Below are 72,089 nucleotides of genomic sequence, written 5' to 3'. Positions count from 1 at the left end.
CTAACAAAGAGCTGGCATACAATAAAATGGCTCAATAAAGCCTTCCAGCTTCAAATTATGCAAGTATTCAGGTCAACTGAATATTCGAGTTGGCCAAAGTTACCGTACATCTTCACAAATAACCGATTTTCAAGGAACTAGGGATAAGTGCAGGATTTTCAATATCAAAAGTATACTCATTACAATATAATGGCTTGTGGTTTTTGATTCAGAAGGCACCTGGGCGATCCTTCCGTAATATGGTAGCAATCTGGACACCAGAGACCATGGTGCAGTCAGGCTGTCCACAGAGAGGGTACGTGAGCTGGATCTGAATCTGCTTTCACTCTAACACATTCTCTAGAATAATTTTTTGTAACGAATTCTGATTTCCAGTATATTCCCTTGTCTTTTCTACCTCCTTTGATAAAAGTAGAGGTGAAAGTAGTTTTGAAATTTCAGCTGCTAGCTTGTCTAGAATATAGCTGCATTATCAGTATTAACACAAGAGTATTGACCAAAGGAGATGATTTCAAAGGAGATGATATTTATTTACATGGGCAAAAAATGGGCTTCTTGTGACCAAGAGAATTTCTTTTAAATTTTAGGGTAAACAGCACCATCGGTCTCCATGCCTGATTTTCCCACCTGGACTTGCCCTGGTTTTGCTGTGCCTGTTTGTAGCACTCTACTTACAATTCTGGAGTCATTGATGATCTTGAACATGTTATTTAACTTGCTCAAGTCTTAATTCTGTCTGTAGTGAAATGCGGAAATCACATTTAACACTCTGATCTTTTTTACCCTTAATACTCTGATTATATTAGCAACTTTATCTGATATACATGGTATATTTTATTATTTTATTTTTTATAAATATTTTATTTATTTGAGATAGAGAGAGTAAGCGAGAGAGACAGCAGGAGTGGGGGAGCAGAGGGAGAGGGCGAAGCAGGCTCCGCACTGAGTAGGGAGCCCGATGCAGGGCTCAATTCCTGGACCCTGGGATAATGACCTGAGCCAAAGGCAGATGCCTAACTGACTCAGCCACCCAGGTGCCCTCTGCATGGAACATTTTAGACACTGCTGGAGATACAGCCAGAACGGAGCCCAGTGAGGCTTCTACCCTCAAGGATCCCACCACGCCATGAGCTTTTTCAAAGCAAACACCGTGTCAGTGTCACTCATCTCTGTACCTCCACCCAGCTCCTCCCCATGCCTAGCTCACTGCCCACAAATGCTCAATAATAACTGTTTATCAAAATTATATAAAAGAAGGGAGCTAGTCACAGGTAGTTAATATGAAACAGAATGTGGCAATCACCTTAGAAGCAACCCAGTATAATGAGATAGGACATGGGAAAAGAACAAATTAGTACCAGCTAGTATGGTCAGGAGGGCTCCAGGAGGGCTCTGGGAAGGCTCCATGGAAGAAATGGCTTCTGACCTCCAAGAACGGAGAGGACATTCATTGATAGACTAGTACGGGCCCTGCAGGAGAAAATCTGAGAGACAAGAAAGTTCCTCATTGTCGGTTTTATCTGATGAGTGGTGTGTGTAAGAGATGGTAGCAGCAGATCCGGCTAGAAAGAAGAGTGGGATTGAATTATTAGGAGCCTTAAATTTTTGAGCTTTTAGATTTTAGAGTGTTCTGTAGGAAATGAGCTACTGAGAGTTTTTAAATAAAAAAAGTGGCTTCAGTGGTCATGTCACATTTATAACGCAATCAATGTTGAGCCTGGCACAAAAGGCACTTTCATGTATTCTTTTAAGTTATGACTCAAAGCCATGCTGTAAATTTAGAGAGCTTTATAGTATGTTAATTATATCTCAATAAAAATAGGTAATAAAAACACCTTCAGTTTTGAGAGGAGGTTGTACAAGCTCCAGAAAACCCACACAACCAACCAAAACCAAAAAACCAGTTTTTTCCCTAAAGCTTCTTTTTAACTTTGATGGGATACCCTCTTTTTACTCTCAAGAGAGAGAGACTCACACACACACCCACACACACAGAAGGAAGGAGAGGAGAAGAGAAGGGAAGGAGAGAAGGAAGGGAAAAAACCCTCATATTTTCACACCCTCTTTTCTGGCCATATGGGAAGAAACTGTGGTGGGCAATCGGTCCTACTGCTGTCCAAACTAATCCCAGGTCAGATGGACCATTACTGAGCTTCAGGCTTGTGTAACAAGCATCAGTTTCTTGCCATCTCCTTAAATTAGGTCTATGAAGATTTTTTTTTTTTTTAGGTGGATTCAATCTGGGAGTCCCTTAAATTTCGTGTGTTCCCTGTCTCCAAGCCGGGTATGGTTGATAGATATACCTATATGCATAAATATATAAATTATATATACATGAAATTTCTTCCCCTGAAGTTGGAAGTTCCAGGATTGACAACACAGCTGTTATATCCCTTCCTGAGACAGTTCATTTAGGAAGATTGGTCCTCCTGGGACACACCTCTTCGAGTTAGTTGAGTGTGTTAAAGAGATTTATTTCCAGACAAATTGGCTTATAAATATGAACCAGGCCGTGAAAGGCAGTCCATAGGGCAAGTCTTAAGGGAACTATTCTTTGTACTTTAGGGACTAGTTTTATGAAAAACCTAATACATAGCTCCTTTTCCTACTACTAGCCTTGGGGATTTTAGTTCACACCGAATGTGACCATTCCTCTTACATTTACTTAATACAGCAGTCCCCAAGGGTTTGTAAACCTATAATTGGACAGTTGAGATCAGGAGGTTAAGAAAACTGACACAGAGAGAGGCTTTATAAGTCTATAAGCAACTTTTTATTGGCTGAGGATTTCTTAAACACCGTTTTAATCGTCTCTTGAGAGGCTTGCCTCATCCCATCAGCTGCAAGAGATATCCAGAGAGATGAAGCTGGTGAGCCTGTCCCACGCCAAGCAGGCATGGGCTTCATCCTTCCACTCTGCACAGAAGACTTCTTAGAAGTGGACAGAGAAGATAAGGTTGTAGTCAGATTAACATGAGATGGAAAAAATGCAAAAAGCCACTTAAGGAATTGAATTTAAATCCTAATGCAAGACTTTTGTTTCCAGTGCATCATTTAAGTGTCTTGAAACACTAAAAGTTTCCCTTTATTTCTGAAAACTGTACTTACTGTTGCTTTCTGATGGCTAGTTACACTCAACCCCCTTAGAAACTCCCCTAAAGGGCAGCCCCAGGGGCTTAGCGGTTTAGTGCCACCGTCAGCCCAGGGCGTGATCCTGGAGACCTGGGATTGAGTCCCACATCGGGCTCCCTGCATGGAGCCTGCTTCTCCCTCTGCCTGTGTCTCTGCCTCTCTCTCTCTGTGTCTCTATGAATAAATAAATAAAATCTTAAAAAAAAAAAAAAAAGAAAAAACTCCCCTAAAGGGTGGGGGGATGGGGAGACTGGGCAACAGGCACTAAGGAAGGCATTTGATGGGATGAGCACTGGGTGTTATACAATATGTTGGCAAATTGAATTTAAATTAAAAATTTAAAAAGAAAGAAAGAAACTCTCCTAAAGGCTAAGTTCTTCAGGGGGAGGGAGGAACGCAATCTATTCTCCAGGGTTTATGGGAAATGGAGCAATAGATGGTGCCAGAAGCAGGGAACAGGACCACCAGTCCCTGGGGGGAGGGGAGTGGGGGGTTAGAAGGTGCAGAGTTGGCCTGAGACCAGCAAGATTGTTTCTAGGTATCTATAGCAAAGGATGCCACAGCTCACCACAGTCTCCTACTCTTTCCCTGGGGAACACCTCTCCCTTCCTTGAAGTGCTGTATATAAAGCACTTTACAGATTGAATGAACCTCAGACTCACCCAGAAGCTGCTGTCAGGGCAAGAAGCCAGGGTTGAAGCAACCTGAGATACCTATTAAATCGTTAAAACCTCCCTCAGTTGTTCAAGGTTTTTACAGCAAAGACATCCTGCTCCTGGATTGTATACAGAATCAGAACATGTGGGCATGATACTCAAGGACCATCAAGGGATGCCAGAAGGAAGAGGCACTCATGTGAGGTCCAGACGAATCCCTCCACCCAGACATCTTCCCCAGGGTGCCAGCAAGAGCACACTCTTTGCTGACTCCTTTGCAGCACCTTCTTTTCAGTAACACTCCTACTTGTCTGCTGTTCTTGAAGGCCCTAGAATCCCCCCTTGGAGCAAAGACACTAGAGGGATTTGGGGGAGTTTCTGGAGGAGCATAGAGAGATAGAGCAGCACAACCATTAGGGTTGATGACAGTGAGGGCCAACTTGCAGGGAGGATAGCACCCAAAGATGCCATTGTTCTCTTTCTGCGTCAGCTGGGGGAATGGAGAGGGCAGGTGCAGCTGGGAGGTTCAGAGGCAGAGATTCGCAGAAGCAGAAGCAGATACATCTTCTCAGCTCCATTTGGTTGTTGGTAAAAGCTCAGGATAGTTTCCACTGTGGATCCTCATACAGGGGCTTTGGAATCAGCCACACAGAGCCAGGATGGCAGCTCCTGCACTCACTTTCCTGAATCTCCATTTCTTTATCTTTCCTTACCCCACCTCATAAAGTCTTACTAGATGGTTACTCAAGCACTGTCAGAAGCTCTTGATACATATTCACTCGTGTAATCTTCACAGCTACCCTATGATTTTAGACTAGACTCCATGAGCTGCATTCTACAAATGAAGACACTGAAGCACAGAAAGGCTTACTTATCCCAAGTCACACAGCAGATGACTGAGCAGTGATTTGAACCCAGGTAGTCTGGTATCAGCATCCATGCTCTGGACACATTGCTTTGCTTCTGCAGGATTAGAAAGAAGTACTCCATGAGTAATAATTATTGCTGCTTCAAGTCATCAACATAGCCAATAAGTCATTACCCCTTGATCATTGGTTTTCTTAAAGCTAGAAATCCAGGGAACCATGTTAGCATCTAGCCCAGTAGACTTCAAATTCGTGATCATATATCTCAAGTTTTGAAACATTCTTGAGCATGGGAATATATCTCCCATAGATGGACATATATTTAGTTATACATAACTTAGATAAATATCCTGTTGTATATATGCCCATTATAAAACATATGGAAATCAAAAATATCAAGGAAGGGATGATAAAAACCAGAAGTTCAAATAATTATCCCTGCTCTTCAGGGCATTCTCTTGTTTACTCCACTTTGAAGACCACTTAGGAACTCACATGGTTCCATTTGACCAACAAAAACTGAAGAGCCAGCTAAGTCCATCAGATGACCCTGCCTCACCACATTGACTCCTTACCCTATCAGGTTAGGCCCTAAACCCAATCATTCCCTTGTGGGACACCAGGACTGGTCATTGGCAAACCTATAAGCCCAGCGAAGCAGCATCTTCGGCTTCTCTTGTTATGATGCCCTTCTCTCCTCAGCAGCCCCTGCTCCTGGGCCCTCTCAGATGCCCTGTGCTGACCCACGCCTCCCTCCACCTCTCCCTTCCTAAGCAGAAGTAGCTCATTTCCATCAGCCTACCTGGACTTCAGTATTTCACAGGGTTATTTGCATTTTGAGCCTAATCTCTGATTAAATTTTCAAAGGCTCATTTTCCTCAACAGCCAAATAGGGATGTTAATCCCCCTGTAAGATTTAAATAGGGAATCACTTTTGACCTAGCACACTACCTAGAGAGCTCTGGACACTCAGTATGGCTCCGTCCAGGGCCATGGAGTCAGAAGCTAGAAAGAAGACTGCTTTCCCTTATAGGAGAGTAAAAGAAAGACATAATACCTCAAAACTATACCATGTCCTCCTAAAGCCCATCTAAGCCAAATGGTGCTAGGCTACCTATGAACTTCTGTGTCCCCACATCCAGAAGAGACTCTAAGTAATATAGAGATGTGGATGTGTCTTTGGCTTTCTCATTTGAAGATGGGGCTTTGACAGGGACTCCCTGTGGCTTAGTCTTTCAAACCCCATTAAACACACAGGTATTAGCTTCCCTCCTCCTGAAAAGCCCCTTCCCACTCCTGGCTCTCCCTGACCACTCATGAGAAAGGCACCGTTCTGAGGCCAGAGAAGGGAGGTAGGGGGGGAGAGGCTGCCCCAGAGGGCTTTAGGGCAGCTGTTTATATTATAATTAAGGTTTTACAGCAGAAACTGAAATGTAGCTTGACTATTCCAACAAGGCGCTGGAGGTAATTACCACTGCTAGAGGCGTTCTCCACTGCCAATTATTTCGCTCCCTAATTGAATAACTTAGGCCGCACTGTAGAGGGGCAGGGGAAAGGAGTTTGCTTCAAACCTGGATGTTCCTTCAGAGGCTTCAGAACAGCAGAACACACTCAGTCCCAACCTTTTCCTAACGCCTCTCTCCGGAGTATGGTGTAGACGATGAGAACTCGAGTCCTGGAGTACCACCACTTACTCGCTTGGGCAGACCACTCAAACCCCCTGAGTCTGTCCCTTCGGCTATAACGTGGGTCTAACTGAAGTGTGGACCTCAATGCTTTTGTGAGCATTAAACCAAAGATAATAACCCTGGCACGCAGGGAAATTGGAATAATGGCTTAAGGAGATGGCGCCAATAGCGAGTGTGGCTGAGGAGGAGCAGGCGCTTTTGTCTTCCCTGAACAGACGGGGAAACTGAGGCAGAAAGCACACTTCGGTCTCCTGTGAAATAGTGTAATAAGTAATCAGATAAAAAATGTACCTCCTGGGCCGAATAGGAGTGATTTCTTTTGAGTTGTGGAGGATGTGACTTCTCCCAAGAAAGTTGGACAGATCTCCAAGATATCCAGCTCTTGGGGGCGGGGGGTGTTCTCTGCTCTTCCCTTTCACACAAAGCACCCAGCACTGTGCTCACTACCTGGTTTCATCATCAGTGCCTGGGCAAGCCCACGACAAATATCCCATGCACTTGCAGGGAGTTTTCTGCATCTAACATTTTCTTTTACTTGCAGCACATCATCTCCACCACCTAGAAAAGTACCACTCCTGGTTTACAAATGAGGAAATAGAAGCTAAAAGAGATTAAATAAAGAGCATAAGCTCAATCAAGGAATAAAGGATTAGGATTAACCATGCACTCCCTCCCAAGGTCCAACTCCTTGGCCTCTGGCATCAGAGAGTTTGTTTAAATCATCTCAAAAGGGCAGCCCCAGTGGCTCAGCAGTTTAGCGCTGCCTTCAGCCCGGGGTGTGATCCTGGAAACCCGGGATCGAGTCCCACGTTGGGCTCCCTGCATGGAGCCTGTTTCTCCCTCTGCCTGTGTCTCTGCCTCTCTCTCTCTCTCTTTCTGTGTGTCTCTCATGGATTAATAAATAAAATCCTTAAAAAATAAATAAATAAAAAATAAATAAAAAAATAAAACATCTCAAAAGCCAGTGATAGTGATTCTCAGAATTTGGTGTTTGTACAAGTCTCCTGGGGAATGTGTTTTTAAAATGCAGATTCCAGGACCACATCCAGGGCTTCCCATTCCCTGAGTCTCAGGGAGGGTCCTGGGATCTGAAGGTTAGAACGTGCTCAGGGTTTTCTGATTTCAGTGGTTCCAAGTCTACACTGTGAAAGGTTCTGGACTAAGAAAACATAGGATGGGCAGTGGAGATGTCTGAGATCCCGCCTGCATGACCTCAGTTGATTGACTTAAACTTTCTTGAATATTAGTTTCCTTAACTGCAAATGAAGATAACAATAATTGACTTTCAAAGGATTTTTGTGAGAATTCAATAAGATAATGCATGCAAGGCTCTGAGCACAGTGCCTGGCACATTGAAAATGCTCTGGTAGGTTAGTAGTTATTAGCATTACCGCTGTTGTCTTAATACAGAAATATAGCCAAGCTCTGTGTGACTCAAGGGATAAATTCCTACCTTATCACTTGGAGTCATTAAATCTACAGAAAATTGAGGTATAAAAGAGACATAAGTAGGATTTGATAAACAAATCATTTTTTAATAAGAGTGATTCATTTTAACTGCCTTGGGGGTAGGGTGTTGGTAGATAAACAACTGTTCTCCAATTAGCAGACACTGATTAATGGTAGGAAAGGCAGGCAGTTGGTGGGTATGCCAAGGGGGGCTTCTTGATAACTGCCTTTAAGTTGATGTGATCTGTACGACAAAAGCATCGGCAGACAGCACTCATGTAGACGAGGATGTGAGAACACACGCCCACTGATGCCCAGTTCCACCCTCCCTGCACTTTGGCAAGTGTATCCGAATCCGAATCTCCAACAGGTCTCCTAGCTGAGTGGAGAGGGACTTTGGCTTCTTCCTGGAAAAAAGTCTGCCTTGAGACTGCTTTAGGACTGTTTCCCTGGTCTCTCAGGGTAAAGGGAGAGCAAAATATCAGAATTAAAACAAATGGCACTAAATAGATAGTCTACAGATGATCTGTGGTGGACTCTCTCATTCTCTCTCTCTCTCTCTCTCTCTCTCTCTCTCTCTTTCTCTCTCTCTCTTCCCTTTAGAATTTGGCAGAGGGTCTTGGTGGAATACGGAGTGACTGTGTCATCAAGGACACCACAGCTTATTTGCCTCCGGTTGGAGGCCTGGACTTCATCAGAGTCTCCTTGAAGTTTGTCACTTTGCTCAGGCCACTTCCCTCCCACACTTGGTTGTGGCCAATTAGACACATGAAACCAAATTTCTGGCTTAAAGAAGCCCACAGACACCCTTGGGTGCATATCCTGGCATACCCCAGGGAATGTGCACAGAGAGAGGAACTTTAGTACGTCCACACCCAGTTGCAGGAGAGCGGTATCCCTCAAGCCCAGGTGAGAGACTCATACCCTGGCCCTTCCTTGGGAGACTTGAATCCCTTTGGAGTGAAAGCAAACTACTCCAGAGAGTCATGCAGTCAGCTACCTGCACCATAGAAATTGGTCGACCCCCTGGGGCGGCTGGATGGCTCAGTGGTTGAGCATTTGCCTTGGGCTCAGGTCGTGATCCCAGGGTCCTAGGATTGAGTCCCACATCGGGCTCCCCAGAGGGAGCCTGCTTCTCCCTATGCTTGTGTCTCCGCCTCTCTGTCTCATGAATAAATTTAAAAAAAATTTTTTTTTAAAGAAAAGAAAACTCCATCTCCCAAACCCTCTTCCCTGGAGCAAGTATTTCTGTCTCTAGTGCCCAGGGAGATGGGTCCAGCAGATTACTCCCTAGCCTTCCTCTCTGAGCACCCCCTACCCCCCTACTGGGGTCCCCCATGGGCAGAAGGCTCACCACAATGGGGAGAAAGGCTGCAGAAACAGGGAACAGAGGTTAGCCCTGCTCTAACCTCTTCTCCAGAATCCTCCCCTTTTAATTTCCCCTTCCTTGTCAGCTGTTTGTCCTTCATGACCTGCATTTGTCTCTGTCCCCTGTCCCCTGTGACTTTGTCCCTCTCTGAATCCCATGCAGCCAGGCTCAGCGCTGGGCATGCCACGGACTTCGTCCCTGAGAAGTCACTGACGGATGCAAGAAGGAAGCAGTGCAGGGGCACGGGAGGGCCCCTGAGGGTGAGGGGAGCAGGCTCATCATCTCCAGTCCTCCTTCCCCGAAGGAAAGAGACAGTGCGGAGAGAACAATGACTCTTCCTCTTTTACCCACAGCCTGGCTCCACAGTGATGCTCCTCGCGTACACTCACTGTTGGCGGTCAGTGTGGGAAACCACATATTTGCCTGGGATCTGCTGCCTGTTACATAAAAAAAATTCAAGACCCCCTCTAGGTTTCAGTCTTTATTTTCCTGCCTTCTTCCCTGTGTCCATCTCTATCATCTCCTTCCCTCACATACCCAAACAACTTAGCCAAACACTGTGGTCTCCATACCCTGCAAAGGCACTTTGTCCTTCCCTCTCCTTCCCTGGCTCAGCTGGTCCTTCCAGGGCAGTGGGTTAAGGAGTCCACTGTTCCTGGGACCCACTCAGATCTCATTGTCTCTATCATTCATCCTCCAAGAGGTGAAATTACCCAGAACAGGAAGTACATACCTGCTGCTGCTGGGGACATGGGGCTTCTGGCTTTCGGCTTCCAACCAGATGGGTGGGAGAGATGGAGTTTAGTCACTTCACTCAGCAAGGATCTGGGAAGGGGTTGCTGTGGATGGAGAATCTCATTAGTTTTGACATTATCATTTGGAAAAAAATAAGACATACCACTCACTGTCCCTTGAGGAGGAGCCTCTTCATGATAGGTATGTTGTGCTCCTGAGGAATTATCACCCCCCAAAACTGAAGCATCAAGATTGCATTCAGGCACCCAGGAACTGCTGCTTGCAGGAAGTTGGTCTGACAGTTCCTTGAGGTCAGGAACTTTCACTGGGGGACAGGGACCAGTGTCCCATCATCCCCTCTGTGCCCTCCCCAGGCCCCTCGGTAGCATCAGACACAATATATACTCTGACTAACCTTGAAGCATGTTCTTTATTTGGTTTCCAGGGACCATGAACTCCTGGTCTTCTATAGAACGCTCCTTTGCTGGGTCTTCCTTCTCTTTCAAATTCCTAATAGATGGAGTAACTTGGGGGCTCAGTCTTTGGGACCTTTTCTCTACTATTCCACCTCTCATTGTCATCTCTTTCACTCAAGATTTAAATATCATATTGAATCATAGAAACATCCGCTATTCAATATTTTCATCTATGAAATAGCTATTTCCATGGTTGCATCTAATGCTATGTCTGTGCTAACTCCCAAATCCATGTCTCTACCCCCTGACCTCCTTGAGATCCGTACTCACTTATCCAGCTGCCTCCATCTCTGTGTCCAATCAGCATCTCCAGATGAACCCGAGCAGCTCAGAGCAGGGAACTAGGCTTCCATGCCACATGCGCTCCACTCTCGGCTTCCCTGTCTCTATTCAGGAAATTTTAACTCTTCCAGTTGTGTGGATCAAAACCCTTGCAGTCCTTGCTCCCCCTCTCTCCCCTGAGCTACAGAAGGCAGTCTGTTGGTGCTAGCTCCCTTCTCACATCCTCACCCCATTCCTCCTGGGGCTGTCGCCCAGATTAGTGTAACAGCATCCTTACTGGTTCCTGCTTTGCCTCTTGGACTCTATAATTTATTCTCTGTACAGAAGTCACTGGGATCTTTCCAAACCATTAGTTGTATCATGCCACCGTCCGCTCCACAAGTCTTCCAATGTCTTCCTGTAACACCCACAACAAAATCTCAGCTCACCCTAATTCTAACCTCTGCCTGGCTCTACTTTCATCTCCTGTGCTTTCTTTATTCAGCCATACACCAGGGCCCTCATATGTCCAATTTCCTCTGCTCTAACACTCACTCCACTTATTCCCATCTCTATTCCCATATCACCCCTTCTGGAAAGGCTTTCCCAGACTATCCCATTCTCAGGCAATACTTATCCTCTCATCTTGCTTTATTTCATGTGCTTACCACACAACACTACATTATATAATCACATGCGTGTTTACTGTCTATATTTCAACTAGAATCTAAATTCTCTGAGGGCAAGGATTTTTGTTGGTTTGGTCAGTGCCCTGTCCTAGTGTCTGGTGCATAGTAGACACTCAATAAAAATTTGTTAAATGAATGAATGAATTGATGAGTAAACATGCAAAGGCCCTTAGCTCTGTATCCTATGAGACTCCAATAGACACTTGGTGACAAGCTGGGCCAACAGTTTAGTAATGATATGGGACTAAGATTGTGCTTCTGTGTGAGTTTGTTGTTCTTGGAACATTTTCCTGAAATATGATAACTTCTACCTCCTTTACCTATCAGGATGGAGAATTCCAGAGCAGGGATCAATTTCTCTACTTCCACTCTTTCTATCCAAAGCATTAAGACTTTGCTCTTCATGCAGGGACTATGGCATCTATGGTTCTGGCTATCATACACACACACACAAACACACACACACACACACACACACACACGCCAATAATGATAAAAACAATCATAGACTTTCATTAAGATCTTATGAAGCACCAAGCACTATTCTAAACTCTGCTACATATATTATCTCATGTCTAGATGACTTAATAGCTCTGTAAAGCAGGCATGAATTTCCTCTTTTTAAATTTTTATTTTTACTTTTTTTTAATTGGAGTTCAGTTTGCCAACATATAGCATATCACCCAGTGCTCATCCCATCAAGTGCCCCCATCATCACACTCAGATGAGGAAACTGAGGTACAAAAGAAACTAAGTAGCTTCAGAGTTCACAAACCTGGTAAGAGAAAAGTCCAGATACCTCTGAAATTTTAGTTTTGGGAAAGGACTTTTAGAAGATACTTACCCATCGAATGTCTCACCCCCTCACCCTTATTCCTGTCAAGATTTAGCTCCAATTGCTCAAATCTCTGAAGACTATCATAAGCACAAAGGCAACAAGCATTACAGACATCTGATATCTCAGTGAGAAAGATCCTGGATCCCCATGCCTACTATAGGAATGCAATCGCACCAAAGCTGTCATCAAGTCACACCATGAGGCTCTGTTCCCTCATTGATCCTGTGAGGGCCCTCTGCCTCCCTCATGATGCACCCTCTCTCCTAGCCCAGTTGTAGGGCTGTGTCTGCCTCACACCCTCAAGTGAACAACCAAATCCATGCAGCAACTGATTTACACCCCACCTCCGCCGACCTTGACCTCACTTGTTAGTTCAGCACCATCTGGTAAACAGAATCCTGATGCCCCAGGTTCTCAACCCCCTTCACCTGACAGGTAGCACCTAAAGCCATGTGCCTTATGAAAAAAAATCACAGCATCTACTCTGCCAAGAAATGAGGACCCCTCCCCAGGCCTGTGTGTTGATGCCTGTCTCCTGCTATGCTGGCAATGGTACAAACAGGCTGCCTGGAGGCCTGCTGCTTTTCTCAAGGGAAGAACTGACAGGAGACACTGGGACCCTGTTCCCAGCAGGCCCCTGCCCCCTCCAGGCAGTGCCAGACCAGTGAAGAAGTAGGGGAAGGGGAGGGATGTCTCTCCAAGTAAGAGAACAAGTAAAAAGATAAATGGAACCAATTTCAAAAGGAGTTACAGGGCATCTGGGGAAGTAAGACTCCTGGGTTATAGTTAAGGCTCTGAAGCATCAATAATATGCTTGACATCCATGCTCCCCTTCTTTTGGACTCATCAAATGCTTTCAGGGATAACCCCCAGGTCCCCTTCTCACAGCTAGACAGGCCTCACCTTTCACAGCACCAGAAACAAAGACTGCCGATACTCAAATATTATGTGCAAAGGCTGCTAGTCTAAATGTTAATACAGAAAGATTCGAAGGCGTACTTGTATGCAGGTCTCCCAGAAAAATGGTATGGCTAGGATGAAGATAAGAGCCGGGAGAGAGAAAATGTTAGCTTAAGAAATCTCTGGCCTCTCCCGGGTGAGAGATGGAAACTGAGTTGGGAATGAGACGTCCTTGTCATTGTTCCATGAAGTAGTCAATGCCAGCCCTACGTACCACCCAGCCCATCATCACTGGGCAGTCCAAGGTAACTCGTCTGGGTCCTGGGACTCCGCCCCACTGCATGGGCCATCCTTCATCCAATGATCTAGGACACTGTGAAGCCTTTGCTAAGCACCAGTGAGCTGTGTGACTTTCAGATAGCTCTACTTTTGTTGGTATCAGTCTCCTCAACTGCAAAATGAGGCAACAAGGAAATAATTCTTAAGTCGCACGTTTCAACTCCCATATGCTGGAGATTAATAAGGGCCGATAGTGGAATATCATCAGGAAGAGCCTTTGCTCTTCATGGAATGGTTGCTGGCAATTTCCACAAAAATAACCAGCAGCATCCTCCCTCCCCCAGCCTGGCTTTTAAATTTTAATCAAAGCTCACAAACTGAGCACAGTCCACATATGTGATAGCGGAGGGGCTGATCACATATTCACTTCATTGTTACCCAGATACATTCACCATCCCTCATGAGGTAAGTGACCATCTTATTGGACAACTTTAAAATCACTTCCTAACTAGTGACTAATTGCCAAGACTATGATGGGCACTTTAGAGAATGTAGAGAACTTCTATTATCTCCATCTTTAGGAGAAAAAATAATGAATCTATAAGACACAACTAGAAATTAATACAAGAAATTTAGGATCATACTTTTTATTTTTTAAAGATTTATTTATTTGAGAGAGAGAGAGAGAATGGGGGGAAAGGAGCAGAGGGAATGGGAGAGAGAGAATCCCAAGCAGATTCCCCCAGTGAGTGTGGTGCCCAACATGGGACTCAATCTCATGATCTGAGCCAAAATCAAGACTCAGATGCTTAACCAACTGAACCACCCAGGTGCCCCAGAAGCATACTTTAATTTTTAAAGTTTAAGATCTCATGACTGCTCATTTTAATACTGGGCAACCATAGAAGTCTAATTCTACCTCTGAAGGACAAATAGAAATGAACAATATTAATATCAAATTATATCAGTAAAGACAAGTAATCACTGGCTTCATGCAAATGTGCATAAAATATTTACTTTAGCTCAAGTATCAAATTCTCTCAAGGGAACATCTGACCTTTCTCAGCGCTAAGGTTGGCCATTTTGGTATCAACATTACATAGACTTTAGATTTTAGCACCACAGTCTTATAGACAGAACCAGCTACATAATTTGTAGAATCCAGTGCAAAATGAAAATGGAAGGTTCCTTGTTCAAAAATGACTAAGACTTTCAAGATAACAACAACAGAGTATTAAATATGCCTTTTGCTACTGCACAGATCACATACCTACACATAGCCTGCTCATAGATGATCCAGAATTAACATTGGATTAACAGAACCAGAATCAATCGTGAACATTAAACCAGTGCTTTCCAAGAACTTTCCATCCATTAACTCCTTTAATCCTCAGAACAGCTTTAGGGGGAAAGTGCAATTATTCTCCCTATAAGAGGGCAAATAGAGGTACAGGCAAGTGAAGGGTCCTGCTCATGGATACACAGACATGAGGCAGGGCCAGGGCCAGCACTGAGGCAGACCAGATCCGGGTTCTATACTGCTTCTAGTATCCATTTTCCAGAACTGAGTCTGGAAATTACACGAATAGATTTCCACTCTGCAGTCTTAACTTTCTTCTCTGCTAAGATTAACTCTGGGCTTGCATGACTCTGAAGTAGTCACAGCTCCAGGGACCTGCCATGACTAGGGTCTTTTGCATGTGTGTCACTGGGTGTATGTGGACAAAGTGACTGTAAGTGCAGGGAGCTGGGATTTGTTTCCCCAGACACCCTACATGTTACTGACACCCACTAGTGGAAGCCTCCTGATACCTGACGACCAAGGCTTTGTGTAAAAACAATGCCTCCTGACCACAACTCGTTCACCTTAAGGGCAGAGCATGCTATGGTGACACTCCTAGGAGAGTTGAGGTAGGTCTGCTGGTGCACCTGGAAGGACAAGGCAGAGGTAGGATGGGTATGGGATGGTAGATACCAAGACCAAGTTTAGCTTTCTTTGGCTACTACTCTTAACCATTATTTTTCTTCTCACTGAAGAATAACTCATGGCCCACACCATGACTTGCCATCCACAACATTATAGGCTTTCTCAGGCAAACTCTGCTCCTGTAAATGGCTTTCAAGGCTGCTCTTTCTCTCTCAACCTGCTGGTTTCTCTCAAATCCTTTTACCTTCTAAGGTCCTAATTTCAAGAAAAGTTATTTTTCTCAGAAAGAACAAGAGTCACCAACAGTTGCCGCTGAAACAGACATGAGGGAACAGTCAGCCCAGTGCACCCACTCTGTAGATGGGGAAACCAGTGACACAAACTGGGGTCTACTCTCACAGGCATAGGTGAGGCCACACGAGCAGACCCCAGATATTTACAGCCCACAGAGGCCCCAGGATGTCCCTTCTCCCTACAGAGCTACATCACACCAAGTCAGCGGACACTGCAGGGCATGTCTAGACTCTCTTCATTGGATTTCCCATTAAAGAGATGCTGAGACAGTTTTTTTCTCTGGAAATAAATACCTATATCGTATAGCAAAAATATATAGCAAAGGGGCCGGAAAAATCCACTGTGCACATATAAAAAAAAGTTATAAATAAACAGGATGGTCAGAAAGCAGATTAAACTTCCAAGGTGAAAATAGGAAGTAGAAGATAAAAGAGCTGACCTACTCAGAACTATTGCTCCTGCTCAATGATGTCCTCCTGCCCTAGCTACGCAGCACTCAAACTCAGAGAAGTATGGACTCTGAGAACCAAGAAAGATCTTCGAGGTCAGAGACGGTCTGGGCCAACTTCTCACCTTGGGGACGATGCAAACTGAGGCTCAGAGAAATGAGGACACTTGTCCGAGGTCACACAACTCAAGTCTGTTAATCAACCCGAGGCTATTCTTTTAGCCATTGAAGAAACCGCAATGGATGGGTTATTTGGTCTCAGGCAAAGAAAACTTATTATCTAATAGTTGGATATCTTTTCTGGGTGGTACGAAAATCTCAAACACATCACCTAGTAGGGAAATGTAATCACAGTTTTTAATTAACATAAAGTCTCTGTGACATTTTTTTTTTGTTGTTGTTATATTACTTCCATACAGTGTAAATCAATTAACTGAAACGGGCTAGTGGGTACAGAGAGTGGCGGTCAGTCACTGGACAGATAATTGCTCTGTTGCTGAGATTAACACCTTATCATGCTATTAGGACTGCTTATGAATCTTGTAGTCCTGACAAAGCCTACAATTTAGAGACTATCCATTCCAGCTGTCTCCATTTCTGTGGCCTCCTACACGCAAACAATTGTTGCACTAAGTGCTGCATTTAATTAAAGGCCCTTCCCATGTCATGGCTATAGTCACAGAAAAGACAAGAGACCTCGTTTGTTTAAAGCACACACACACACACACACACACACACACACACACTCTTCTTGCTGGTGATTAGTTAGCTTTAAAGCAATCAGGATTGAAGTCTGGGAGGCCACCAATGAAGGGTAAGATATTGATGACTCTTGAGTTGGAAATTGCAAAGTGCACGCTACCTCTCCTTTTATGACTTAATGTAGAGTCACAAACAAGAACCAGGACCCTGGGCCTTTTCTCACTTTCAAGGGTCATTTCCTCCCAACTTGGAGTTCTCTGCCACTCCCGAGAAGTCTGACGAAGCATCTCACTTGCATTGTCTTTAACTCTTAGATTCTGATGCAGGAGGCCCCAAGTCCATGACAGATGATACAGGTCCAAGTACAGAAAACCTGGACCGAAGGCCTTCAGATTGATTGTATTATCCAAGTAAAAAGAGAAACCCATCTACAATGTGGCTTTGCTTCTATTTTAACAAAGGGAAGCTTTTCCTGGGGCAATCCTTCCTGGAATAGGAGACAACCAAAAAAAAAAAAAAAAAATCAAACAGGCAACAAATAATTTTACCATTACCAGGTAATATGTGTTAATTGCTCAGTTTATATACTCAGAATGACATACCATTAGAGACTGTGTATGCATTGTAACTAGAGCATTAATAAATTTAAAATGTGCCTATTAGGATGACAGCTTTGGAGGTGCAAAGGAATAACAGTTATCACTTGGCAGAAGCCGCTCTCACCCCATCTGCTGAGACTTTGCATACATTTTCAGCTTCCTGAGCAATGATTAGGCCTGTCAGAACCTCTTTAACCTTCTAACTGCTGGTCCCCACTGGCCGTAATTAGAGACTAATGAATTCAGAAGATGCAGGCCGTGAGGAAAACTGCCTTGACAGTTTGTGTACAAATTAAGCCCCAATTACTTCATGCATCTTTTGCATCGCTGATACAAGTCTCTGTTATTATTTTTGAATATGGTCATTTTAGCAGAAACGAAGAACTTGGCTAATGTATTTTGTCATTTTTATGGCTCGTCATAAAGAAAAAACATACTGGGCGGGTCATGAATATGTGAAATAAACTACGGCGGATTATAAAAAGAAATTAATTTTCCTCTTGGGAATACCCGACCACCTTTTTAGCACCCCTGCTGGGTATACTTATTAATTTGGTTATTGTTATTCAGATAAGATCCGCCATCGAAGGAGCCCGACTAACTAGCTGGTTGTTGGGTTTAGGGTTAGACCCAGAGTTAAGGAGCATTTCGAAGTGAGATACTCTGCATCTTTAGTCCTAGCAATGGAGGTTGCTTGGAGCACACCTGCTGAAAATGCTTTGTTCTCTGCCCTCAGCGGCCCCTCTACCTGCTATGGCTGTGACCAAAGTTTGCAACTCCAAGAGGTAGGAGTTTAAAATCACAATGCTAAGGTTTGATGCCATATTCCTTTAAAAACTCCCAAATATGATGGTATTTCACCTTGTTTCAATCTCCACTGGTCAGTTCAACCACATATTCAATCTCAGTCTTTTGAGGGGATCCGTTCTCCTACTCTATGAGATCACACAAGAGACCTGGCCTGTGTGTTTCCAGAAAGCCAAGGGGAGTAGATGTGCCTTTCTACATGATGATCATCACCTTTAGGACTTTTTCTTTAGCTACAAGATGCTGCTGCAGAGAACTGGTCCTGCCACCTGTTTCTAGATTCTGCTGCTCTGGGAAAGAGCAGCCCAGAGACCCATCTACCAATGGACCTTCCCTACGGAGAACCACTCTCCTGCAGCTCTGCTGCACTGAAGTTCCTGCATGCTGAGGGACTCTTGTCTTTGCTCTTTCTCCCTGCCCCACATCAACCTCAGAGGGATAGAATAGTTTCCCTTCTGTCTGGCCACTTTTGCCTCTCCAGCTCAAAGCCCCTCTTTCCATTCCCTCCTGTGGTAAGCAGAATAATGCCCCCCACCTCCCAAGTCTACCTCCCAATTCCCAAAACCTGCAAATATGTTATCTTACACAGTAAAAAGGAATTTGCAGATGTGATATATTAAGGATCTTGAGATGGACAGACTATCTAGGTGGACCCTATCCAATACAAAAGTCCTTATAAGAGGGAAGCAAGAGATGAGAACCAGTAGCAGGTGTGAAGACAGAAGCAAAAGGTTGGAGTGATACAAGAAGAGGTCACAAGCCGAGGGATGCAAGTGGTCTCCAGAAGCCAAAAAAAAAAAAAAAAAAAAAGCCAGACAACATATTCTGCCCTTAAGTCTTCAGGAGAAATCAACACCTTGATTTTAGACCTCTAACCTCCAAACCATAGGAGAATAAGTGTGTACCATTTTAAGCCACTACATTGGTGATAATTTGTTACAGCAGCAATAGGAAATGAATACACCTTCTCCTAAGGAAACATAAAGATTTGGGTTTGTGTTCCAGTAACTATTATTCCCATAATCATGGATAAAGTATTATACTCCCTGCTTTCTCAGATTGAAATAATACACTGTCCTCCTGAAGTTATTATGAGAATTAAGGGAATTAAAGAATCTAATTTGATATGTGGAACATGGCAGATACTCAATAAAAAGTTGACAAATGCAACCCAAAACTGAGTCTTAGGGTGAATATGAACCAAGAGTGTCAGCCCCTACTTGGTTGTTCCATATTTTTCATCCCCAGATCCTCATAACCGGATCTACTGATGGTCTCCACATGCATGTTCCAGCCTTTCTGTTCCTGAATGGCAGGAAGCAATAGTCTGTGTCCAGTGAATTTGAACTTGACCTACTCTTAAGCTCTGAGTTCCGTGACCCAGACCCAGATCTCTGGTCTCACAGAAGCTATCTTTATCAGCCAAAAATTATGTGGATCCCAAATCTGATGAGGAAAATCATGGTGCTTGAGTAGTTCCAAAGTTCTAGCTGAACCTGCTAGTATGTTGGCTTCATTTTGGGATTAAGTATCCACCTAAACTGCACCTCAACCTTACAAATAAGAAGCTTTAATTCTATTTGCTTACCCTGCTAAGGACTCCTGTCTAGGACCTGAAGCCATGCCCTTAACCCAATCTGCTAACATAAGGGCATAGACCCCACCTAGTCCTTACATAACTATTCCTTTTTGGGCTCGTATCCTTCCCCTCTACCCCTGAATTTAACTACATACATCAGTCACCCCTGGAAAGATTCCTGGATGAAAACCAAAATCTAGCTTAATTTACAGGATTTGACTCATACCTTAATACCTTGTTATTATACGCCAAGCAACTGATCAGATACTTTGAGCCCAACATTGTTCAGAATGAGGACTGAGGTGCTTATACTCGGTGTTCCTGGACCACTAACCTGTCCTCTTCATACCTGTCTGGGTAGCAGATTTCCTCCAGATAAGGAAGTTCCCACCCTGGATGTTCATGTTCCTCATGTTCTAGATTGCCATCAGCACATTCTAATGGCGACTCTGACGTCTAATTACATGCATACCTCGAGATATTGTGGATTTGGTTCTAGACACCTGCAATAAAGTAAATGTCACAAAAAAGCCAGTCAAATGAATTTTTTAATTAAAAAAGTACATATAAAAGTTTATACTACATTATGGTCTATTAAGTGTGTAAGAGTATTATGTCTAAAAAATACAATCCATAAACCTTAATTTAAAAATACTTAATTGCTAAAAAATGCTAACTTTTGATATAACTCAGCTTTCAGTGAGTCATAGTCTTTTTGCTGGTGGATGTCATGCCTCAATGCTGATGGCTGCTGACTGTTCAGGGTGGTGGCTGGCTGAAGGCTGGGGTGGCTGTAGCAATTTCTTTTGTTTTTTAAAGATTTTATTTATTTATTCATGAGAGACACAGAGCGAGAGGCAGAGACATAGGCAGAGAGAGAACCAGTCTCCCTCCAGGGGCCCTGCTGCGGGACTCCATCCCAGGACCGCAGGATCATGCCTTGAGCTGAAGGCAGACACTCATCCACTGAGCCACCCGGGTATCCCTGCGGCAATTTCTTAAAATAAGACAACAGTGAAGTTTGCAGCATCCATTGACTCTCCTTTCATGAGCAATTTGTAGCAGGTAATGCTATTCAATAGGATTTTATCTATAGGAGAATTTCTTTCAGAATTGGAATCCAACCTCTCAAACTCTACTGCTGCTCAATTAGCAAAGTTGGAGTCATATTCTAAACCCCAGGTTGTCAATTCGACAGTCTTCAAAACACCTTCACCAGGAGTAGATTCTACCTCAAGAATCCATGTTCTTTGCTCATCTATAAGAAGCAACTCCTCATCCATTCAAATTTTTTCACAAAATTGTAGCAATTTACTCACATCTTCAGGTTCCACTTCTAATTCTTATTCTCTTGCTATTTCTACCATTTTGGCTATTACTTCTTCCACTGAAGTCTCAAACCTCTGCAAGTCATCCATGAAGGTTGGAATCAACTTCTTCCAAACTCCTGTTCATGGTGATATTGGATTTCTTCCCATGAATCATGAAAGTTCTCAATGACATCTACAATGGTAAGTCCTTTTTGGAAGATTTTCAATTTACTTTGCCCATATCCATCAAAGGAATCACACTATCTATGGCAGCTACAGCTTTCAAAATAAGTTTCTTAAATAATAAGAGTTGAGAGTCAAAATTGCTCCTTGATCCATGGACTACAGAATGAATATTGTGTTAGGAGGCATGAAAACAACATTAATCTTGTTGTACATCTTCATCAGAGCTCTTGGGTGAGCAGCTGTATTGTCAATGAGCAGTAACATTTTGAAAGGAAATCTTTTTTTTTTTGAGTTGGTAGTGCTCAAAAGTGGGCTTAAAATATTCAGTAAACCATGTTGCAAACAAATGTGTTGCCATACAGACTTGTTTCTCTGATAGAGCATAGGCAGAGTAGATTTAACATCATTCTTGAGGGCCCTAGGATTCTCAGAATGGTAAATGAACGTTGGTTTTAAAAGAAAGTTGTCAGTTGCATTAGCCCCTAATAAGAGACTCAACCTATACTTCGAAGCTTTGAATACAGGCACTGACTTCTCCTCTCTAGATGTGAAAGGCCTAGGTAGCATCTTCTTCCAAATGGAGCCTGTTTCATCTACATCGGAAATCTGTTGTTTAGCATAGCCCCCTTAGGAATTCTCTTAGCTAGGATCTTCTCAATTGCTTGTTGCAGCTTCTAAATCAGCATTTGCTACTTCACCTTCGCTGTTATGTTATGGAGACAGCTTCTCTCCTTAAAACTCATGAACTAATCTCTGCTAGTTTCAGACTTTTCTTCTGCAGCTTCCTCACCTCTCAGCCTGCAGAGAACTGAAGAGAGTTAAGGCCTTGCCCTGAATTAGGCTTTGGCTTAAGGGAAGGTTGTGGCTGGTTTAATCTTCATTCCAGAGCATTAGAACTTTCTCCATATGAGCAATAAGGCTGTTTTCCTTTCTTCTCATTCATGTGTTCACTGGAGCAGCACTTTTAATTTCCTCCAAGAACTTGTCCTTTGCATTCACACAACCTGACTGTTTGGCACAAGAGGCCTAGCTCTCAGCCCATCTCAGCTTTCAACATTCCTTCCTCACAAGCTTCATCTTTTCTAGTTTTTGACTTAAAGTGAGAGATGTGTAGCTCTTCCCTTCACTTGAGCACTTAGAGGCCATTGCAGGGCCTATTGAAGTTAGGCCTCTTACTCACTGGCCTAACTTCAATACTGTTGTGTCTCAGAGACTAGAGAGTTCTGAGGAGATGGAGTGGGGAACAGCCAGTTAGTGGAACAGTCAGGACACATATAATATTTATTGATTAATAGTTATAATAGTAACATCTAAGACCACTGATCACAGATCACCATAAGAAAGATACTAATAATAAAAAGTTTGAAATATTGCAAGAAGTACCAAAATGTAATGCGGTGACATAAAGTATCGAAGGCTGTTGGAAAACTGGTGCCGATAGCCTTGCTCAACACAAATTTGCCACAAACCTTCAATTTGTAAAAAAAAAAAAAAAGAAGAAGTATCTGGGAAGCACAAAAAGGGGAGAATAATAATAATAATAATAATAATAATAATAATAATAATGAGGTATGCCTGTATTAAAAGAAAGGCCAAAGAGAAAACTTTGGCCTGGCTTAAACATTGACTTGGAAATTCATTTCATTAGAGACATTTATTAAAAAGCAGTATTTAGAAGAAGAAGATTCATTTCTTTAACATTATTCTATTTTGTATAGGAATCCTGGCATGAATTGCAACTGAATAGCTTCCCCTGGCTCAACAGGATTCATGCTTGGCGGGATACTTTACATTATTCTTAGGGTATGCAACAACAGATTAGGCTAACCATGTGAAATTACTAATATTCAACTGTTTTGACCTACAAAAGCAGCAGTTTCATATGGTCCAACTTAACAGAATGCTGTTTGCTGAGAAACAGAATAAGACACTATTAGTTGAATTACTTGAAAACTTGACCATGAAACTAACCCTGTGGACTTTCCCCATTTCCTTAGACATATAGAAGGTCAAATTCAAAATTTGATAGAGAAAGTGCACTGAAATTAACAGAAGTTACATATTTAGTGTAATATTGCCGAAAGAGAGATCCTCTTTATCTGGCTTTGTTGCTCGTAAACATAAAACCCCTGTTGCAGAGTTGACTGCCTTTAGTTGTTGAAAACTAGTAAGAATAATAATCCTCCTTCTCTGTCTTGGTGCCATGTGAGTATGGCTCGGGTGTGTGGGGTGATAAATACAGCCACACACAGCTAGACGCAGAGCTGTCCCATTAGCAAATCTGAAGTCTAGTCTCTCTGACTTTGCACAAGAATTTCTGTAATCACCACTTAGAAGCTTTGCCAAAGACAATTCGCGAAAACCATATGCAGTTCAATTTTAACCTTTTTCAAGAGGATTTGGATAGCTTACCAGTAAAAGTGATGTCTGTGTATACACACTGTAGGTAAGCAATGTCCAAAACAGATCTGGAAAACACCTTTCTTAGTAGCTGAAATTCCTATCATTCAGCTCACCTTAATTAACACTTGGGGAGCTTCATAAAATTTCAGGTTTGCCATATGGGAGAGATAGTACATAACTTTATTTATTTATTACTTATTTTTTTATTTTTACTGTATTTATCTTTTTAATTTTAATTCCAGTTAGTTAACATATGGTGTTATATTAGTTTCAGGTATATAATATAAGGATTCAACACTTCCTTACATCACCCTGGATAGCACATAAATTTGTAACTAGACATGTATTTATACCTTAATGTGAATTGTTCAGTATGTCGACTATTTTGATAATCTGGTATAATAGCACACAATACAGTAAGAGTTAAGTAGGCAGTGAGTGTAAAGCTATCACAGGACAAGTTTAACTGGTGTATCACCACAGAGGGCCTATGACCATAGGGTGAGGATAGAGGGCCAAATAAGTGATTCCAAAATGGCAGATGCTCAACAAAGATTTTTGCACATCATTATTTTCATTAAGTTCTACTCTTTCTTATAGAGCACAGCACCTGCCTTATAAAAGCAATATATTTCAGAGGGATAATCTTCTGAGCCATCTTGACACAGTGTGGCTAGTACATCGTGAGCTCTCTCGTGAAGGCTCCATGATAATTACTAATCAAAAAATTCCTGGGGCATGCTGGAACCACCACACAGAGGGAACACTTGAAAACCCCTCCCCAGATAACAATCAAGGGGCCCAGGGTTATTCTTATTTGCATTAAGGTGACTTTTCTAGTGATGCTTTTGGAGTTAGGTTTACCACAGAATAGACTCAGTCTGGTAAAAATTATGCCCAGAGAGCTGCCTGCAGTGACAAGGTAGAGGCCACCACAAACTCAGGCCTTCTCATAGAATTCCCTTTCTTGTGAAGTCCTGGCTGGGCCACTGCTTGACAGAACGGTAATGGAAATATTAGAACTGGGGAGGGGGGGAATAGAGCAGGGAAGAGCTCTCCAGTCTTTTTCACCCAAGCTTCAGGGACGGCTGAGAAGAGGGAGGACCAGATGACACATCCGAGGCTGTGTGTTAGATTCACAGAACCCCACAGTGGGAAGCTGTGACCCAGAAAAAAGAACCCTGATTATACACATACATATACACAATAAGATGACTTCAGAAAAGTGAGAGGCAATTTTCAGTGTCACCTTCCAAGTGTAGACTTTCTAAAGATAAGGACCGAATATTTTCTGTGCTCTGTATTTGGTATAGTACCTACTTTATAGGACTATCCACTAATTCAACAAACATTTATTTAGTGCCTTTGTGGAGCTGGAGAGATAGCCATCACTGATAGAGTCTCCACTCAAGAGAAGTTTTCATTCTTGTGTGAGGTGGTGGGTGGGGGAGTGGGAAACAGATAAAAAAGAAAGGAAATAAGAAAATCACAGATACTAAAGAGTCTTTTAAAAAAAGAAGATGATACATAGAGAGTAGATGTGTGGAGAGTACCATTTACTATGGGGGTTCAGAAAAGGCCTCTCAAAATCAAAAGTTAAAAATGTACATGGTGCCTACATGACCAGAGGATCTAGCCACATGAACGTCAGGAGCAGGAGCATCCTGGAATCACAGGAATAGGCAATAGCCAAGGTGCCAAAGGAAGCACGAGCTTGGGATGTGAGGGCCTAAAGCAAAGCTAGTGTGGCTGAATCATCACAAATGACGAGGAAAAAAGTCCAGGGGATGAGGTCGGAGAAGTGGGCAGGAGCCACATCATGGGAAGCCTTGAGGGTCTTGAATGGCGTTTGGATGTTTGCAAAGGCAATAAAAGCCAGCAGATGTCTTAGAGAGGAAAGTGAAAGTGACAGGATCTTGATTTATATTTTCAAAGACCAACCCAATGGCTATGTGGCGAACAGCAGTCGGGTAAGAGGAGACACTGAGAGACTCGTTAGTGGGTTATTGCAGCAGGCCTCCTGAGAGACAGCTCTGCTAGGGTGCAGACATTCCTCAGGCAGTGTGAGGAAAGGCTTTCTGCACAATGGAACAGCATGAGCAGAAGCAGGAATGCATGCAAGACATCCACAAGTTCAATGAGCTGGAGAGGTCAGTACATTTGAAGAAAATGGTATCAGGACAGAAAAATACATATGTATATTCATAAGGGAAAAAAATATCCCAGATACATGGGAGTCAACAAGTAAAAAATGAAGAGCGTTTGTAAAAATTAAGTAAATAAATAAATAAATAAATAAATAAATAAATAAATAAAATTACATAACATAACATAAACGGAGCCAAGGGATACAGGAAAAGACTAGAGTAAGTGCGGACAAGGCCCCACACAGTTGGGTTAGCAGATTCGACTAAGTAAAGATGTCAATTCTCTCCCAGGTTCTGTTATAAATGTAATGCAATCCCAATCAAATTCCCAATGGTGTTTCTGGATGGGTAACTTGGCAAAAATGTTCTCAATTTCGTGTGGAAGAATATTTGTGTGAGAATCCTGGGAAAGCACACACCCACAGCTAACTGTGTTACTAGCCCTGGCAGGTGTTCGCAGGGACATGAGGACCCCAGACACTCCATCACCCCCGTCCCTTCCAGCTGAGGTTGTCAGCTAAAGGACAGCTGTCCTCTTACACTTAACTCTGCCACAGTATTCTCCAAACTATTTTGACTGTGACCCATGTAAAGAAATATGATTTATATGAGGACACACATTTATTATCAGAACAAAAATTCCATAAATAATGCATATCCTTACATGTGACTCACATTTATATTTTTTATTCAACATTGTTTTCTTCTGTGCAACTCTATCGGATTAAGAAATAATAAGCAGTCAGAACCTTCTTAATTGATTTCATGGTTCCCTAATGTGTCAGGACCCACAGTTTTATTTTTTTTTAATTATTTTTTTTTAGGACCCACAGTTTTAAAAACACTGTCCTTTGGGGCGTTGGCTCTGCTGCCTGGTCCCATAAGGTGATCTCATTCCCAAGCTTGTCTCTTTGGCCAAGCAGCCACTTTAGCTGAAGATCTCACTTGCTTTGCTTAAATAAGAGATTCAGAAAGTGCTTCCTTTCAATTTCCTTCTAGCCCAAGAATTGCAAGAACAAAGTAAATCTCCCTTGACTGCGAAGCAAGGAAAGGGAAGTGAAATTTATGATCTGTTTGTTCATTTGATATAATAATGATTACGATTAAATAAAGCTCTCAGCCGTTCCTTGCAGGGGACCCCAGTTTCCATCTCTGCGGGTTAGCTTTTCTCGTCCATTTGGTAGGCCTTTCAGCTCTTCTATTCCATCAGGCCAGTTTTTAAAAAATAAAAGGATTTAAGAACATATTCAACATCATCGCATGGAAGACAGTAACCTTCTAATGCGAAGATGTTTGTTTTTAAATGCGCAGAGCTAAAGTACCTTCTAAAAAAAAAATCCAAGCTGCAGCTCTGTTCTATCTCTATAAAAATTTAAAATCACATTGATTACCCATCTGGCATATCTCTTAGTGGACTAATACCCCCTTCAGAAGCAAAACAGTAAATATACAAAGGGAAACATGATTAATAATTTCTTTTTGTTCTGTTTTTCAGGGCAAGTCCCTGCTCACTCATGCTCTCCACTGAAAATGTTTCATAGCTCTACCCCAAAACAGATATGATAAACTGTCCCCTGATTATCTGCTTAGCAGGATGGGAGAGACCTGGGAGCAAAATTCACTTTTTAGCAGAAAGTTATTGATAGAGTAAGCACCCCATACTGGTCTTTTTCTTTATTGCTGTGTGTGTGAGTGTGTGTGAGTGTGCATTCTGAAACCTGTTTTACTGACATTTACCTCCATTCTGTCATTCACTAATAAGTTCAGTTGTGCCTCCACAAAGCAATTTTCTGGATAATCAGGTGAATGTATCAGGGCACCTGGTTGGCTCAGTGGTTGAGCGTCTGCCTTTGGCTCAGGTCGTGATCCCCAGGTCCTGGGATCGAGTCCCACATCAGGCTCCTCGAAAGGAGCCTACTTCTCCCTCTGCCTCTGCCTCTGTGTGTGTACGTGTGTATGTGTGTGTGTGTCATGAATAAATAAATAAGATCTTTTTTAAAAATCAAGTGAATGTATCTGGTTGAGCAACCCAACAACTGCTTACACTTGAAACAAAATACTATATTTAAAAAAATACTATATTTTTAAAGAAGTTAGTTATTAGGCTCATTGTTCCAGAATATCTGATATCCTACTTGATAAATTATTACATTCCATCCAAATTGCATGGAGTGCCCCACATATTCCCAATAATTTATCTTCAATGCTTCTCTATCACTTTCTTTACTCCTCTTAGTACCCTTTCTCCATCAACAACCTACAGGGAACTAAACTTGCTTGCTCCCATCCAAAGGGAAGTCACTAGTTCCCCAGTATAAGTTCTTTTTTTGTGCAATCTCTACAACAAAACTTTCAAGTCTCACCTTTTCCTTATGAAGTCCATAAAGAGAACAGCCAGGCTGCGGCTCACACCACTGGTTCAATAGCCACACCTGTATTCTTCCTTGACAATAGGACCCCAATATTCTAGTGGCAATGGGGCTAATTAAATATTTCTTTTCCCAGAATCTTTTGCATCTTAGAGAGGCCATGTGACATAGTTCAGGCCAAAACTACCTCAACAGAAGTCTACTGGAAGTTTTCAGGAAAGCCTTTAGTTTCTTGATTTTAAGGAACAGATACGGCTGGCACTGCCCTCCCATCTTCTTCCTGCCCTGAGCAAATGGGTGATGGCTGGAGCCAAAGTAACCTCCTTTTCTTTAGATCATGAGCCAAAAACAGCAACAACAACCAAACCAAACCAAACCAAGCAAGCAAAAACAAACAAACAAACAAACAAACAAACAAAAGGCAAGAAAATCACAAAGACATTTGCTCTGAGATCTCTGAGCCACTGAACCCAAACTGACAGCTCAATCCCTTCAGACCTTTATTTTTGTGAGAAAAATGAAACCTGATTTGGCTAAGCCATTGGTTAGTTGGGTAGGCCATTGCTTGTGTCCTGAACAAGGTGCATGAAGGATTTCATATGAAGTTCCACAGTCCACGACACCAAGGTAGTGCCTCAGGAGCTACCGTGGAGCTACCGTGGAGGATAAGGCAGGGGCTAAGTCAGCCAGAGGAACTTCCCACTTCTTTCTGGCACCTGATTTCCCCAGACTAGCTCATCTTTCGTCTTGTATTTTAAGTTTATTATTAAGAATTCATTTAAGGGATGCCTGGGTGGCTCAGTCAGTTAAGCGTCTGCCTTCAGCTCAGGTCATGATCCAGGGGCCTGGGATCCAGCTCCACATCAGGCTCCCTGCTCAGTGGGGAACCTGCTTCTCCCTTTCCCTCTGCCCCTCCCCCTGCTCATGCTCACTTGCTCACTCACTCCCTCTCTCAAATAAATAAATAAAATATTTTAAAAATTAAAGAAAAAAGAATTCATTTAAGAAAAATAAATTGTTCTGTTTAAGATGCTGTTTAAAACTACGGGGCTAGGTGTTTTTTTCCATTGGAAGATTTGTTGGCTTTATTACGGAAAAGAGGCCCAAAGAAATGAATCATTACTAAGGGAATTTTAGCAATATGGTATCTGTAAAAGGAAGGGCATTTGGATAAGGAAAAACTGGCCTGGATCCCCTCTGACTACATCACTTTCTCTCTTTTCCCCGTGTAGCCTGTTAGCCAGTTCTGAGTACCAACCTGACATCATTGATTTTTTTTTTTTTTCCCAATTAGGTTGGTTGGTTGGTTAGTTGGCTGGTTGATTGGCTGGTTGGTTGGTGGTTCTATCACGAGATACAAAGAGGGCCCATACGATCCTATGTCTTCACTGGATTCCAGGGACCAAAACCCATGTACAAGGTAAATTTAGAGACCTAAGGAATGTTTTAAAATTAATAACAAGTAAGAGAAGAACCTGCATGGAGGTAAGGTGGCATGGATTTGCTTTTGTGTGTCTCTTCTCCAGCGGCCCTATCCCTGAAGACTGAATGGGTGGGGAATCTTGAGACCAATGTTCTGATAAGTTTTCTTCTTTACTGGAAGGGCTCAGTGTGTACCTTATATAACACTGGTGTCCCGAAATCTTTTGCAAAGCCTGAATGTTGGTGTTCAAACTCACACCTTAAATTCATTATGGGTTCTCACAAGTTCACAGAAACAATTGTTTGAGAGTGAAACAGTGCCTGTCTGCCTCCCCTTCCCCCTTATATGCAACCTCTCCCCCATGTAGCACCCATCCATCCTGCAAGGTCAATAATATTTTGCTCACCATGCTTCTGCTCTCCTTCTTTATTTAGCATCTTAGACTGTGGGATTGGAACTGGAGAGGCTTTGGTTTCATCCCAGCTCAGCCACTTACTGCCTGTGTGACCTTGGGCTAGTCTCTTAATTTCTCTGTGCTTCAGTTTCATCATGTCTAAAGAAGGAATAAGAGAAGTACCTACCTATTATCCTCTGGCCAGTCAGCTAGCCTAAAGAGAACTTGGAGCCTGGGGAGAGGTCCCTGCGACCACACTTCCAGCCATCCCTCTACAAAGCTATGACCACCCATGCTGGCCCCTTGACCCATGCTGGCCTAACTACCCAAGGCTGGACAACATTGGGCTTGTTATAAGCCATACATAATTCAAAACACACAAAGTGCCGAGAACAGTTCCTGCAACATAGTAAGTGCTAAATGAGTATTAGTTATTGTTGGTGTTGTTATTTATCTGTCACCCAGTTTCTTCTCCCCATTGGTAAATGAGGGTAACAATGTCCTACCCAATTAGCTCTTAGCCAGCAGACAATCAATTGACAGGATAATTGACTTCGCCAGCTCCTGAAATTTCCTCCCGCGGAAATGATCCTCTCCCGGGTTCCGCCTGTTCAGAGCTTCTCAGCCCCTTAAAGATCCTGCATAATTCAAGCTTCCCTTTTGAAGCCTTCTCCAGCTTGGGCGGCCCACCCTGTCTTCTCCTATTACAGGCAACCACAGCTACTAAGCTACTAACATTAGTCCCTTACAATTTAGTACTAAATCATAGGTTGTATTTCATTGTTCTTTATCACTTCAATTCCCTCTTAAAACTCTGGGTTGCCTACGTGGGAGGGTTCAGTCCTCCACACTTGTAATATGTTTTAGTGTCTTGCCCAGTGCTGGGCACAGGGGAAGTGCATCATAATTATTTTTTGATTGCTCTATTTATTTTTATTCTAAATTCATATTTTTATATGTATGCATGGGATTTCTTTCAGTGCAGGTTACATCTGTAGTACAACAAAGTACCAGAAAAAGCTACCACATGATCTCATCTAAACTAGAATTGGACATAAAGCCAATATCAGGGGAAACTTGGAAAGGGCTTCCTCCCTCTGTAATGCTGGAAAGAGACAGGGTTTATACTCCCTGAAAGAGGAAAAAAAAAAATGAGGCAGCATCTTCTTGATCTTATTTCATCGATCGAAATTCCGCCTTCCCCTAGGCCTTACCTTGGCCAAATTCAAGAAACAGATGTTTGCATAAAAAAAAAATCTCCCTGGAGTCAGCATGGCTGTTTATCCAATTTTCACCCTGCCATGCAGACTTAGGTTATGTCCAACAGAGTCCAAACAACAAGTTGGAATGTTCGAACTTCAGCCTGGGGAAGGGTTCAAGGAGAGGTGAGATGGCCCCACATCAGGGATGCCGGAGAGAAGAACTCATCGTGAAGAGAAGCAGGACAAGAGAACTTCATTTCCCACTTCCCCAGCTCGGGATCCCTAATCCTCTGAGCCCTACCATTTTCTAAGGGAAGACATTCTTTGGGCTGCCCCTCTCTGCTTCTGCCATCTCTTTATTTCTGCCCTCCCACTACACACACACACACAAAGTAATTTTTAAATTTTTCTGAACCTTCTGGGATTGCAAAACTGTACCATATTGATGAACTGAGCATGTATCTTTTTTTTTTCGATTCCCCTGTTGAGTTGACATATTTTGATTGTCACATGAGCTGTGAGTAATTACATCAGTACAGATGATGGCTCTGTCTTAGTGATCTACAAATCTGTTAAGTTTGTCTATCTCAACCCCTTTCCCCAACATTACCTTACTAAGTTATATGTAAAACATGAAGACCAGGAGAGATGCTTCTTAATGCAATTTGCAACATCTCAGAGGTGAGAATTGAAAGCTCAGCTCTGATTGCAACATCTGCTCTGAACAAGGGCATCGAGGGACCTGCCATCAGATTTTTTTGTCTTAAGGATGATCACCATGTATGTTCACAAATAAAAATGTGAAGCGTTCTGACAGCCAAGCAAACCATGAAGAATTAAACTTCCCCAACAGGAAAACGCACTGCAACATCCTTTCTGCTATTCATTTGAGAAAACTCCTTCATTCAAGAGCCTTACCACTTCCTGCCCCTGACTGTCTGCCCAGCCCCTGTCAGGTTACCCCCACAGACATGTTTCTGTGAGAGGGCGAGATTCCATCTGGAAAGGGAATGGCCCAATTTTGAAGGAATCAGTTTCTTAATGGTAAAATCAGACTTTTCCAGTAAAGATGTTTCAAGCAGTGTGTTCAGTAGCAGTAAAAGGAAGTTTATAAAATAACCAGCACCTCCCTGGGCAAAATTTTTTGGTGACTCACCAATACCCTTCCAATAAGTCCCTTGGAATGTTGGTCCCTGTGTTCTCTGACCTCAGTCTACCTTTCTTACTACAATCCCTGCCACACTTAAGTGAACTCCAGACAATCTGGAACAACTCGTCTTCCCTGACCATTTCCATCCTGTGTTCTTCTCCTGCTGCTTGTCTTATGTCAATCTTCACTCTGCTGATCATCTCCATCCTGTCACTAGCCAAAGTCCCTCCTCCTTTTAGTGTCTAATACAAGGACTTCTTCTTTGGGTGCTTCTCCTGATCACCCAGCTGTATGCAACCACTCCATTCCTTACAGTCCTGTTGACCCTGGCTTGTAACAATTATCTCACTCTGCTTCATGGTATAGCATTTGTCCTCTTGTCCAGTACCCCCTATAATACTGCAGTCTCCAGGAGTGTACCCAATAAAGAAATGTCTTGAGTACAAAATAAGTGTCTTGTTGTCATGGACTGAATTGTGTCCCCACCCCCATAAATTCATGTGTTAAAGCCCTGACTCCCAATGGGACTGTATTTGGAGACAGGGCTTTTAGGAGGTAATTAAGGTTAAATGAGATCATAAGGATGGAGTCTTTCTCTCCACATTCACGCACTGAAAGGCCACGTGAGGACACAGCAAAATAGGTGGCTGTCTGTAAGCCAGGAAGAAACCCCTCAAAAGAAATCTTGACTGTGGACTTCCCAGTCTCCAGAAAATAATTAAGTGTTGTTTAAGGCACAGTCTATGGTATTTTTTACGGCAGGGGTGGAGCTGAGTAAGGCACTTGTACATTATCAACCATCAATAAATACCGATTTTATACATTGACTTCATGAAGGGGGTGGGTATCAGGAAGATGACAGAGGTGATATCCGAGGGGTTTGGCCCCCTCTCCTACCATATTTGTGCCCCTTTCATAACTAACTAGCAATGTGAGACATTTGGGGCAAGTGGGTACAAACTAAAGGGCCTCTTAGATGCTTTTTATTTAATTTTGTCTTTTAAAGCATTTGCATGGTACAAAACTTAAGAAGGTATACATTACAAAGTCACAGTGAGAACTGCTGCTTGATATTTCCAAAAGCCAAGCCTTGCTGGGGTGATTCATTCCATTCCCATAATAGCCACTCAGCACTTCCACAGTCTTCAGATATCAAAAAATGCATTTAATTGACAAATTCCAGGGACTTATTCTAACCAGATTGACCAGTAAAAGTAATGTATGTATTTATCAAATAGGTTATCTGGTATTATGTAGGCAATAACCACAAAGTGATTGGCTCTTCAGTCCTTTTGTTGTCCCCAGCAAACCCGGCCCCAAACCCAGTTCTCTTCTGGGAGGTCAAGAGCATGTTTTGTCCAATAAACTTACTCCAATTTTACTTAAATGGTATATTGGATTAGTCAGTGTTCTCCAGAGAAACAGAACCAACAGGATAGAGATGATGATAGATGATAGATAGATAGATAGATAGATAGATAGATAGATAGATAGATATTAGATAGACAGATAGATGATAGATAAAGAGATTAAAAGATTATTTTAAGGAATTAGCTCACAGGATCGTGGGGTCTGGCAAGTCTACAGAGCAGGCTGTCAGGTGGGAAATTCAGGATAGAGTTGGCATTGTAGTTTTGAGTCCAAAATCCAGCTGGAAACTCGGGCAGGGTTTCCCCCCTGCAGCCCTGAGACAGAATTTCTTTTTTCTTTGGGAAAACTTTTTTTTTCTACTTCAGGCTTTCAACTGATTGGATGAGGCCCACTCACATTATTGAGGGTAATCTGCTTTACTCAAAGTCTGCTGATTTAAATGTTAATCACATCTAAAAACCATCTTCACAGCAACATTTAGACTGGCCCAGTCTGTTTAGTTTGACTAAACAACTGGACACCGTAACCTAGCCAATTTGACACATAAAATTAACTATGACAAATGGAGACAAAACTCTGACTGAAGATCTTTAGCTAAGAGAGGTTTTTAGCACAGAGTAATATTGTTTCCCAACAGTCCTTAGAAATCCCTTCATCCTGGCTGAGTTCCTTAAAACATCTAAGGCAAAAAAACCTACGCATCCCAAATTGAAACCGTGGAAGGTTCTGGAAGTTCCTTCAGTGCAAAGTAGTAGAACCTAACCCCAAAGCACTTTTACTTCTGTGGCAAAAATCTCAGGGACATTCCCAGTGAATCCTTGGGAGGTTTTCAAAGAAAAACTCCTGATCAATCCCTTTTGAAGTCTAATAATTTAAACAAATAAGTCTTAAATACTATAACAAGAAGTTCATTCGGGAACACAGTTGATGACAGGATAAAACTTCATGAGTGGATGTACTGCTCAAGAAGAGAAAGATCTCTCTTCTCTCTCCCTCTTTTTTTCTTTTCTTCTTTCTCTTATTTTTAAATATTATTTTTATGGCTTCTTTGCAGGAGAAAAAGACTCTTTAAAACTATAACTCAATGCCAGGCAGAAAACAGACTAGTCTCTTAAACTAATGGCTGTTGTTGAGGGCTCCTCTAGCAATATTCAGCTGAAAAAAAAAATAGAACTTTGCAATAAACGACCTTCACAGAAGAAGACTATTCATGTTAATTAGTAGCTCTTTTCAAATATGATTCATATATGCATTAGGCCATGCCATGCTGAACAATGCATGCATTGTAGTAAACATCAAGATAAGTTTCAAGTGTGGTTATCAAAATTTTAGAAAACTCTAGCTAGGGATTTTTTTTCATACGATTGTGACTTACTGCTCCAAGTGCACGGCACAATGGTATATTTCCTAATGGCTTTTAGCTTTTGCCACTGCCAACTTTTATATTTAAAATCCATACAATTATGGACAATTTATGAACATTATGAGGCTTTTCTTTTTTGCACGGATTCTTACTGATTCGAGCCAGCTTTTATCCTTAGCAAATCAAATGCATTTGCTTACAACACTAGATTCATTCTCACATATTCCACTTTATTCTTATTATTAGTATTCCTTATTATGCATATTTAATTTAAGAATGCATTTTCTCCATTAAAAAATTAGAATATGCTGAAAGAAGTATTAGAAGGTGATTATTTGCTTTAGTTCGCTTTTATTAACTGTGTAAGCCCTGATATGGCCCTTTCAAAGGTAAAAACAAGAGACAAAAATCGCTAAAAAGCAAAATGAAACTTAAATAAAAATCTACTTAAATATCACAGACCTTATGTATGTAATGACGGCATATAAGGTATCAAATTCAAATAAAAGAACGGCTAAAAATCTTTCATTGTTGCATGAATGGAAGCTATAAATCTGCTAGTTTTTAAGTAAATACACTACTAAGTACGGTTCTTTAGAGATTAGTTCAGCGAGGTGTACCTTGAAAAAAACAAAAAGTATCAAGTCAGTTGTGCACCTTACTCACTGCCACACACCACACCCCATTCCACCACCCCACTCTCCCCAGTAACACAGGAAAATTAATGGGCCAAGCCTCGGCCTTACATTATACTCCTGTCCTTAGGTTATACTCCTTTAACAAAATAGCTGGGAGTTTAGGGTCTCAAAGTAAGTAAATAGCCAGTTCAGTGGCTTTCTTAATTTGGGGAGCCTTGACTGAAAGCCATCAGCCAAGTGATGTGGTTGCTTTTTGCCACGTGTTGCCTAATAGGTATGAATCTGTCCACTTCTACTCCAAAACGACTGGTTTAACTGGTTGTTTTAAAATTGCAGGGGCAAACCAAAGAACTGAGGTCCCACCTCTATGTGACCAATGGGAGCAGGCTACCCTCCTCCCTACCTCATCACCACACACTCTGGTGCAACTCTGGTTACAGAGTAGGGGTCCTCTATCAACCACGCCGACGACAGCGGGGAAGAACAAAGCATGTCTTTCAGTTTCTTGTCTTTACTGTGTTTAAGGATTACCACTTCCTATTGGCTTGAGACCTTGAAATCTGTAAACATCAGTTGGCTTTGTCTTACTATGAAATCGAAATAAATTAATACTACCTAACATATTTCTGCACCTATTAAGCACCTATTACACGAAGGACATCATGCCAGCTACTTTTGCTATCCTAATGATAATACACCAATAAGAATAGCAGCCCACATCATAGGGATAAAAATCCTTATTTACCCGGTGACTTGCTCTGTGAATATGCACATATTACTTAATCTCACTATGCCTCAGTTTTCGCCTCTGAAAAATAGGGACAATAATAAGACCTACCTCAGGGAGCTATTGTTAAGGATTAAATGTAATACATACAAAAACCCTCAGAACAGCTTTTCAGGCCCAATTGGTATCCTGGATCCTATGCCTCTAGAAGCCCTAGGTATATTTCTCTCCACGTAATAATCCTTAGTATTTTGGAATTTTCAATACCATTTTTAGCTTTAAAAATGGAGCCAGTTCTGCATGACTCCATGCTCTCCCAGCTACACACTATGCCTCAACGTAATAGCCTCACTGCCCCTTTATGGGCTTTAATGACTTGAATGAAAATGGAATTATTTTAGTCAAGACCAATAAATGCCTTGAAAATAAAAATATAAACAGACCTCAATTAATTAATTGGCTAATTATTCTCTCCTGAAACCAATATTTTTTAGTTGTTCCACAACCATGATCAAACACAAAACATCAAAAAATAGTTAAGAGAGCGCTTTCTTGCTATCTTGGCAATTAAGGTTAATCAAGTGCGCAATTAATCACAGAGAGATCAGATACTAATATTTGGAAAGTACCATATATACATTTTCTACCTGGTTTTAAAAAAAATAGAAGTAAGGGTAAGGTGGGAGGGGAATTTTGCTATAGTCTCAATAATGATGCAATGATGATTCAGCAACCTAAGTTCAAATTCCGAAGCCCCAAATCAAAACATCAGAAGTCTATACCATTTATAATCTGTTAATTGCCTTCTTTATAGGAGCCCAAGGATCCAAATATTTGTTTTCATTGGGTGTTATTTTTAACAATATATTTTGGGATTGATAGATCACCTCCAAACACCGTGTTGATGTATCATTCAACAGTAGTGATAGGAGTCTGTGAACCTGTACCTCTTTGCCCTTGGTGAGGGCTAGGTCAGATTGATCATGGCATTATTATGTCATGCATTCTAACAGTCTGCCTCTGGAAGAAAGTCATGTCTGCTGCAGTACAATTATCTAAGACTGATGATACAGACCGAAGTCATTAAAATAAAATTTATTTGGCATGGCTCTTCTCAGTCACTGTTCCAACTTCACAATCCACTTAGTAGGCACAAAGAATTCTCCTTAGCGGGACTACATTTTGACCATGCCAGTAAAAAGCAAAGGCTCTTTTTAACGGACATATTATAGGCAAAATAACATAATCCTTCAGTAAGAGAAGACCGGGGTTGTTGCTTGCTGGAGGTGGACCTCCATCATGAGTATCACGATTTCATCAGTGATGCTTGAGAAAGCCAGACAAAGATCTATCGATAATCAGGTCAGAAGCAGCTCCATTTTCTAATTTCTCCACAGTGAAAGTCTAGACATTTGTCAAAAGTTTGTGAGATTTTGGTGAGCAATAGAAGTGGGGATGATAAACAGTGGTCAGCAGCATGCTGTCCTTCAAGTAGATCCTAGAAGACACGGCTTGAACACCCCCTAAGAACATGGAGAGGGCTCCTCTTGGTCTGGAATTTCCTGCTCATCCCTTGACCCCCTCCTGTTCCAACTGAACCCTTTATTTATCTCTCAGTGACTTCTATAGTACACCCCCCTTCTCCCCAACTACCTGCACATTCAGGACTCTCATGTTACTTCAAGTTGTAGAACATCTGAGGTCATAGGACATGGCTACTTCTGACTCTCATGCGTCTACCTTAGATCCCCCCCTGACTCCAGCTCCCATACCTCCACCTGGATTTTGGATTCTATGCTTCTAGAATTTCTTCAAAATCCTCTAGCATTTTGGAATCTTCAATTTCTTCTTCCTCAGTTCCACCCCTCTCTCTCCCTGTCTCTCTCATATACACACACAGAAGCAATTATAGTTGTGTCTCTAAGTCTATTATAATAATATAAATTAAATGGGAGAAAAGACAATAAGCAAAGGAGTAATCAAGATTTGATAGATTTCATCCAGCAAGGAACACATGAAAAAAAATTTTAATTAACTTTCTTTTTACATAATTATATATTAACTGTATCCATTTAAAGTGTACAATTCAGTGAGTTTTGACAAATGTCCTTATCTTCAAGATATAGAACACTTTCATGGGGATCCCTGGGTGGCTCAGCGGTATAGCGCCCACCTTTGGCCCCGGGCATGATCCTGGAGTCCTGGGATCGAGTCCCACGTCGGGCTCCCTGTGTGGAGCCTTCTTCTTCTTCTGCCTGTGTCTCTGCCTCTCTCACTCTCTGTGTCTCTCATGAATAAATAATTTTTTTAAAAAATAAAAAAATAAAAGTAGAACACTTTCATAATCCCCCCCTTGTGTCCCTTAACCCTCCATCCCTCCCTCTACTCCTGGCCATAGGCAGCTGCTGATGTTTCTTGACAATTTGGACCAATTTGCATCCCTCAGTATATTATATAAATATACTGATATTATAATATATAAATATATTATATAAATATAATCACACAGTTTGTGGTCTTTTGTATCTGATTTCTTTCACTTAGTTAAATTACTTTGAGATTCATTCATATTGGTATCATTCATCTATATATATATATATATATATCAGCAATTCACTTTATTATTGCTGAGTAATAGTCGATTGTATAAGTGTACTTATTGCTTATTTATTCACCTGTTGATGAACACATATCATTTACAGTTTGAGGCTATTTCAAATACATGGTCATGAACATTGTGCACAATATTTTGTGTGTGCATATGTTTTTATTTCTTTGGGGTAAATACCTAGGAAGAGAACAGCTGGTGGTATGATAGGAATATGTTTAACTTTTAAAGAAAATAACAGCTTTCCAAAGTAGTGGCACCATTTTACATCCCCACAGCTATATGTGAGAGCTCTGTTTGTTCCACATCCTTGTCAACATTCAGTATTATTAGCCATTTAAATTTCAACTATGTAGTGAAGTCTCATTGTGGTTTTAATTTGTACTTCCTTGATAACTAAATGATTTTGACCATCTTTTCATGTGCTTATTAGCCATTTGCAGATCTTCTTTTGTAAAGCACATGTTCAAATCTTTTGTCTATTTTCAAAGTCAAGTTTTCTTCTTGAGTTGTAAGGATTCTTCATATAATCTCGATTCAATTTCTTTGTTAAATACATGTATTGAAAATATGTTTCATCTGGCTTGCTTTTTCATTTCTTAATAATATCTTTTGAAAGCAAAATTTTAAATTTTGATAAAGTCTAATTGCCACCTTTTTTTTTTCTTTAATGGTTTGAGCTTTTTATATCCTAAGGAATCTTTGCCTGCTGCAAGGTCCCAAAGGTTTGATTTTATGTTTTATTCTAGCATTTTTATATCGTCTTTCACATTTAGGTCTATGGTCCAAATCATTTTAAAATAATATCTTACAGTTATGAGAGCAAAAACTATTCTAGAAAAATAAAACCACTGAGTGATTTGCCATTATTTTTTTTAATGTTTGTGCTTCTAATTTTTGTTGAGTTTAGTTAAGTTTTGTCTTGGAGAAGATGTGAAAAGAGTTATACATATTGTGTAAACCCTTTGTTTTCTTTTTAATTAAAAGTTTATTTTGCACTAGTTTTATAAGCATTTTTTATATTCCAGCCTATATTGAGAACATTTTCCCATAACCTTCCATATTTTCAAAACCATAATTTGAAGTAGGTGCAGAGAATCCCATCTTATTAATACACAAAAATGTATTTAGACAGTTCCTTTCTTTGGTATTTATCTTGATTCCGAATGTTTATTATAAATGTGGCTTAGAATGTACTTCCATATAAGTCTTAGATCTCTGGTTATTTCCTTAGCATAAATTTTTATATGTGGATTTATTGGTTTAAAGGATAAGAACAGAGGATCCCTGGGTGGCGCAGCGGTTTGGCGCCTGCCTTTGGCCCAGGGCGTGATCCTGGAGACCCAGGATCAAATCCCACATCGGGCTCCCGGTGCATGGAGCCTGCTTCTCCCTCTGCCTATGTCTCTGCCTCTCTCTCTTTCTCTCTCTGTGACTATCATAAATAAATAAAAATCAAAAAAATAAAGGATAAGAACATTTTTTAAACTTTTGATACATATTGCCAGAAAGAATGTAGCAATTTACAGACCTCCCAGTAGTTTGCAAAAGTACAGATGCACCGTCTCTGATTTGTGACACTATCTTTGGTTTTAATCTTAGCAAATCTTCTCAGACAAATCATTGTTGTTTTCATTTGTATTTCCTAGGTTATAGTAAGCCTGAATATTTTTTCATATGTTTTTGGATCATTTGTGTTTCTTTTTTGTGAATCACTTGTTCAAACCTTAGTCTATTTTTCTAATGAGACATGTTTTATTGATTTATGAAAACTCTTTATATATAAGCCTACACCAATATATTATGTTAATCTATTTCAACCAAAGGTATTCCACATATTTTTTGTTTCTTGTTATTTAATTTTGTTTATGATATTTCTAATCTGTAGATTTTTAAAATTTGGAAAGTTAAACCTATCAAATTTTTGCATTAAAATTATTTTCCAGGGGCACATGGATGGCTCAGTGGTTGAGCACCTGCCTTCGGCTCAGGTCACGATCCTAGCATCCTGGGATCAAGTCCTACATAGAGGTCCCTACAGGGAGCCTGCTTCTCCCTCTGCCTATGTCTCTGCCTCTCTCTGGGGGTCTCTCATAAATAAATAAATAAATAAATAAATAAATAAATAAATAAATAATTTAAATGATATATTTTCCACACCTCATTAACATACATATTTATAGACAAACTAATATTTTATTTTTCATATTTTATGCATTGTTTTTACATTGTAATGTTCTCATAGATCTATGATGTATTTTAGCATACAGTGCAAAGAAAGACCGTGTCTTAGCCCCTGTTCCTTGGAAAGCAGAACCTGAGGAAAAGCTTACATGGTAAGAGTATTGGGGGAGAGGGATCCCAAGGTATCAAGAGTGAGAAGAAAGGGAAAATGAGGAAGGGCAGCAGGAAAGAAAATCAAAGGTGGTGCATTATTGTCACGCTTGGCCATGGCTTCACGGGAAAACACAGCCATTGCTCAGTCATGCAGGGTGTCAGCAGACAGGCTGACAGAGCCAGTGCCTGAGTCCAATGGAGCAGAGAGAGGATGAGGAGGGAGGAAGTGATCTGTCAATTCTCTGTATCCTTTCTTTTAAGGAAAAAGTTTGTGCTTCTGAGGTGTTTTACCCCAGTACTGCTAGGGAAGGGTGGACTCCATGGAATCAGCTGTGTACAGCTCGGGTGCTGGAGCTGCTGTACATCCTATGTGACAGACAGGAGCAATGGAGGCTGTGCTCTGGAGGCTGGTGGAGCCTGGCAAATCCAGACAGGCACTTACACTGGTCTAGTAGAGCATGTGATTTTAATAGCTAACCATTTTCTGTAGCTCCACATAATGGATAATCAATCCTTTTTTTTTCTACCAATTTAAATTTCAACATTACCATAGTCTAAGTTCTTCATTATACGAGGGTTTACTTTTGGTTCTATATTGGTTCTATACATCTAGATGATGTACCAATGTACATTTATAATAATTTATAGCTCTCTGACGGTACAAATTTCTTTTTTTTTCAGTTTTTTTCTTGGCTTTTATGAGAATAAGCTCACATGTGTAGGTAAAATCATAATAATTTTAACTAGTTTCATAAAACAGTTGGGGATTTGTATATAAATCACATTAAATTAATACACGTGTTTGGGGACTAACAATATTTTTATACTGCCATTTTCCACCATTGATGAATACAGCAGCAGTGTCAGTCAACTTATTTCGGTTTTCTTTTTAATGTCCTTCAGTAAAATTTTCCAATTGTTTTTCATGTAGCTTCTGCAGAACTTTTAGTAAATTTATTCCTAGATATTTTAAATTAAGTACTCCAGTGAGCAGGAATTCTTTTATTATGCTTTTTAATTGCTAAAATTCTGGCATGTAGTAAACATTTTATATATTAATTTTATAACTAACCATGTTTCTAAACTCCTAACTAGTTCAAATAATTTTTCAGTTTAGTCTCATGGGTTTTCTAGGTAGACAATCATATTGTCTGTCAATAATAATTTTTCTTTCTTCTCCAACAATTATATTTCTTATTTCTCTTTTTTGCCCTTCTTCATTGGCTATAACTTCAGAAGAGTGTAAAGTGAATAACTGTGATGTCATCTTTTATCTTGCTCTTACCTTTAGTAAGAATGCTCTTTAAAAAAAAATATTCCTGCTACTTTACTTTTAAATATCATATTGACTGTTTGTCTCAGAGAGAATTTTAAATCATATCAAGATAGAACATTTCTATTGCTCGATTGTGAACAGCTTTTTAAATTGATGATTAATGTTTAATTTATATCTTTTTGTTTTGATTAGACTGACCAGAACATTGTCTGTTTTACTGGGACAGGAGGCTGAAGCTTTTGATCCAATGCTCTTTTTAATTGGACACTGGCCTTCCACTTAGGACTCAGCTGCTTCTCCAGGGAAGGACCCTCTGCTCTGTCCTTCTGCTGCATAGGATACAAAAACCCTCAGCTTTGGGTCAGATTGGCCATCTACCATCTGACACTGCTCTTAGGGCTGAGTTGCTAAGCACTCAAAACTGTTTAAATTTGTGTCACCCCAAAGTTATAGCCTGCAAACCTATCTTGCTACCAGCATCTATCTACTCTTAGGCTTGGAGTAGTTTTTATTTATTTGTTTTTTTGTCTGTTAGTTAGGGGGGAGTGTGCCATAACAATGATTTTTATGCTAGTTGTGTCTCTCATCCTTGATCTTTGGACACTAGTGATCCCAATCCCAACATAGCCCAATTGTTACTTTGCTTGGCTTTTCTTTTTCATTTTGACATAAAACCTTTGTGGCTTTTTATACTTTATTAAGATAGAATACACAGTTTCTGTTTCATCAGTTATTTAGAAGCTTTCATGTGCTCTGGAAATTTCTATCCTTTTTCTGATAGAACTGTGTTTTCCATCAGGGAAGTGAGGAAGTACATGGGATTCCATTGGACCCCTCCAATCCACATGTATGTTTATACCTGATCAGGTCCTCTCCCAATTTCTAAAGTTTCTCTTTTGCCTTTTTTCCAATTTTCTTATTTCTTTCTAATCATCAGCCCTCCTTCTCTCAGCAAGTGAACTTAACTCTTACTTTACTGAGAAAATACAGGTTAGTAGGTAGGAACCCCCATCCTTTAATCTATAGCTAATTCTGGAGTCTTCCTTATTGTCTCCCCAGTTTATTCCCTTTCCTCCAGCTTCATGGGATTCTCCATTTACCCTTCAGTATGGGATCAACCCCTTTACCCATTTTCATCCAATTCCATCATCTCTCTTCAGATAAAGTATTTACCTCTGCTCCATTTGCCACCTCTCTCCTTTGTTGATTCGTAAACTCTAAACTCCTTCAGGTCTTCATTTTGGTTTTAAATCTCTCTGATTTCCTATTATTCTATCTCTCTCCTTCCCAGTCAGAAATATCAAAATACACCAGTTCCTTCTCTGGTTCCTTCTGCCTGTTTCTTAAATCCTCCCTCCACCCAGGGTTTTATTTTTAGTAGTGTTTTTATTTCATAATACATTGAATGAGATCCCCCCTAGGTAATCGTTTTCACTCCCTGAACTTCTAGTGGTCTATACACTGCTGACACCAATGTTGTCATTTCTGTTTCAAACCCCACTCCTAAATTACATACTGCCTGTTGAGGCATCTCAACCTGGTATTCCACAAGCACCTCCAAACAGGATGTACAAAGCCCCACTGATCAAACTCCTCCCCAGATCTGCTCTTTTATTGTCTTAAGTGTCATAACTGTCCACCCAAGTTACCCAAGCCATACCAGGGGTCACCTGAGCCCCGTCTACTGTCTGCATATCCAGTCAGTGCCACACGCTGTCTTTTCTCTTTAAGTTCCCCTGTGTCATTCTCTTCTCTTCTGTGCTCCCTGCTGCAGATGACCCTAATCATTTCTCTTTGGAGCTCCTTGTACAGTATCTCTGCTCTGAATGTTTTTTGTTTTGTTTTGCTTCATGAACCAAGCTTTTTCTGATCGCTAGATTTTCCACATTCTTCCCACTATTCCCTCACCCTAAAACACTCATCTATTCTGATATTAACCTTGTCAAACACTCCTGAACACAATCATCAACTGAGCTCTTCCTTCACAAAAAACAAAATGTAGTTCTATTTAAATCACTTATGCTGAATAGACTGTCCTTTTTCCAGTGCATAGTCTTTCCTCCTTTGTCGAATATTAGTTGACCATAGAGTTGAGAGTCCACTTCTGGATTCTCTACTCTGTTCCATTGAAGCAAGATAGGTGTGCATGTGTCTGTTTTTGTGCTGATACCACACTGTCTTCATGATCACAGCTTTGTAGTACAACCTGAAATCTGGCATTGTGATGTCCCCAGCTATGGTTTTCTTTTTTAATATTCCCCTGGCTATTTGGCTTCTTTTCTGATTCCACACAAATCTTAAGATGATTTGTTCCAACTCTCTAAAGAAAGTCCATGGTATTTTGATAGGGATTGCAGTAAATGTGTAACTTGCCCTGGGTAATATTGACATTTTCACAATATTAATTCTTCCAATCCATAAGCATGGAATATTTTTCCATCTCTTTGTGTCTTCCTCAATTTCTTTCAGAAGTGTTCTGTAGTTTTTAGGGTATAGATCTTTTACCTCTTTGGTTAGGTTTATTCCCAGGTATCTTATGCTTTGGGTGCAATTGTAAATGGGATTGACTCTCTAATTTCTCTGTCTTCTGTCTCATTGTCAGTGTATAGAAATGCCACTGATTTCTGGGCATTGATTTTGTATCCTGCCACATTGCTGAATTGCTGTATGAGTTCTAGCAATCTTGGGGTGGAGTCTTTTGGGTTTTCTACATACTGCATCATGTCATCTGTGAAGAGGGAGAGTTTGATTTCTTTGCCAGTTTGAATGCTTTTTATTCTTTTTGTTGTCTGATTGCTGAGGCTAGGACTTCTAGTACTATGTTGAATAACAGTGGTAAGAGTGGACATCCCTGTCATGTTTCTGATCTTAGGGGAAAGGCTCTCAGTTTTTCCCCATTGAGAATGATATTTGCTGTGGACTTTTCACAGATGGCTTTTAAGATGCTGAGGAATGTTTCCTCTATCCCTACACTCTGAAGGATTTTGATCAGGAATGGATGCTGTCTTTTGTCAAATGCTTTCTCTGCATCTATTGAGAAGATCATATGGTTCTTGTTTTTTCTCTTGTTGATGAATAAATGGTGCTGGGAAAATTGGACAGCCACATGCAGAGGAATGAAATGAGACCATTCTCTTACACCATACACAAAGATAAACTCAAAATGGATGAAAGATCTAAACGTGAGACAAGAATCCATCAGAATCCTAGAGGAGAACACAGGCAACACCCTTTTTGAACTTGGCCACAGTAACTTCTTGCAGATATTATTATGCTTTTTAATTGCTAAAATTCTGGCATGTAGTAAACATTTTATATAGATCAAGAATGAGAGACACAACTAGCATAAAAATCATTGTTATGGCACACTCCCCCCTAACTAACAGACAAAAAAACAAATAAATAAAAACTACTCCAAGCCTAAGAGTAGATAGATCCTGGTAGCAAGATAGGTTTGCAGGCTATAACTTTGGGGTGACACAAATTTAAACAGTTTTGAGTGCAATCTATGAAAGCAAGGGAAACAAAAGCAAAAATGAATTATTGGAACTTAATCAAGATAAAAATCTTCTGCACAGCAAAAGAAACAGTCAACAAAACTAAAAAACAACCTACAGAATGGGAGAAGATATTTGCAAATGACATATCAGAGAAAGGGCTAGAATCCAAGATCTATAAAGAACTTATTAAACTCAACAGCAAAGAAACAAACAACCCAATCATGAAATGGGCAAAAGGCACGAACAGAAATCTCACCAAAGAAGACATACACATGGCCAACAAGCACATGAGAAAATGCTCCACATCACTTGCCATCAGGGAAATACAAATCAAAACCACAATGAGATACCACCTCACACCAGTGAGAATGGTGAATATTAACAAGACAGGAAGGAAACATCAAATGTTGGAGAGGATGTGGAGAAAGGGGAACCTTCTTGTACTGTTGGTAGGAATGTGAACTGGTGCAGCCACTCTGGAAAACTGTGTGGAGTTTCCTCAAAGAGTTAAAAATAGAGCTACCCTACGATCCAGCAATTGCACTACTGGGGGTTTACCCCAAAGATACAGATGTAGTGAAAAGCCAAGGCACCTGTACCCCAATCTTTAAAGCAGCAACATCCACAATAGCCAAACTGTGGAAGGAGCCTCAGTGTCCCTCAAAAGGTGACTGGATAAAGAAGATGTGGTGTATATATACAATGGAATATTACTCAGTCATTACACACAATGAATACCCACCATTTGCTTCGATGTGGATGGAACTAGAGGGTTATTATGCTGAGTGAAGTAAGTCAATCAGAGAAGGACAATCATTACATGGTTTCACTCATATGGGGAATATAAAAAATAGTGAAAGGGATTATAAGGGAAAGAAGAGAAAATGAGTGGGAAAAATTAGAGGGAGTACAAAACATGAGACTCCTAACTCTGGGAAATGAACAAGGGGTAATAGAACGGGAGGTGGCGGGGGGATGGAGTGACTGGGTGACAGGCATTGAGGGGGCACTTGACAGGATGAGCACTAGGTGTTATACTCTATGTTGGCAAATCAAAGTTAGATAAATAAATAAATAAATAAATCACTTGTGCTTAAAAAACCTCTCACAGGCTTCCACTGCCCTTGAGATAAAGTCCAAACTCCTTAGCATGGCATACAGATATTCTTCTCTAGACTTTTCTCTCACCAAACTTCTGTGCAGCCCTTTTGTTCTCATCACAGCAAACTTCTCTGCCATTCACAATACTGTTCCATGCCACTATGATTCAGATCTCTGCTCAGCTTTTTTATCTACCTACAATGTATCTAATACCTCCTCCCCTATCCCTGTCAAGCAAACCAACATTATTTTATCTTTTTTAAATGATCTCAAAAATCACCTACCCTTTGAATCTTTTTCATGCCACCACCCTGTCACTTAAAACTGATCATCTTTCTTTTTTTGCACTCCTATGTGGACTTCTTACAATGCCTTAAATGAACGTATTTGTTTTCAAATCTATTGGTCTCCCTGTAATAACAAACTTATTATACTCTTTCCTTTATTTCTTTATCCAAAAACCAATATGGCCATCCAGAACCCATTTTTAAGCATTGTGCAACCATTGGCAACATAAAGATTAATAACACAGACTCTTTGCTCCAAGCACATGTAGAGAAATATATCCATACAGCACGTACACATACAGCATAGCAAGTATCCTGATAGTGACATTCACCATTTATTTATCTCATGGGCACAAAGAAAAAGTGTTTAATTCAGTTAGATTAAACAACACACTCTTGAACAACCAATGAGTCAAAGAAAAAAATCAAAAGGGAAATCAAAATATATCTCGAGACAAACAAAAATGGAAATCCAACGTATTATAAGTTAGGGGATGCAGATAAAACAATTCTAAGAGAATGTATAGCTATAAATGCATACACTAAGAAAATATAGTTCTCAAGAAACAATATAACATTATGAGGAACTAGAAAAAGAAAAAAGAAAACTAGGCCCAAAGTAAGCAGAAGAAAGAAAATTTTAAGGATTAGAGAAGGAACAAATGAAATAGAGAATAGGAAAACAAAAGAAAAGATTTTTTTAACCTAATAGTTCTCTGAAAAGATAAAGTTGACAAATATTTAGTTAGACTAACCAAGAAAAAGAGAGCGAGTTCAAATAAAATTGCAACTGATACCACAGAAATACGAAGGATCATAATAGACTACTATGAACAATTTATGCCACAAATTGGATCACCTAGAAGAAATAGATTTATCACTAGAAATATACAACTGGTGTAACTAAATCATAAAGAAATAGAAAATCTTTACACTCAGTAATAAGTGAGGAGATTGAACCAGTAATTTAAAATCTCCAAGAAAAGCTAAGACCAGATTACTTTACTAGTGAATTCTACCTAACATTTAAAGAAGATTAACACCAGTCCTTCTCAAACTCTCCAAAAAACTAAAGACCAGGAACTCTCTCAAATTCATTCCATTGGTGCTACTTACAGTATCTTGATACCAAAACCAGATAAGGACAATAAAAGGAAGAAAAACTATAGGCCAATATCCCTGGTGAATATAGATGCAAAATACAAGTAAACAGAATTCAACAGCATACTGAAAGGATCACACACATTCCAGCAAGGATGGTTCAACATATGCAAATCAATAAATGTGATATATCACATTAATAGAATAAAAAATAAAATTAAGATAATCATCTCAATAGATGGGGGGATCATTTAAAAAAAAAATTCAACATCCTTTCATGATAAAAACTCTTAACAAATTAGGTATGGAAGGAATATACCTCAACATAATGAAGGCCATATATAACAAGCTCACAGCTACTCAATGGTGAAAGGTTGAAAGTTTATCCTCTAAGATCAGAAACAGGACAAGGGTGCCCACTCCTATTCAACACAGTACTGGAAGTCCTAGCCAGAGGACTTATCTACCTTTGGTATTAAGGTGATGGCCAGAACAATCGGGCAGAAAAAGAAATAAAAAGCATCCAACAGAAAAGAAGAAGTAAAATTGTCTCTCTTTGCACATGACATGATCTTATATATAAAAAACTCTAAAAATTTTTTCTGAGTTAAAGCAGAAATTTATTAAAATCTATTTATATAGTGTTTTACAAACAACAAAAAATGTACACAGTCCTCATCATTCGGCCATCAACCCTATTCTCAGAAGTGCTTTGAGATACAATGGCCAACAGACACATGAAAAAAATGCTCAACATCACTTGGCATCAGGGAAATACAAATCAAAACCACAATGAGATACCACCTCACACCAGTCAGAATGGCTAAAATTAAGAAGTCAGGAAACAACAAATGTTGGCAAGGATGCTGAGAAAGGGGAACCCTCTTACACTGCTGGTGGGAATGCAAGCTGGTGTGGCCACTCTGGAAAACAGTATGGAGGTTCCTCAAGAAATTAAAATACAGAAATATAGGTAAATACCCCAAAGATACAAATGTGATCTGAAGGGACACCTGCACCCCTATGTTTATAGCAGCAATATCCATGATAGTTGAACTATGGAAAGAGTCCAGATGACAGATGAATGGATAAAAAAAGATGTGGAATATATATACAACAGAATATTACTCAGCTATCAGAAAAAAAATCTTATCATTTTCAAGGATATGGATGGGACTAAAGGGTATTACGCTAAGTAAAATAAGTGGATCAGAGAAAGACAATCATATGATTTCGCTCATATGTGGAATTTAAGAAACAAAACAGAGGATCATAGGGGAAGGGAGGGAAAAATAAAATAAGATGAATAAGAGACACTTAACTCTTGGAAAATAAACTGAGGGTTTCTGGAGAGGAGAGGAGTAGGGGAAGGGGTAACTAAGTGATGGGCATGAAGGAGGGCATGTGATATAATGAGTACTGAGTGTTAGATACAACTGATGAATCACTGAACTCTAAAACTAATAAAACACTCTATGTTAATTATCTGAATTTAAATAAAATTAAATTTAAAAAAGAAACCATCAACAAAAAGAAGTGCTTTGAGAGAAGACAGATTTCTCTGCCTTTCTCCTAAAAAAAAAAAAATTCTGTTTATACTCCTGAAAATGATGCATTTATTACATCACCTCTTATAAGAACAATCCCACTGAGATCCCAAAACCTGTACAGAGAGTGAAGAGATCTTAGCAAAGAACCTCCTCCAGAATGCAATGCTTTATCACAGAGGTGTAATGTAGGAAACACATAAAAAGGTGGCTGTCAGGGATGCCTGGGTGGCTCAGTGGTTGGGTGTCTGTCTGCTTTTGGCTTGGGGCATGATCCTGGAGTTCTGGGATCAAGTCCCACATCAGGCTCCCTGCCAGGAGCCTGCTTCTCCCTCTGCCTAGGTCTCTGCCTCTCTCTGTGTCTCTCATGAATAAATACATAAAATCTTAAAAAAAAAAAACTGGCTGTCAGAGGAGTGTATGTGATCTGACAGGTGGGCCATGTAGAGCCTGATGGGCAGACCCACACTGTGGGGCATGGCCAGCTAGGACTGCATGGCCTCCAAGGCCTCTTCTTACTCCTTATCTTCTGAGGTGGCTATTCCTCCTGGAGGTTTGATCTCCAGAAGTATATTGGTCACATTACTAGCTGTTTTGCCAAAGGCTCTTGCTGTAATTTCAAACAAAATTTTATCAATTGCATGTCTGCTGCTTCTACCATTTCTTCCAGATCATCCATGCTTTCAAAAGTGTCCTCTTCTGTCTCTTCCATGATACCAGCCTTCATAATCTCTTTGGACAATTCCTGTCTGGTGCCCTGGATTGACGAGATCTTCACAAGACTCTGAATGGCCTTTGTCACTTCTGTGCTCTTTTGCAGGGAAAGATTCAGCCACTTTCAAACCACCAGCTGGTTCTTCATCTGCACAAGCACAGAGTTCATGTGAGCTTTGGATGCATAAAGCCTGCTCACAGCCTTCCTTGACCTATCCTCTCATTAGCCAGAACCACACAGACATCCTTCTGGCCCTTCTTGGCAGCATCTTTCACAGATTATTTCATTCTTTCTTTTTCTCGTTTTCTCTTTGGATATCTCTTATTTGCCTATCTGCAGCTCTCATTTCCCTTTCTAATCAACAAGATCAACATACAAAAATCAGTTGCATTTCTATACACTAACAAGGAACTATTTTAAAATGAAATAAAGACACCATCTCCCCACCTCAGCATGTAGAATAGCATTAAAAAGAATAGTATCTTAGGAATAAATTTAACCAAGGAGGTAAAATATCTGCATTCTTTCAAACTATAAAACATAGATGAAAGAAACTAAAGAAAACACAAGTAAATGAAAAGATATTCTGTATTCATGGATTAGAAGATCTAAAACACTGTTAAAATGTCCATACAAGTCGAAGTGATCTACAGATTCAGTGCAATCCCCATTAAGATTTGGATGGCATTATTTATGGAAATAGAAAAAAAAAGTCCTAAAATTGATATGGAAACATGAAAGACCCTAAATAACCAAAGCAATCTTGAGAAAGAGAACTAAGCTGAACTTATTACACTTCCTGATTTCAAATTTTATCACAAAGCTAGGGTAATAAAAATAAATAGGCATAAAAACAGATACATAGACCACTGGAACAGAATTTAGGACTCAGAAATAAACCCACGCATATATAATCAACTAGTATTTGACAAAGGAGCTAATAATACTCAATGGAGAAAAGAAAGTCTCTTCAATAAATGGAGTTGGGAAAACTAGATAGTCACATGCAGAAGAATGAACTAGACCCTTATCTTACACTACTCACAAAAAAGTAACTAGAGATGGATTAAAACTTAAATGTAAGACCTGAAACTAAAGGTTCTAGAAGAAAACATAGAGGGGTAAGCTCCCTGACAATGGCAGTAGCAATGATTTTTTTTTTTTTTTGGAATTTGGCACCAAAAGCACAAGTAACAAAAGCAAAAATAAACAAGTGGTACTACATCAGACTAAAAAACTTTGGCACAGTCAAAGAAGTAATAAAAAAATGAAAAGGCAATCTATGGAATGGAAGAAAATATTGGTAAACCGTGTATCTGGTAAGACGTTAATGTCCAAAATACATAAGAACGTCAAACTCAATACAAAATCCAACAAACAAACAAACAAAACCCAAATTAGCCAATTAAAAATGGTTAAAGGACCTGGATAGATACTTTCCCAAGGAATATTTACAAATGGCCAACGGGTACGTGGAAAGATCTTCCACGTTTATCATACTAATCATCAGGGAAATGCAAATCAAAACCACAAGGCAACATCACCTCACATAGATCAGAATGGCTATTATCAAAAAGACAACAAATAACAAGTGCTAGCCAGGATATAAAGAAAAGGGAATACATTTCTTGGTGGAATACATTTCCTGGTGGAAATATAAATGGTAATGACCATTATGGAAAACAGTACGGAGATTTCTTTAAAAAAAAAAAAAAGAAAAAACGACTTAAAAATAAACTACCATATGATTCATCAATTCTATTTTGGATATATATCAGAAGAAAATGAAATCACTATCTTGAAGAGATATCTGTGCCCCAGGTTCATTTTAGCGTTATTTATAACAGCCAAGATGTGAAAACAACAATGTGTCTATCAACAGATGAATGAAAAGAAAATGTGAGATATCTATATATAATCCACTCATATACCAGAATATTATTCAGCCATAAAAAGAAGGAAGTCCTGCCATTTGCAACAACATAGATGAACCTTGAGGGCATTATGCTAAATGAAATAAGCCAGAGAAAGACAAACACTGTATGATCTTATTTATATGCAGAATCCAAAAAAAACCTTAACTCATAGAAACAGTAGATTGGTGATTGCACAGGGGGCGGGGGTGGTGGGAAGGATGGGTAAAGGTTGTCCAAGGACACAAACCTTCAGCTTTGAGATGAATAATATCTGGGCTCTAATGTACATTAAATCCTACATGGTGACAATAGTTAACAATATTATACTATATACTTGAAATTTACTAAGAGAGTAGATCTTAAACATTCTCAAGGGGCACCTGGGTGGCTCAGTTGGTTAAATGTCTGCCTTTGGGTCAGATCATGATGCCAAGGTTCTGGGATCGAGCCCCGCATCAGGGTCCCTGATACTCAGCAGGAATCTGCTTCTCACTCTCCTTCTGCCCCTCCTCCTTTCTCTTTTCCTCTCTTAAATAAATAAATAAAATCTTTAAAAACAAAAAAAGTTCTCAGTACACACACACACACACACACAAGAAGTAATTATGTGAGGTGATGGATGTATTAACTAACTTTATTGCTGTAATCACATTGCAATATATACAGATCAAATCATCACATCGTACATTAAGAACACAATATTACATGTCAATTATATCTCAATAAAGATGGAAAAATTTTCAAGCAAATATTACCAAAGGAATAAAAGAAGAAAACAGAAAATCAATAAGGCAAGAAAGCAGGAAATATATTCCACATATGTGTGTACTTTTTCCAGGACAAGGGGACGGGAGCCAGAGAGCTTCCCATTCCCCTCTTCCACCTCAAACACAAATAAAACATTATCACTCATCCCCTTCAGCAGAACAGAGAATTGCTGCCTCCAGCAGGAACTGTATTCCCCACTAATCTCTGGAACTGTACATTTTTGTAACTATTCATAACAAATCATTGAATTAATTTCCTTTTTATTTCCTTATGAGAAAACTAAATTACTAATATTATCAAAATGTTCTCCCTCACTAGAAAATTCCCCTGATTCTAGTATTTGGGTTTATATGATTCCATTTGGAGTTGGTTTTAGAAAACATGGATTTTTTTTTTAAGGCAATACTCAGTACTAACGTTGGCCCAAGCATTCTACTGTTTACTAGCTATAGGATTTTTCCCCCCGTAGGTTCCTTCTCTCATCTTTTATTCACTCTCTGCTTTTACAGTGCTACTTTCCGTACAGCAATTTTTTATTTTCAAAAACGTATCCAGGCTTTTCATAATAAATTTTGACCTCCCAAATACAAACACTGGGGCTTAGTTGGAGCAGTTGAGGATAATCCCTCAGCCTCCATAAAGAAAGCCAAAGTTTTACAGTCTTCCACTTTACAATCTTCTCTGAGCACAGCTTATGGGAGACTGAGCTTACAGATATTTAGAACATTTCTTTTTTTTTTTTCTCCTTTCTTAGTCTGCTCAGACTGACATACCCAAATACCACAGACCATGCTTAAACACAGGAATTTATTTTCTTATGGTTCTGAAGACGGGGCATTCCAGATCGAGGTGCCAGCAGGTCCTGTTTCTGGAGAGAGCCCTCTCCCAGCTTGCAGATGGCAGCCTTCTCGCTGTGTGTTCTCACGTGATGGCAAGGGAGTAGGAGCTCCCTGGTATCTCTTCTCATTAGGACGCTAATCTTATTAGAGCAAGGTGCCACCCCTAGGACCCTATTTAACCTTAATTACTTACTTTTACTCCAAATACAGTCACATTGGGGATTAGGGCTTAACATGAGTTTTAGGAGGACACAAGTTAGTCCACAGTACCCCTGAAAAAAAAGAAAAACTTGTACTACAAGTCAAAATGGACAAAAACACACAGAAGCCATCCATTTCTTTAAGTCAATTCCCCAGCAGTGGCAGCCATGAACAGTGAAAAAGATTTAGCAAGTTGCGTCACCCACCAGTCCCTCTTCTGTCACTTGGAAGGTATATACTCTTTTCTTTTGTGTTCCAAAGCACTTTAGGAGAGTTCTAACTCTGGGCACTTTTACACAGATGAGATGTGCTTCTTCTGCTCACAACACACACCTCCCTCTCCACTGGAAGAGCTAAACACCTCTTCATGAGAAGCATCTGTCCTTGGGTGCCTTCCATTTTCTCTCTCTTCTCCAGGGACCTGTGTGTGCCATGCTTCTTCCTCTCAGGCAGAAATCTCTCCTTTCATCTCACTTGCAACCCTTCTAGATGTTGGAGACCATCCAATCCCTCTGCAAAGTGCTATCCAAGAGCCCGCTCCCCAGGCCCCCCCAACATCACCACTCCTCAGCCTCTCAGCTCTGTGTAGTACATCCACCAGCAGCTTCCGCTGGCAAGGGTCGCAGCCTTGTCTCCCTCTGTGTGGTCTGCTCTGCTGGTGGAGCTGAAATCAGCTCGGGTTCAGGAGGGGTTCTCCACCTTGGTGTGATCTTCTACATCCACTGCTACTGCTGAGTGGTGGTGGCTGGTGTGGATACAGGCAGTGCCCCAAACTCCCCATCTTCTCCAGGCCTCCTGTCTGCCAGAGCAGAGGATGGCAGCGAGCTGAGAAAATCAGAACCCCGGAGATGTGACTGGATGACAAGTTTAGCCATCATTCACTCCTGTTCCCAGGCTTAAGGGAATGCCTATCGGAGCTTTCCCTTTGGTGCCTGAGGCGCAGTTGCACACGGAGTGAATGGAGACATCATTCCTTCTTTACCATAATTCTGCACTACCTCATCCCCCACATTGGAGGACACAGACTATGCCCAGTGTTGGGTCACTGTTAGCCCCTTCTCTGAGAAGAGCCCACTATAAAGAAGCAGAAAGCATAAAGAAAGAAAATCGGAGAACTTATAATGATGCACACAATTTCTATTTATACCATCAAGTCAGTCTCATATCTTTCCTTTCTACTGCCTCTTCCTTCCTTCCCTCTACCTCTCTCCCTCCATCCTGCCTTCCTTCCTTCCTTCTTTCCATGGCCTCGGGCCAATCATTGAGCACCTGCTTGACATGCTGTAATATTTATTTTGCATAATTTTACTAGGTTTTTACAAAAGTTATACCCATAAAAAAAAATCTGTCAGGCCAAAAATTAAATGCAATCAGTTAAAGAGACACCTTAAGCAGATACTCTCCTAATTCAACATTTTGTTTCTTTTGAAAGCTGCATATTACTTTTGGGGTGCATGATTGGTCAATCTGTTAAGCATGACCTGACTTCAGCTCAGGTCATGATCTCAGGGTCCTAGGATTGAGCCCCTCAGTGGGCTTCTCACTCAGTGGGGAGTCTGCTTGTCCCTCTGCTCCTCCCCCTGCTCGTACTCCCTCCCTCTCTCTCTCTCTAATAAATAAGATCTAGAAAGAAGAAAGAAGAAAGAAGAAAGAAAGGAAGGAAGGAAGGAAGGAAGGAAGGAAGGAAGGAAGGAAGGAAGGAAAGAAGGAAGGAAGGAAGGAAGGAAGGAAGGAAGGAAGGAAGGAAGAAAGAAAGAAAGAAAGAAAGAAAGAAAGAAAGAAAGAAAGAAAGAAAGAGAGCTGCATGTTACTTTTTTTTAAAAGATCTTATGTATTTCTTTGAGAGACAGAGAACGACAGAGAGCACAAGCAGGGGAGAAGCAGGCTTCCCACCGAGCAGGGATCACAATGTAGGGCTGAATCCCATGATCCCTGGGATCATGACCTGAGCCAAAGCCTGACGCTTAACATGCATGGCCACCCCAGCACCATGTATGTTACTTTTAAATCAAATTTGTAGGGCTGTTGGCGTATGGTTTAATGGGCATAGAGTCTGCCCAACCCTGCCATTTCTGTGTACCCTTGGCCAAGTTGCTTAGGTTCTCAAAGGCTACATTTCTTCACCTCTAAACATGGTGATAATAATGCTAACTATCTCATTAGACTGTTGGGAGGATATTATTAATCAACACATGCAATGTACATATGAAAGGGCCTGGGGTCTAGTAAGTCTTTAACAAATATTATATATCATTATTAAATTAGTCTTAAGTTTTTATGGAGCACCTATTATCCACCTAGAATTTCACTAGCCAGGTGAGCTGTGAGAGAACAGGCTAGTTATTGTTGACTGGCCTGACTTACCAAATTGTTTGACCCAGGCAAGTGTTTCAGATGGTGTGATCAAGGCCTTGCAGAGCATCTGGGGGCATCCCAACCGTGAGGCGTGTGGCACCAGAGTTTCAGAGACACAACTGTCATGACCAGTGGCTGTCATTTTGAACATCTGGAATTTCTTCCAGTTGCATTTAAGACTCCTCATGAAGACCTGATAGACAACACCAGGCAATGATCTCTCCCCATGAAGCAACATTGCAATGTGCTTAGAAAAAATACCAGGCTCTAATATATCCATATCCTCTCATCATTTTCAAGGGCAGCCTTGATTCCTTCTATCTTTTCATGTTTCAACTGGGAGAGAGAGAACTTTACTCTGCTTCCTCAAAGCACAGCCCCTTTTGTATGCCTTTAGATACAGTGTGAGAGCAACAGACAACTGTTGAATGGAACCATGAAGCTCAAATGAAGTAACACATTTTTAAGCAAATCAGGGAATTGTTTCTCTGTCCTGATGCTCCTCCAGGTAGATGGCTTGCACACTTGCCTTCTCCGGTATGACTTCTCTCGCGTTCCCTCTGTGACCACCTCACACATAGATGGAAGTGCAGCCCAGAGCAGCCCTGGTTCCGCTCAGGAACATTCCCGCCAGCACATCGACTACCTCCTCACTCATACACTGCACGTCAGAACAATCGCTTGCCCACGGATAGCATCTCTCAAGAGTTTAGAAAAATAAACAGGAGTTTCTTATTTCAAAAATACTGGGCCATTTGCAACAACATGGATGCAGCTAGAGAGTATTATGCGAAGCAAAATAAGTAAGTCAGAGAAAGACAAATACCATATGATTTCACTCACATGTGGAATTTGAGATATAAAACAAATGAGCAAAGGGGAAAAAAGAGAGTGAGAGAGACAAATCAATAAACAAACTCTTCACTGTAGAGAACGGATGGGGAGAGGAGAGGAGAGGGAGGCAGGAGGGGGGGGGGAAGGGGGAAACAAGTGAAGGGGATGAAGCAGTGCACTTGTGATGAGCACCCGATGATGTATGGACTACACCTAAAACTAACAGAACACTGTATGTTAACTGGAATTAAATTAAAATCTTAAAAAAAATTTCCGATGCTTGTCCAAGGAGTCATGTTGAAATGTGCTTTGACGAGTAAGTAAGCTTTAGAAGCACTTACCCTTCCTTCCTGAAGCAATTGCCGAGTTCTGCACGTTCACAGAGGACATCATCTGCTCCATCTTCACATCTACAATGTGTAATAAGCAAGCTGCTTCTACCAGTAATAACGATAATAATAATAGTAATAATTAAAACATTCACCGAGTTTACTTGGTGCCAGTTACTGAGCCTGGTGTGTTGTATGACTAGCTGGGCTGTCATTAACAACTCTGAGTATCCCTGTTGAAAGATGAGGAAACCAAAGCTCGAGACAGTAACTTTGTGCCCATTTGCTGATGAGAGCTCCAGTGACTCGCCCCAGCACATGGTATTCCCAGCTCTAGCACCAAGTTCTCTGAGGCCCTTTCTAAGGCACTGTTTTTCAGCATCTCCAAGTCACCCATGAGGTCTGAGGCCTTTTTAGCATCACTTTGGGGGGCTCACTGTCCCAGCCTAGAAGAGGTCAGTCACAGTGGTCAATCTGCTATGCCTACAGGCCATGCTTTGTGCACAGACACAAAGATATCTCATAACCAAAGGCAAAGGGCATGATCCCAGTTGGAAATGACTAACAGGGATCCTTTGCCTCTGAGGCCAGAGCTTGAATCTACAACTAGTTAGCGCCAGTTCCACTGGCATGCTGTCTACATAATGCAAACCATGGCATTTGGCAATGGCTCTTAAATTTGGCACACTCCACACTCCTCCTGGACCCACGAGATAACATAACCAAATGTTTTCTGATGCTGTAAGAAATGAGTGTTTTGCAGGTAGGAGGAAATGCAAACATCATCTGTATAAGGGGCTTGCTCCATCCAATCCCAAGGGCAAAATGGCTCACTCCTTCCCGACCCTTCAAAAGGTTAAATGTGAGCAAAGGCCCAGATAAATGGTCACAATGCAAACAAAGTCATGTAAATAAATGCATCTCTGATCTATGCAGGCTGGTGATGCCAAATATACCATCTGCACCATTTCTCATGATGAGTTGTTTTTTTTTTTCCCTGAATGTCCCAAGCAATGAGAAGATGACCATGTTTATGCAGACCAAAGCATGCATCATTTGATACTCTTGGAAATTTTTTTAGATTTCAGATCCACAGAGAATCAGTAGCATTTGTGTCTTTCTGGGTTAGCTTGGAGATGGACAAAAGAAAGAAAGCTCACTAGAAAAGAATAGGGTGCATATCCAGGGCCTAAGAGGGTACTTGCAGTTGATTGTGATTTTTAGTGGGTTCTAGTTGCATCTGCAATCTAAGGCGGCTCCCCTGGTCCTTCACTCATTCACTTACGAGAAGCCTTATCAGAATCTAATTATGGCGGGAGCTGTCTTAGGTGTTATGGATACAAAGATAGGTAAAATAAGGTGCTCACCTAGGGAGCTATTCCTTGTGCTGTGAGAATTTGTTTGGCATGATCTATGGATAACTTCTTGAGGAATAAAAATTAGGAGTCTATAATCAGAATCACATGTGGATGGAGCTTCTTAAAAATACAAATGACCAGAATATAACCCTTCAATTACTAATTGATCTATAGCAGGGCTCAGGCATCTATATTATTTAAAAAACAAAATGAAAATGAAACTTGTAGGTCAAGGATCGGCAAACATTGTTTTGTAAAGAGCCGCATAGCAAATATATTCAGTTTTGTGGGTTTTACAGCTTTTGTTGCCATTATTCATCCCTGCCATTGTAGCATGAAAGTAGCCATAGATAACATGAGAATAAGAGGGTGTAGCTGTGTTCCAATAGAACTTTATTGTTGCAAAAACAGACAGCATGCTGGATTTAGCCTGTGGACTATAGTTTTCCATGTCCTGTTCTAAATGATTCTTATAGGCAACTAGGCTTGAAATCTACTTGCCTGGAAAATATCGTGACTTTGGAGGGTGTGGGATCAACACCACCACAGATAAAAACAGAAGGAATACGGTTTTCCCATCCACATCATAGTGCAAAAAACTTCCTTCAATGCAATCTCACCTTCTGTTGCAAGCAATACAATGCTTAACGTTGAATCTGATTGGGACTCGACACCTCAGTGGCTCAGTGGTTGAGTGTCTGCTCTTGGCTCGGGTCATGATCTTGGGGTCCTGGTGTCCTGCGATTGAGTCCCACCTGAGGCTCCCTGCAGGGAGCCTGCTTTTCCCTCTGCCTGTGTCTCTGCCTCTCTTTCTATCATTCATGAATAAATAAAATCTTTAAAAAAAAAAAAAAACATTGAATCTGATCAAATACTTTGCAGAGATCCATATTCAAGTTCCGTTCTTATGGAAGGTAGGGAGTTTTCCTAGATATCCAGTCTACCCTAAGAAATTAATCTACCTGCTTTCTAAGTATTTCTGAGATCAGAAAAAAAAATAGATATGTCCATGATTATGTTATGTACCACTACATCTTAGGATCTGGTGTAACAAAGAAATACATAGCTTTTTAAAGACAGTTTTTAAATTCTAAGGTATGTCTAGGCTCTTAATTCATATATTATTATATTCGATAGATTTAAGGAAAATAAACCAACTTTTAACTATAAACTATTTGATATTCTCTTAGTTCTAAGATTTGGAAATACACTTTGTGCTCATCGAAGACAAATTCACTTCATCAAACGTTTATGAAATAACAACTTTATTTTTTTTTTTTGAAATAACAACTTTAGAATGAGTATTCCAATTCTTGCATGACACACAGTTTTGTGGGAGAAACAATGACAAAAAGTACCTATAGCCTAAGTGATAAATGCTATCATCAGGGGAACACAGCCATAGGAGTGACTAATTGTCTTTGAGTGGGGGGTGGGGTGAAGGAGGCAGAAGCAGAAGAGAGCATCAGGGGAGCCCAGGAAGAGCTATGGAGAAGAGGCAGCATTTGGGTTGGGCACTGACAGTAAAGCAGGAGCTCTCTGGGAAAAGCACAGAGGAGGGGGTTTTATTTGAGCAAGGGCACTGAGTCAGGAAAAGCACTCATGTTTAATGAATGATGCCTAGGCAATGGATCTGAGTGCAAGATGTCTGGGGATAGTGGAAGAAAAAGAAATGATACGGCCTAAGGGGAGGTCTGGGGTCAGATAATGAAGGCAAGGTAATGCTAAAGCTCAGAGATTTCTTTTCTAGGCTAAGGGAAGTCGTTTACATTTTAAAGCAAGGAACTGACCTAATCTTGTCTGAATTTTAGAACAGTCATCCTGAGCTAAGAGCAGAGTGAGCCTTGAGCCTGTTAAAATATTCAAAATCTGACCACAAAACAGGGGTAGTAAAATCTGCCCCCACCCCCACTCCCACCCGCAGAAGCTAAACAAATTCCTCAAATGCCAGGATCTGGGAAAGTGTATGCAGGGGGCAGGTCCTCGTTGCCCCACTCCTTCTAGCTACCCGTTGGGGTATGGATACCCTTTGGGGCAGGATACCCATTGGGGTCTGGGGCCCAGCTTTGTCACCTACCTCCCTGATAGCCACAGGTGGAGAAAAAAATGCTACAGAGCAAGAAAAACAAACCAACAAACAAAAATCATTTCAATAGTCTGCAAACTAGACTTTTGAAACACAGGCCCTTTCCTATTCAAAAGACAGAGCTGGGCCCTCATGCTCTCCATTCAGACCAGCTCTCCATCATCTGCACAAATGTCCTCGGTCTGTGGATAAAATGCATTGGCCTCCAATGCTCACACGTTTCCCTATCATACCTAGTGCTTCCTCCAGGGGCAGCAACCCCGGCCTTTCCTTTGGCCTTGCTGCTTTCTGTGAGTGACCCCCCCGCCCCCACTCCCCAACTCAGAGCAGTGGCCTGACTTCAAGGAGACCAGAGGAAGCTGCTGCTCAAGGAAAAGCAGTGCCCCCTCTGTTGGAAAGGTGGCCAGGTGAGCAAAACTCTCCTGAGCAGAAACGAGTCCAATCATGGCAGGCCAGCAGGCACTTAATTAGGGCTCTTAAAGAGATTCTTTCAATAAGCATTTATTGACCATTTGCCTAATAAGATAAGAATTTGCTCTGCAGTGTCTACTACTTCATTATAGAAACTAAGAGATCTTTCTAAAATCAGGCAAGGGGAAGACTAAAATCCTTCCAAGCCCCCGTTAGCACCATGAAGGAGACCTTGCTCTCTCCCTCTGATCAGCAGTGTCAGACAGGGTCTCAGCAGAGGAAAAGCAGCTGGCCCCAGGCCAGAGAGCAAGCCGTTGGTCTAAAGAGAGAGAAAACGGGCAAAAGCATATGCTCACCTGACTTGATTTCTGGTCGTAAAGCAACCAATTATCTGACTAGGATAAAACAACAGTTTGGGTTGGGGTGGGGGGGGTTGTTTGATTTTTGTTTTTTGCCTATTCTGCTTTCACAATAATCTTTCTTCCCTGTTTCTAAAATTGATTTCATTCCCATTTAGCTAGAAGCCAAACAGAGCCCTTAGTCCACTGTGTCCCAGTTCATTCTCCATCATGTTATTTTATTTTAAATTTAGAATCCCAATCCTTGTTTCCATGTAAATAACTCAGTGTTATTTATGCTTATTTAAAAACAAATAAAAAGAGACCACTAATTATCAATATTGTTTGACATATACCATTTCCAGCAAAAGATCCTATTCCTTGTGCTCATTTTTCATTATTTAAAGATAGTTTTATCTCTTTTTCTCTTGAGGACTGGGCTGGGATAATTGAGCTTTAAAGAAAGATTGAAAACTCTTTGGATATAAAAAGAGGGGAAAAACTGAAATGTTAAGTACAAAGTTGTCATCCACTATTGCCCTTCTCTTCAATAATGGAAATTCAGTTTAGTGCACCATGCAAAAGAGCATCCTTATATTTTTAAATTGCAAGTGTCCAATTATGTACAAGGGTCAAGGCAGAATTGATCTGAAGGAGCTCAATTTTAAAATCCCTTTAAAAATCAGGACAAAGGATGTTGTATTATTAAACTAAATGTTTAAAAACGAAAAGTATTATGCGTGCCGCATGGGGGAAGATCAGGTTTTTATTAATGCAAGTTTTAAATGCTGATTAATCCTCTTGAGAGTCAGTTTCCCAAAGCATTGGACTGTATTCAAGTCTTTTTCAAAACGGCACATCACTTCCATTATTCTGAATATTAATTGAACAACATTATAACTAAGAATACAAAGCAAGATTTAAAACATGATTACAGCTGTCAGTGCTTACATCTAAATAAGTCTGGAAATTCAGGCTTAGAAGGAAAAAATGTTGGAAGTCTGTCTTAGAACAGCAAAGATCTCTCTTAGCCTTTTTTTTTTTTTTAATGAATTTATCTCACTCTGCTTAAGGACTCAAGAAAGCTTCAGCTGTGACTTGGTCTTAATGTATTTATCTGCGTAATTCTCAATCAGAAATCAGAGTTACTTCTGACTTGGGATTTGGGATGATGTGAATGGCATTTTCTTTAGGGGAGAAGAAGGGAAGTCAAAGAATATTATTAGTTGATAGAATTTTTTTCATTTCCTTATTTTGTATTTCTATTTCAGTCTCTTGCCTAAACTCAAAAAATCAAAGAATTAGCCGAATTTAATCAAATAAAATATTACTATTAAAACAACTCAGTAAGCTCAGAGTCCAGCAACTGCAAGTAAGTAATGACTTTATTTCACAATAACCAATTGTCTAAATTCAACATCTTCTACCTCCCAAATCCAGTTTGGGGGTACATAAAATCCCCATTTCCTCACCAAAAGCGATGTAAAGTATTGGCTTTTATTATGACCTTGGGGAATTTTAGTTTAGTTTTGTTTTCTTAAATGGTTGCTGTGTATTTGAGCGATAGCTCTTTGTTCAAAAGGATGCAAAAGCCACTCTTACATCTAATTCTAGCAAGATAAATGGCATTATAGAGGGAATATTAAAAATTTACAGCCCTCTACTAAGTTTATTTGTCAGCCAAACATGCTGAATATTGCATAGCACACACACACACACACACACACACACACACACACACACACAAAAGAACGCCATCCTGACGATGAAAAAGATATAAAGAAATAATGATGCAATGATAACAAGTCTGATGGAGTTTGCAGATCTCGGTTGCTGTTTGGCACGTCATTTAATTGCATTGCGCCAAACTAGCAGAATCACGCAATATGTTAGCGTAAAGGGTCCACAGTTTAAGGGGAAAATCTAGAAGTGTTAACTATACACTGTCTAATTATACAACCTTACTGTCCCAGAATGTGATTTCAGAAACCATTTCTGACATATGGGAAAAGGGTAGAACAGCTGGTCATTAAGGTTTTCTCAAGACTATTTAGCAACACACTTGAATGTAATTAAAGTGAAACACTAAATACTGCACTTGTGGTACAATGTATTTTTAATTTTTATGGCATGTGGTAAAAGTAAATAGATGCAGAGCATTCAAGTTTCTCCATTCGGCATCCAACTTGTCAAAGATACAGTGTCTGGCGGAGCGTGAGCAGCGTCCTAGTGTAAGTCACAGACATCCCTGTCGGGTGTTTAAGGCTGTCTTAAAGGGGCTGAATTTGGCAACATTCAGAGGGATGTCTACTGGGAACTCTCAGACAAAGCATAAGATAAATTTGTTCATTTATTCATTCATTCATCAGACACAACCTGGAATTATTTTTTGAGGATAAAGACATTAGCCTGGGCCTTAAGTTGCTCATATCTCACTCTGCTTAAAACACAGTGAGGGAAAGTGGTTAAAAGGTGGTGGGAGTGCCAGGAAGAGATGTCTGGCCCCCATTGGGCGTGTCAAGCAAAGCCCCTAAAATAGGAGTCATCTTAGAAAAAAAAAAAAAAAAAGCTTATGCAAAGGCTGAGAGAGGAAAAAGAATGTTGTGCTATGAATAGAATCTTTATAATTATTGAATGTTCACAATGTTCTGGCCTGGGGCTAGGCTTCTGACATGTATTATTTCATTTACTGATGAGGAAACTCGCAGGATGGTTCATGGCAGAAGAGTTAGTGGGCGACTGACCCAGGATTCAAACCCCAGGGTATCTGAATGCCAAGTCAAACTTCTCCATATTATATGCCCAAATTGACATGTATGTAACATGTTTATTCTACCTTCAAAGAACTACAAATATAAATCCAGTCCTTCTAAAAACCCTATGATTAAGATAATGAAAAAGCAAGGTGCAGACTGAGAGAAATTATCTATAAACCACATATGTGATAAAGAACTTATATCCAGAATATATAAGGAACTCTCAAAACCCAAGAGTAAGAAAGTAAATCACCCAAAGAAGTAAGCAAAAGATTTAAACAGACACTTCACCAAAGAAGAAATATTATGGCAAATAAGCACATGAAAAAAAAAAGTGCCAAAAATCATTAGTCATTAGGGAAATGTAAATTAAAAGCACAAAGAAGGGATCCCTGGGTGGCGCAGAAGTTTGGCGCCTGCCTTTGGCTCAGGGCGCGATCCTGGAGACCCGGGATCAAATCCCACGTCGGGCTCCCGGTGCATGGAGCCTGCTTCTCCCTCTGCCTGTGTCTCTGCCTCTCTCTCTCTGTGTGACTATCATAAATAAATAAAAATTTATAAAAAATAAAAAAATAAAAAAAATAAAAGCACAAAGAAATCCCACTACATCTCTATGCAAATGGCTAAAATAATAAAAATAATGCCAACCAAAGTGTTAGCAAAAATGTGGAGTAACTAGAACTCTCACAGATTGCTGGTGGGCATGCAAGATTGGATAGCCATTCTGGAAAACTTTGGCAGTTTCTTATAAAGTGAAATGTACACTTACCATGTGACTCAAAAAAATCCACTCCTAGGTATTTACCCTAGAGAGATGAAAATCTACATGAATATTTAGAGGAGCGTTACTTACAATCCTAGAAAACTGGAAACAATCCAAATGTCCTTCGACAATGAAGTGACAAGCTGTCTTACATCTGTACAATGGAATACTACTCAGCCACGAAAAGGAATAACCTAATGAGACACATGCACCATGGCTGAATCCCAAAGGCATTATGTTGAGGAAAGAAGCCAGTTGTGAAAGGTATCACACTGCATGACATTCTGGGAAAGGAAACCTATAAGGGATTGTTGCCTTGGGTTGTGGTGGGGGATGGTTTTACTTCAAAGAGGCAAAAGGAGAAAAAAAAAAAAGAGGCAAAAGGATGGAATTTTTAGGGTGAGGACACAGTTCTGTATGCTAATTGTGGTGGTATGTACATGAACATATACATTGTTGAAATTCATAGAACTGCACACAAAAAAAATGAAGTATACTGCATATAAGTTTAAAAATAAAAATAGGGGTGCCTGGGTGGGTCAGTCAGTTAAGTGTCTGCCTTCGGCTCTGATCATGATCCTGGGGTTCCCCATTCAGCAGGGGCAGGGGCCTGCTTATCCCTACCCCTCTCCCTGCTTGTGCTCTCTCAAATAAATAAAATATCAAAAATAAATAAATAAATAACAATAAAAACACCATGAGGTACATGTTCTAGTTTGGGTTCTCTCAAAAACAATCCCAAGATAAGAAACTGGGGGCTAGGAATTCATTTGCAAAATGAATCCAGGAATCACAAGTGAAGAAGCAGGGACAGTGAGTCAGAGAAAGGAGTAAAGTAAATGCAAAAAAAAAGTGCATTAATGAGGGGGTTTGCCCTGTGGACAACTTCGGGTCAGTCCTGCTGAGAATCTTTGGAGAAATCATATGGAATCTATCTCAGAATCACTCCAACAGCAGGCATCTTTCATTTGGTGGAGAGTGAGGTTGCTTCTAGGAGCACAAGCTCTCAGGCTTCTAGATTTTCTAAGTGCCTTTGAAAGTCCTCAGGCAAAGAGGAAAGACCCAGGTTCCTGAGGTGGAAAGATGTGGACTCCCTATCGTAGCTGCTGGTGAATCGCTCAGGTGAGCTGAGTGATATGGGAAGGCGATCAGTAGCATTTGCTAGTAAGGTATTGTTAATGGATGCTCTACACGTTTGGTTTTGCAAAAGAAGTGGGGGAAATTTGCCAAACAATTAAAATAAACATATGCAATGTTGATAATAAGAACGCTTGTCATTAAGGAAAACACTTGCAATATGCCGGGTACCACACTGAACTTGCCAGACCTCTTCATATTCTATCATACAATTCTTCCAACAGTCCTATAAGATAAATGTTAATATCCCCATTTTACAAGCAAGGGAACTGAGGCTCAAAGCAATTAATTTGCTTTCCCAAAGATGCACATGTGCACGCACGCACACACACACACACACACACACACACACAGTGAAGGAGTCATGAGGTCAACTTAGAAGCCCATAGTTTTTCCCATGCTTGGTTTAGTGCCTACTCTGATTTATGTTGCTACACAGCATTACAGAAGATACAGTAATTCTGAGAAAACTGCAAGGCAGGGGGAATCGTGAATTGTGATTACAAAGCCAGATTTAAGTCACTCCAGGGCTGAGCCTTACTTGTGGGAATATTCAAACCTCTTTCCAGCTATCTATGAGCATGTCATCATTCATTTGACTCTCCAATTGACAGTGACTGAGAAAGAAAAGAAGGCACAAAACTCATACCAGTTCGCTTTGACTCCATACATAAATGTCTAGAAAATTTTGAAACTGAGATGCCTGGGTGGTTCAGCGGTTGAGAGTCTGCCTTCAGCTCAGGGTGTGATCCCGGAGTCGCGGGATCTGGTCCATCAGGCTCCTTGCGTGGAGGCTGCTTCTCCCTTTGCCTGTGTCTCTGCCTCTCTTTCTCTCTATCATGAATAAATAAATAAAATCTTTTTTAAAAAAAGAAAATTTTGAAACTTTGGCTAATAAGAAATTGAAAATTGGCTGTAAATCATGATATGTCTGTTGCTGTTTTCATTTTATGGGCTTAAATGACCAAGCTGATGCTCTAGCTGCAAGCATTGATTCTGTAGCTTCAGACTCCGTAACACCACTATGGAACTATACCCTTCATTTTCCTTGCTTCTTCTTAACAGGTAGTCCTCCAACTCTGAAGGTGACTTTTTTTGCAAAAGGACATGAACTTGGAATTGTTGTTCATTGCAGGAAGTCTAAGATTAGAGAGTCATCTACTTTCCCTTTCTCTCTCCCAATCACTATTGTCTTCATAGTAGCTGGACACAGAGGCTACAGGCTAACCTTGGAGATATTGGGGGGTTGGTTACAGACCACCTCAATAAAGCAAATATCACAGTAAAGTGAGTCAAATGACATTTTTGGTTGCCCAGTGCACATAAAATTTATGTTTACACTATACTGTAGTGTAATAAGTGTACAATAGCATCATGTCTAAAATAATGTATATACTTTAATTAAAAAATACTTTATTGCTAAAAAAAAAAGGAACCATAATCCGAGCTTTCAGCAAGTTGTAATCTTTTTGCTGCCAACGGTCTTGCCTTGAGGTGATGACTGCTGATTGATCAGGAAGGCTGGGGTGGCTGGGGTGTGCTGAAGGCTGGGGTGGCTGTGGCAAATTCTTAAAATAAGACAATGGAGTTTGCCACATTATTGACTCTCCCTCTCACAAATGACTTCTCTGCAGCAGGTAGTGGTGTTTGATAGCATTTTACGCACAGTAGAACTTCTTTCAAATTTGGAGTCAGTCCTCACCAACTCCTCTACTGCTGCTTTATCAACTAAGTTTATATGATAGTCTAAATCCTTTGTTGTCATTTCAACAATTTTCACAGCACCTTTACCAGGAGTAAGTTCCAACTCAAGCAACTGCTGTCTTTGCTCATCCATGAGAAGCGACTCTTCATCTGTTCAAGTTTGATCATGAGACTGCAACAATCCAGTTCCGTCTTCAGACTCCATTTCCAATTCTAATTTTCTTGCTATTTCTACCACATCTGCAATAACTTCCTCCACTAAAGTCTTGAACCTTCAATATGTTAAAAAACAAACAAACAAACCCCACAATATCTGAGAAGTGTCATGAAGTATAATGAAGCTCAATAAAACAAGGCATGCCCGTACAGACTTTTTGGCCAAAGAACAAAGGAAAGCTAACTGACCCACGTGGGCATTGAACCCTTGACCTCATTAGCATTGTTTTCTTTCCACCTCTGCTAACAGACAGCCCAATTATGAACACTGAATCAAAGACGGAAGTCACCTCTTCACCTGGAGCCAAGAAAAGCCCACAACTGCTGGTTGTTAAGAAGCAAATACTTCTCTAGTCAAATAAATACAGTATGAACATCCACAAGCAATTTCTAAGAATCTTCCTTCCTTGTATGGTTGGTTGTGTCTAACAAGAATTGCTGTCAGTGTGGTTTCCAAGCTGGAAGGTGATGCGGGCTTTGGAAGCATTGTCCCAGGATGGATCTGCTAGAGTGTGCTGGAGTGTGCTTCTCACAAAGACTCTCATATCAGAGCCAACTTGAATCTTCTGCAGTTGTGAATCGCCATCCCTAGACTCCTCTTTGAAACCCTTCCACACCGTTAGTCCTGACACTTGAAGCTCTGTTGACGAACAGAGCACTTCTTTTTGAGTGTCTGCTGAGGGATCTATGGCAGAGAGATTTCCACAATGGATTTTACAATTGAAATGACTGTTGTTACTCTAGGACACCCAAGAGGTTCTTCAAAGTGGTTCTTAAACTGTGAAGTACAACTTTCTTGTTCTGAAAGGCAGCAAATTTGTATATATGTCTCTGTGCATGTTGTTGTATGTATATACTTTTTAAAGATTTAAAAGAAATAGGTTGAATTACATCTAATTAGTTGTATTCCTTTTTTTTTTTTTTTTTTTTGAAGGCTGAAGTGGTTTCAGTAAGTTCTCAGGATACAATAAGTGAGTTGGTCAGTCAATGCATGGTGTTAATAAAGAAAAGAAGATGGCTCAGTTCCCAGACCAGTTATGGAGCTTGTCTATAGCCATGGGCTGCAAACCTAGGCAGGGCCACCTAGCTCACATATGATGTTATTTACATAATGAGAACAAGTAGAAATATAACATGGACAGTTCATTGTAGAAACATCTCCTCTGGAGAATAATAGCCAATTTTGATGGCTGGGTTTAGTTTCTATTGTCCTTATATACTAAGAGCAGTGAATGAGAAGACACATGCCCAGAAGTAGAGCTGGCCCATCCAAAGGTGAATCAGTTCCAGAATACAAACTGTGGCTATATTTCAGAATATATTTTACTTATAAGGGATTTTTAATTCTGTGGATTTTACAGCTACCCTGTCCTTTCCCACTTTTCTACTCTTCCCAGTATGAGACAACAATGAAGTGTCTCCCAGCTTCCATCAAGCATATACATGCAATTCATAGCCATAGCAAAGTCCAGTTTATCAGTTGATTCTGACTCAATTTGATAGGCATTGCTAATCTTCCGATATCCCATTCTCCTCTACTTTCAGGTATAGGAAGATTACAGAGTCCTTACCTTTGAAGTGTGCCCATGTGAGTCATTCTGGCCAGTAAAATGTGATCAGAAGAGTCTAAAACATTTGATTGTTTATATTCAATTCTCTAGCTTTTACAGTGATAAATTCAGAGGCAAACCTGAGCCTCCAAATAATATGTCAGCATAGGAATGATGGCACCTCATCAGCCTAGGATCTTGAGTGATGTCTATGTGGATGACAGTTGCTCCTGACCTTAGGCTATCACCTCTTAATGACAGAGTAAGCAGGAAATCAACCTTTATCATTTTAACCATGGAGAGTTTGGGCTTGTTTCTTTCCATAGTCTATCCTAACTGCCTTATCAGAAAAGAAAGTATTTCAGTATCTCAGTTTCTCAAACAGTGGAGATCAGGTACCTGAAGTCTTGGCAAGAGTCCTGGGAACCTGAGTGCTCACTATGGCATGCTCTACAATACTGGCCTTGACTATGTAACTGGGTCCATCCCTCCGTTTTCTCTCTGAGTTGGGACTTGAGCCTACACTCACCTAGCACTCCCCACATCTCCATAACATTAGCATTAATGTAGTTTTTGCCATCTCCTGTCTCCATCTGTACTTGACACCATGCCCTGCCACCTGAACTGTCCCCATCTGAACTGCTCCTGGTGTGCCATACTGCCTGTCACACTGCCTGTTCATTGTGCTGCTCTCCCTGGATTTAGCCACAGGCTTTAACTCCCTCTGCTTGTCCTCTCTCTTCATGTCTTAGCTGTGATGTTGCCAATAGACCTCATGTTGAACCATCTGAATTTAACAACACTTGTTCTCATCATGTCTTAGGATATGTCTCAATTATATAAGAGTCCAGAGCAACCTGAGAAGGATGAAGTTCAGGACAAACCCCATTTCCATACCTGAGTAGGCAAAGGCCAGATTCTAAAATAGGCTTGAAAGAAATTGAATCCAACAGGTAGACTGTGGACTTACGTGAAAATTAGGCAAAAGATTGGTGTCAAGAGACTTCATATAACATACAGAGGAAACTTTTACTTGGTAAATCCAGTTGAGGTCAACACCAGGAGGCCCAGAGATTTAGGCAGAATCAGGCAATGTGTAAGATGATATAAACTCTCAATAAGACAGATCCTGGAGTATTGGTTGCATTTCTGAGATAGATAACACAAGAGGATCCTGCTTTCAGACCCAGGGCAAACACCTCAGAAATCAGGCCAAGGTCTCAGCTTTCTAGTCCAAAGTCTGAGGATTTGAATCACAATAATTGCTGTAGTTCCTTAAATCTTTCATGGGTAAACTCAAGGTTTGATCTAGAGTCTGAGAGAGGGGATTGCCTGGTAAATGGTGCCTAGGACACCTGACATGAGGCAAAGGGGCTGAGAGCCAGACTCAGGTTCTGACGGTCTTCTTAAGAGAAGCACATTGGCAGCACAATCAGACCACTGTGCCTAGCAAAAGGGCAAAATTTCCAAATTGAAACAATTTGATGGGACAACTAATAATTCATGAGCTTGCACAAATGCTGACAAGTTTATCAATGCATAGAATCTTTCTGGATTGGGTATAGAGAAGATAAGTGTAGACTCTAGTATATCCTTAGCCCTCATGGTATATGTTGGGTGGTGCGGTGCTACTAGCCTCGATGGTTTTCGCCTTGGGATAAAGAGAGAATAGTTCCATC

General features: G+C 40.6%; 1 pseudogene; it reads right to left on the bottom strand.

Moving 5' to 3' along the window:
• Positions 1–25,322: 25,322 nt before the first annotated feature.
• Positions 25,323–51,757, bottom strand: LOC140634840 (charged multivesicular body protein 3-like; annotated as a pseudogene).
• Between the last annotated feature and the right edge of the window lie 20,332 nt (positions 51,758–72,089).

This window comes from Canis lupus, chromosome 6, assembly GCF_048164855.1.
Source record: "Canis lupus baileyi chromosome 6, mCanLup2.hap1, whole genome shotgun sequence".
Taxonomy (NCBI): domain Eukaryota; kingdom Metazoa; phylum Chordata; class Mammalia; order Carnivora; family Canidae; genus Canis; species Canis lupus.
This window is presented reverse-complemented; position numbering and strand designations above follow the sequence as displayed.